A 72,089-nucleotide genomic window follows, 5' to 3' on the forward strand; every position below is an offset into this window, starting at 1 on the left:
TTTACTTCTAGAACCGAAACCTGAGCTGTACCTAGCTCCACTGCTATGTTACACTAAGAACAGGCAGTTTGGGGCCCAAATTGCATGCCCTGGCTGCATGAGACCTAACCGTAGGTGGTAGCTGCCTTGGATTATTGTTTTACACATAAATTCAGCTTTGCATGCAGTCAAAACTTTGATTTGTAGATGAAGATACCCTGGGTTACTATTCACTGGGCTGTCTGGGCAGCTCCTGGCAGCCAAGTGGTGGACCTAGGTGAAAATCCACATGGACCAGTGCAAAGTATGCCCCTGGGGGTCCAAGATGACCTAACATGCAAGGGGAGAGGATCCATGCACTACCCATAGCTCAAAACCTTGGAATCTCAACCTGATTCTGGTTTTGCAATCTCTGGGTGATGCACTGGGCGATGCAGACATCACCCAGACACATCACCCAGTGAATGAAACTTTGCTGGACTGATGAACTGACTTGGGGGACTCTACCCATAGGCCATGAAATAGTGTAGGGAGGTGGAAAATGACTAGAATGCCCTTCCCCACATCTGTCCACATGTGTGAATGCTTTGGGTACCCAAGTGGGCCCCATAGGACTTGGAAACCCTGTCTGTGATGGTCCCGCTGCACTGCCAAGTTGGGAACTGTACTGTGAGACTAACATAACCTAGGGACATGTATCAATATGATAAATGACCATTCTGCCCCTAGGCCACAAACTTTGGATGATGCACCGGGACATAGGCCTAAGGCCCAGTGCAAGGCCTAGAGATTTCCAAGTGATGACCAACTGTACACTGAGTCAACCCAGTGAGCATAGATCAACCCTAAGACATCCAAAACCAGTCTAAAATAATAAATGACATATTTCCGATTTATATCTAGGGTTTGATCCGGCGCTCGAAGCCTACAACCAGACTGCAGCCGAAACTAAAACTACAATTGAATTTCTAGAACCAGACCCAGGTGAGTGAAATGTTATCGTGTATGTACGTGTAACAATATTAATTATGCCGGTAATTAAATTCTTTAATTATAAATGCTGTGTTATTTAATTCAATTCAATTACTCAAAACTATTACACATTGTATGACTGTTGATCAACACTGCTTGAATATATCATGATGAATGTGAATGTTAGACTAGATGCCGTAGTCGGCTTGAAAATGAGGCCGGTGGTAGCCCGCAGTATGGGATACGGTTGACACCGCCCGGCTCATACGATGCCAGAGAGACATGGGGCTAGAGTTTCATCACCCGTTCTACGCACCCTTGCCAACAGGGGTTAAGGTGTTGGATGACTGTGAAGACTACCGTAAAACCTCAGGCTTTTACGCCAGGAAGCCTCAGCATAGCTGGGATGTCCCAGGGCAAATTTGCCAGGAAGCCTCGGGCTACAAGCTTGGGAAGCATCGAAAGGTGAATTATGGCTATATGCCAAACAAAGTTTATACACCGATAAGGTGGAATGATATTGAGTCGGTTACCTCACAAGTTCAATCTAGAGGGCCGGTAGGGCTGACCTGGGTAGGGAGATGCTGGAGCCGGCTGGTTCTCTCCGACAACTCAATGGGTGTATCGCAGGAAAGGGTAACCAAGCCCACACCAGGGATACATGTATTAGAGATTGTAGTATCACTAACCTGACTTAGTTATATTGTTAGGTGGCTAATAAATAATTTGGACTTGCATATCATGTAGGATCATGTGGAATGTGGTTGCATGTGCATGCATGATGATATATTTTGCTCATGAGCTCGGTGGGGCTCACACTCTGTTATATATGTTTTTTTTCTTCTAGATGATTCTGCAGGTGGATGCCGCTATGGCATGGCGGCTCATTACGAGGAGGAGAGCCCTAGTTATTATGATGATATTGGTGTGGACCCCGACGGAGGTCGTACCGATGATGTGAGCGTTCTCAGTGGTTATTGATGAAGACCAGTGAGGGGCGCTTCTGATGCTTTTTGTCTTGGGGACTCCTTTTTGCTTTTAATAGGAGTTTATCTCCATTTCTGTTTCTGGTGTAGCCTTTTCTTTTTCTTTTTGGGGTTAAGTTATCTCGCCCTGTATATATATATATATATGTGCTTTTCTTTTAGCTTATGTATATGTCAGTCTTACTTTTCAGTTGTGGGTTGTACTGGGGAATGTTTCAAAACTTATGTATATATATATATCACCATCATTCCCGTATCGCTACGGTTTCTCTTTTGTTATCATAATTGTAGTTTATCTGTAGTACTCTGATCTTACTTATGGTAATGTGATGAATGTGGGACTGTGAATGTATTAACTACTTCTAGATCCATGGGGTTTGGCAGATTGCCGTTGTGCAATTCGGGTCACCTACCTAATCCTCCCAAGGGGTGGTTTGGGGTGTGACACTGATGGCTTAGTTTAGTGTGTAAAGCCTGGTGTGACCTATTGGTATATTGTGACCATCGTCCCTAAACCCAATGGAGCCTAGGGTTATTATGAACCACACCCCCTGTGGTAATGTGGCCCTATAAGGAAAAGGAATTGTAGAACTTGACCTGTTGTGTCAAATAGGTCCTGCCTTATCTTGACTCGACCTTTGACTTAGTCCAAGTAGTGGGTAATAAGAGATGTTGTTATTCAACAAGCTCGCACCCTTGAGACCAGGTTGCCTCAAATTTCGAGGACAAAATTTTTAATAAGCTTGGGGGGATGTTACACCCGCACCCCAAATATACCCAACTACCTTGGGTCAATTTAGACCCTACCTAAAGGGCAATGCCATGGTGGCACTGGCCAACACCTATAACCTCAGACTTAAAATATTATAATAAGAATCCCCTCGCAGTCTTGGAAGTGTGGGCCAAAGCCCCATAATTTTCCTTGAAGTTTGGGCCCTGACAGCAGCACCGGAGTCACGATCGGATCCACTGCTGGTGAATCCGATCGATAATCCGCCCGTGTTGTCATCTATCTTTTTAGTTTATTTTCCTATAGGACCCACATTCCCGTGTCTTGGACACTATAATTGAACCTTTGGACCATATGGAACCCTGCCCTTACCATTAAATGGTTAGTTGGACCATGAAAATAGGCCTACAAGGCTTAACTTAGGTGAATAATGGGTTTTATACACCCTAGCCTAAACCAAGTAGACCTTAGTGGACAATTAAGTCCTATGGACTTAGGATGCACCCCAAACATGACCTAATGGACCTAATGGCTATAACCAAGGCCAAACAAGTCCTAAGATCTAACTAAAATCCATTTAAGGACCTAAGGACCACTAAGTGATTGGGGGTGCCTAGACCAAACACACCCTAAGGCCCATCTAACCCCTTAAAGGATAAGAAAACCCCTCTCATTCACTTATCTCTCCCCCTCCCCAAATACAAGGAGAAATGAAGGAGAAGATGAAGAGACACAAGTAAAATCTTTCAATGAGAAGGATAGAGGATTGAAAGGAAAATGGAGAAGAGAAATTTTACCTTAATCAAGTGAGAAGTGATCTTTGAGGCTTGAAGTTGCAAGAGAACTCCTTAAGGAAATCTATAGAGCCTTTCTCCCTTCCCCTGCGGTTATGTATTCTTTTGGAGCCAAGTGAGTTTTGAAGCTTACGGTACTATTTTTGTTAAAATTCCTTGAACGGACGAACGGAATCACTTATCGTGACTCCGCTCGTCAATCCGCCCCGCATAAAACTTGAAAATTTATGACTTTATAACAAACCGGATCAACGAACGGATTCACCGTCATGAGTCCGCCCGTAGATCCGATCGATTCATATTCTTTCTATCTTTTGATCTTCTGAGAATGGACGAATGAACAGATTCACGTTCTGCATCCGCCCATTAGTCCGATCTCCCTGTCTTGCAAGGAAGCACAAACGGAACCAGAACATTGATACCACTCGTGAGTCCGCTCGCTGTTCTTTTAGAATTTTGACCCCAGGCTTTTGAGACTTTCGGACCACACCTCTATGTGTTGATTGTGTGCCTATACCCTAAGTTGGACACCTTTGTTGTGTGACCCAATTGTAGGAATCACCTAAGTCTAGTCAATACCTTGAATTAAAGGGGATTAGAACTTGTACCCGGTCGGGCCAACCAATGAGAAATGGCAGGGATTGATGGCTATCGTGACTCCCCTCTTACCTAAAAGGGAGGAGAGTTACTCTTGGGGATGAAGATCCTTAGACCCTGTGATTTGAAGGACCCAAACTTTATCGATGGGAAGCCTAAACCGGTGGGTAGGTATTAGAAGGGAAGATAATGGGATAGCTCGGACTGGTTTATTTGAAAGAACCATAAAGACCATGTATATTTGGAGGTCATCCATGACACCTTAAGTTAGTAACGACTTTATTTGTACTTTACTTGGTTCCTCCAAACCATGTTTAGACTCATAGAGGGAGTCCTACACCATGAGTTGACCTTCCAAAAAGACTTAGCAAACCATACTCAAGGACTCTTGTTCTTGTGATTTGACCTAGATGACAGATATGTCCATAGGGATATGAATGTAATTCTTGAATTTTGCCTATGAATTTGTGTGGTATATGTATATATGTATGTGTATATAGGTATGTCCCTTAGGACCTTAGACTTGTGTGACTAGAGTGATTCTTTGGTGCTACAAGTATAACCTTACCTTGGCCTTACTGTGATCACTTAGTTGAGCCTAGACCCTTAGTCATATGGACCATAGGGTAGTAATTAATAAATTCATCAATGACTGGGTAAATTAATTAGCATGAGTTGATCTAGACCTACCATAGGAGGTTGTTTGGCTCTCGAAAGAGAACCATAAAGGACTTTTCCCTGTGGAGTCACGGTGAGACAAGTATAGAGATTTTGAAGGCTGAAACTGAAGGACATAACAAGACCTTCTCCAATGATAGATATGAATAGAGTAATGGGTCACCAAATGTGTTCCCTCTGTATTGGGAGTGAACAATAGGAGATTCCATCAATATTTTAAGTCATTCTAAAGTTGGGTGAGGTAATGAGATAACTAGAAGTGAGAGCATTCAAAGTGTGAACCCTATAGTGGAGACTGGACAGGTTGAGTCCTGTAACCCAAGTGTGACCAGAATTGTGAAGATCAAGGTGGTATCATGTAGACGTTGCCTACACACGAAACTAAACCACTAAGAACAAAAAGTTCCCTAGGTCTTTAGATCAAGTGATATCCCTTAACCTACTGGTATATTATGACCACCGGATCTAAAAGTTAAAAACGAGCCTGGGTTACTGCGAACCACACCCCTATGGTAATGTGGCCATGAAAGGAAGTAAAGTGTGGAACCTGACCTGTTGTGTCAACTAGACACTACCTTATCTCGACCCGACCTTGACTTAGTTCAAGTAGTGGGTATTTGGAGGTATTAATTATTATTCAACAAGCCTTCGCTATTGAGACCGGGTTGCCTCAAATTTTGAGGATGAAATTTTTAATAAGGTTGGTGGGATGTTACACCCGCACCCCAAATATCCCCTTATACCCCGGGGCAATCCAGACCTTACCCAACGGGTAATGCCTTATGGCCAGGGTCAACACTGAGGACCTTGAACTGAAAATATCATAAAAAGAATCCCCTCAAAATTTTGGAGGTGTGGACCAAAGCCCCGCCACTTTCCTTGAAGTTTGGGCCTTGATAGCAGCACCGGAGTCACGAATGGACTCACTCTTACTGAATTCGCTCGTACTGTTACTTGCCCTCTTGGATTATTTTTTTGTGGGACCCACACCCTCGTGTCCCAGACACCCTAATTTGACCCTTGGACCATATGGACCTTTCCCTCATCATTGGTTGGTTAGGTGAGCCATGAAAGTGGGGCCCACAAGGCCAAACTCAAATAAATAATGAGTTTTATATACCCTAACCCAAACCAAATAGACCCTAGGGACAATTGAGTCCTATGGACTTAGGTTGCACCCCAAACAGACCCTAACTAGCCAAATGGACCTAAGGGCCATGACTTGGACCAAACAAGGCCTAATGCCTAACCCAAAACCCATTTTAAGCCTAAGGACCCAACTACATTCTATGACCCCTAACCAAACACACCCTAAGGACCCTTCTAACCCCTTAAAGATAAGAGAATCCCCTTTATTCTCTTATCTCTCCCCCTCCCAAAAACCATGGACGAGAAGGAGGAGGAAGAAAGGGAAGTAGAAGGAGTGGAAGAGGAATGAGAGGGGAAGGGAAGAAGATGGGAGCTATGCCAAAATGGCTGGCTACCCCACATCTCCCTCTCTTGCTGTCCGAACGAAGGGAGAAGAAGAAGGTGAAGGAGAAGAGATGGAAAGGAAGGGAGGAGGCCAAGGGGGCTCACCTAGCCTTGGGTTCCACTTCTCCATTGGAGGATCTCAACAAGGTAAGACCTAAAACTGATTCTCCTCCATTTTCCCTTTTGTTTTGGTAGATTGCTTGAGCTTGGACTGACCTAGAGTTCCATTTGGGACTCAAGGTGGAGCTCAGTCCCTAGATGGAGCTCTAATGGAGCTGACCTAGGTCTGGTTTGAACTCCCATGAGCTGCTCTTGCTACCATTGCTGTTGAGTCTTGGTTTTGGACTTTGAAACCCAACCCTTGGACCCCAATTGAGACCAAACCTTGTAGGATCTTGGATCCATGAGGTGAGCTTAGGATCTAGTGACCCTAGGAAGGCTTAGACTCCCCCTCCATGACCCTGAGGTGCTAAGGAGCTCCAAGCTTCAAGCTGGAGCTGCAACTCTTTGAAATCTTGAAAGAGACTACTGGCGGACAAACGATTGGATCCATCAATCGTGGTACCTCCCATCAGTCCGCCCAGTGTAAACCTTGTGTGATAGCCTAAGCGGACGAAGGCACAGATTCACTCTGTTTGCCTCCGCTCGGGGCCTATTGCTCCCGGATCTATCTCAGGAAATTGAACGGATGCAGGGGCGGATCCAAGAAGCACATCCATCTGTTGATCCGTTCCCTTTTAGTTGTGCCCCGGTGTCAAACGAATGCACCACCAGATCCAAGTAAGAAGTTCTGCTCGTGGGTCCGCTCGCTCTGATTTTACCTTTTGGCCTGAACAGAGTCAGGGGCGGATTCACCTCTACTGAAACCGCCCATGAGTCCGCTCGGGCTGACTTGGTTGAAACTTGATTTTAACCTTGGGGGCCTAGCATGGGACCCCTCTATGCCTACCTTAATGATTTCTTTTGTACGTCTAGGCTGGTGCACTGGTGAGATTCATGTGAACCACACCGGATGACACCCGATGTTAGGTGAGATTCACGCCAATCACGCCGGGCTACACCCGTGTTAGGTGAGTGGGTTCTGGGTGACTTTGTTGGGATTGATTATTATATTATTGGTAATATTAACCATGTTATTGTATATTTATAAGCATTGTGTGCATTGCATTGATTATCTTAGAGGGTGAACTGTTATGATTGTGATAGTATGCTCACCATTGTATCGGGCTATGGTGCCGGGTGTGCCGGTACCGGAGTCTCAATTTATTTAAATTATGAAAATTTCTATATGTCATCCTGATCTATATGTGCTGTGCCATGTTGGTATCCGAGTACTAGATGGAATGGGACGTTGATGCACCCGGAATACCTCTCGGGACGATAGGACTTGCATATAGTATATCTGCAGCTAGGATGTTTGTTCCCTTATTCTACGATCCTTGCCAACAGGGGTTTATGTGTTGAATAGTCTGAGCACCTGTGGTCTGTGTAGGTGGGAGAGGCCAGGACAGGGGTAGTGATGGCTATCGGGATTTGTCATTGGGTGGTCATGATGGCTTATACCGGCGTAGGTCCCTTGTGATAATTGAGGTTTCACTGGGGTGATAGGATAAGTGACCCCCAGTGTCTCTCGAGTTATCACAGTAGCATACACTTGACCGATAGAATTGTGTGCTAGGTGGAAAATGAATCTAACATTAGCATGCATCATTCTGTTTGATATTGATTATGTGATGTGTTCGCATTCCCCTTTGCTCTCTAACTAGCTAGTGTAGCTAACCCTGTTGTACGACCACTTTTTAGTTTATATGCCGATATCCTCTTGACGAGCACGTTTGGATGCGAATCAAGTGGAGTTGATGACCGTGGCTTGGATGTAGATGTATACCCAAGAATTTATGCCCCTAGGGAAATTATTTATTATTTAATTTCTTGTATTCATTCACAATCATGTATAAACTGTATGTTTACTTATTAGGAGAGATTGAATGGTTACGAACATTGTTATTGTACTATGTGTTATCATTAGAGAACCGATGCTCTATAATTTCACATATTTTAATTAAATTTTGCTTCTGCTAACTCTGCTAACATATGGCAGACTTATTATGAGTATTGTGCTCAGGTGTAGGGGAAGCAAGAGGTGCGGCATAGTGTGTGAGTGTGTGCTCAAGTGTAGGGGCAACAAGGGGGTGGGGCGTGAGTGTGTGCTCAGGTGTAGGAGCAACAAGGGTTGGGGTGAGTGTGTGCTCATGGTAACAGCAAGGGAAAGGGGAGTGTGTAGTGTTGTGTGCGCTCAGGTAGTAGGGGAAGGGGAGTACGATGTGTATGCTCAGAGTGTAAGGGAAGGGGAGTATAGTGTGTGTGAAAAGAGATAGATAAAATGGAGAATAGAGAATTGACTTACAGTGGCCGGAAAGACTTGATGGAGAGAAGCTTCGGTGCAAGTCCCAAAGATTATGTGTTGGTGTTGAAGTCCAACGGTAAGAAATGATTTAGGCTAGGTTTTTTATGTTTTAGTGTAAAGGGTATTTTGGTCAAAGGAATTTTAGAGGTTAACACCGTTCAAAAATGGGTAACGGTTGATATTATGGTACTTAGAGGGTGTGTTTTAAATATATAGGCAAACGTCATGGGGCGGCACTGACAAATTTATTACTTTTCATATGTTCTCTATATTTTATATTGTTTTGGTTTCTTTTCTATGTGATTAGTATATAGTATTGTTGGATTCTAATCAAGTTACAATTGTCAAATTTTCTCGTATGTTTCTTGCTGAGGAGTTTTTTTCTTTTCCTTTTTGCCTGGTTTACCCAGATTTTGAAGCTACAACTAAGAAAATGAGAACTGTGTTGGGGAGATTGAAACGGTGCTTATGTGTGGAATCATAACCAAATGTGGGCTTGGGTGGTGTCGGAAAATGGTGAAAAGTAGAGGTGTCAATTCCAAGCCTGGCCCGACCGAGCCCGCCCGGCTTGGCCCGGCCCAATTACTAAACATGTCGGGCTTAATCCCGACACGTTTAGTAATCGGGCGGTCCCGGTGTGGTGTCCTAACCCGTCGGGCACCCGACCAGACCGACTAATCATTTAATAAAAAATAAAAATTTTGTCATACGGTAGAGCTATATGTGTGCTTGTACTTGCATGTGTTTCACTTTGTAAGGTTTCAAAGGGCCTTAAGGCTTCTACCAAAAAAAAAAAAAAAAAAAAAGGCCTGAAGGCTCTAATTTCTGAGGGTTTCCTTCTCCTGTGATGCTCTCTTTAGAGTACCATTGAAGTGTTTGAGAGTCTTGTCATTGGCCCATTGTTGTCATTACAGCATTTTTAGGAAGATACTTGGGGGTGAGGTGGAGTACAAACTTGTCGTCATCTTTGATTAATTTTTCATTTAAAAAAGTTAGGGACTCTGGAGGTCCAGAGGGCGGGCCGTGGTGCAACGGTAAGGTTGCTCCATTGTGACCAAATGGTCTTGGGTTCGAGTCTAGAAACAAACTCTATGTGAAAGTAGGGGTAAGGCTGTGTACATTAGACCCTCCCTAGACCCCACAGTAGCGTGAGCCTCATGCACTGGATACGCCCTTTTTTTAGGGATTATGGAGGTCCTAATTCTTTGCCTTCATTAATTCTAGTCTGGACTTATATCATTGATTCATGAAAGATTATTCTATGATATAATTGTTGCAAAATAGCATGGATGCTGTAAATCGGTAATGGGCCAGAGGCCCAGCTGGTCCGCCCACATGGGGCAGGCCGGCTGAGCCGAAAACGAGAGAGAGAGAGAGGGACGGTCACTTAAGTGACCGATCCCTCCTTTGATTGGCTTATCCCAGGGTTTAACTTATATATAGATATAAGGCATAAACCCTAGTGGTACATTAATTGATTAGATCTCTCCCTCTTTCAAGTTCTGTGTTTTCCTAGGGTTTCCATCATTGACCAGGGTTTTATGGTGTGGAGTTCTCTATGAAGAAGCCTGTAGAGATCGCAGAGTGCTCGTAACTACAAACTGCATTCAATCGTCCTTTCTACTACGATTCCATTCGATTCAGGTAATCCCTAAACCTCTTTGTTTATATGGAATTGGATGTATGTTCCCTAACAGATGTTGTTAGAGCAAACTCAACTGAATATATACCCAATGCCCTATCTTTCGCTTTTCATGATTAAAGGGAGTAGACCACTATTTGATATTTTGAAAAATTCTCTGCTGCAGCCATTATGCAGTTATGCTTCATGTCTTGAGTACCTTGAAAATCTCAAAGCCAATCTGTTGCTTGATATCCATTTGTATGACCATGTTGAGACTATATAATCAAATCCGTCACAAAGCCCTAATTCAATACACACACCCCTTTGTATCTGTTGATCTTCACATGATGGCTAGTGCCTTCAAAACAAATGTTATTGGGTTGGAGAAGGAACTTGAAGCTTTGATTACTGACAATTAGATTCAGGTATGCTACTGGCTATAATATTCTCCATTTATGTTAATTCAGAGCTGGGTAATGGAAGCAAGTTGTTTGAGGACCAAGTGAAAATGGTTTTTTATTTTTTATTTTTAAGGTAGGCCCCTAAGGAGAGTTGAACTCATGCGTTGGTCCTTGCCAACTGAGCTACCCCTTGGGGTGACAAGTGAAAATGTTAATGTGGCAATGGGGCCTCATGCAATTCTGAGTATCTCAGCTGTTTCCATGTTTATATGACTCAGTATTGAGTGCCATGTATATATTATATTGCATTTCATTGCTTTTGTGGTTTGTTAGCTTTGCACTTAGTAAAGTATGTGAAGGCCTCATTGCCATTAAACACTAGGAAGTCTTTCTTTTCCAGGTATAAAAATTTGACAGGGGTCCTCTTGAATCTCTGGGAAAGACTAAATGGTTAAAAGCTGGGATTACCAAATTTGTTTTAAATTTCAAAAATAAAAGTGTGTTTTTTTTTAAAAATTATTTATCTCATACGCACAGACATGGTCAGAGTAAGAGCGACAATAAAAAAAAAAAAACGGTGAGACGGGATTTGAAGGTTGAAAAATTATCCTCTCCAATTCCTTAAAATAGAAGTCAATGAGCTTGGACTGTTGGATGTCCAAGTTGTCACATGTCGATATCTCCATCCCAAACTGTCATATAACACGTTTTCTTGTACCCACTAATTTATGGGAAAAAGAATTCTATTCGGGAGCGTGTGCTCTACGCCTAGACACAAAGAGGGACAAAATGATCGCTCTGCCCCCATGTGAAAATGCCATCTCTGTTGATGATTCTGTGTGTCTTCCCATCGGCCCCGTGTCAGCGTAGGGGCCATGCTCCCGGATAGAGAACGCTTTCCCTTTTATACATAGAAACAATAGTGTGATTTCTTTAATGGAAACCAAGACTTCTCTCTTATGGTGTAACTACTTAAAGGTATTGGGCTCCTCTCCTTCGAGGGCATCGCCCAATGAGTGAACTCCCACCCTTGCTAAAGTAGAGAAGAGGTAAGGCCTATTGGGATATTCACCTTGTCATTAAAGATATTTATTATTATGTATATCAAAAGTGAAATAACTCTTATTCCTCCTAATATAACAATTAATTACACTTAGATCCCTCACTACACTTAAATAGATGTCTCATAGCAGTTTCTCAACGCATGGAAAAAATTATTGTTGCCACCCTCGACCTTCATAATAACGGGCACAAGAAATCTATACCATTTATTGGACCAATAAAATATTTCAAAAACAATTATTAATACTAATTAATAATTTTAAAACTTTTGTAATTATTTACAAAACTTGTTAATGGATCCAGATTTCATCCAGTCATGTATAAATAAATTATGATGTTCTTCATTACAGGAAGTGGACTCCATGTTGTGTATCTCTTTCGTACACAGATCGACACTATGAATATAACACATTGATATATAGTCTGAGAGACATCAACCGTTGGTACACCAAATCCCATAATGTTTAACTGTTTCAATAAGGACCTCTCAGGTCAGGGGGACCAATTGTAAGCTATGAAACATTACAGTACGAGCTCTGATACCATATTGCAAACCGGAATCTGACTGATCAAACCAAAAGTAGAAGAAGAAAAGTGCAGAAGATGAAGAAGAAGAAGAGAATACAAGAAGAGATGCCGCAAGCAAGGGGAAGAGCAGCCTACAAGAGAATAGAATAGTTCTCTCGCAAACAACCTTCTAATTTTATAATATAGAGTTTGACTCAAATAAAGTAAGTTGGTTAGGAGTTTATGAAATTACTCCTAACCCCTTATTACAGAATTGCATATTAGGATTGAAGAAATAAATAATAACAAAAAAACCCCCCACAAAACCAAAACTGAAGTACTAAAATACCCCTAGTTTCCAACACTATCTATGAGAATATTATTGCTAAACATCTGATGATAAACCACTTAAGATCCTCATGTGTTCCAGTCCAACGTACATACTTATGTACACTCATCCTTGTGTCTTGGAATCATCAATCCACATGACACAAAGTACGATGACCATATGGACTGAATGTTCAATTATGTCCCTAGTTGTAAAAACTTTTAGATAAAAGCCTAACGACATCCATGGCCCGTTAATATCATACCTAATAAAATGAATTAAATAATTCAATTATTGGATTTGGTGGACACACTTCCAATAGAAGTAATATATACCTAGATTCGTGGGTGTTGCCTTTATCGTGGGTGAAAGAAGACTTTCTTCAATAACGATTAGTCTACTTAGTATCATTTCAAGTCTAGATTAATAATGTGATCATGCTTACCCTCCAACATGGCAAACATGAAGAAAGGAAAAACAAAATACAAAAAAAAAGATAATAATATAAGCGTGTTGTGCGCTGCCTTGCGCCCAGACACAAGGGCGGGCGAAATGATCGCCGCACCCGCATGGAAGGCATAATTTCCTGTGGGTGTGGTGGTCATTTCGCCCGCTCCTGTGTCTAGGCACAGGGGCAGCGTACCGCACACGCTCAAGTAATGTTCTCTTGTTGTTCTTTACTTAGTTTATTTTTATTTTTAATATAAGACATTTTTTTATTCAATGAAGGTAAAACTTATCGTTTCACATGCTTATTCAAATAATGTGTAGTTTTTAATAATAATATATTGACAAGTCATTTTTAAATTATTTTAAAAATTCTTTTTTACTCTAATATTAAATAACTCTTAAGAATAAGACAAGGAACAATCACACAAAATTTACAACTTCTTAGCTCAGCATTATTGTCACAACAAGATGACCCTGGCTAATGCTACAGCGGACATCATCAAACAGGGTAATGCTACAGCGGACATCCTGACTACCACTGCAGCTGACACTCAGTCTTCACACATATGGATGTATTATCCCCCCCCCCCCCCCTTGATCTCTATCCCAATGTTTTTAGACTCTTCTTTCAGCGATAATAAATTCTGGTTATCAAAAAAAAATCTTAGCTCAGCATTATTGTCACAACAAGATGACCCTATTAAGAAATTATAAATATGGTCGTTATAAAAATATTACATACATTAAATAATTGAGTACATTTGGCAATTGAATATTCCATTCTTTATAGATTTTTTTTGTTGTTTTATGAGAATTCTTTATAGCCTTTTGTCATGAATAAGTGAACAGGATGGATTGATTGTTACAACTAACAATTCAGCTCGTCTATGGCACAGCTGCCCGTTGTGGCCTGTACGGTGCAGACTGTGCTGTGTGCGCAATGATCACCTTACCCCAACTTAGGCAAGGCATTTGGACAAAGGTAAGGCAGTCTTTGCACACGCAACTCAGTCTGCGCCGCTCTGGCCACTACGAGCAGCGCACCGTAGAGCATCTAGATCCTTGCACTAAACTACTAAATTATTACAAGACCCTCGTGTAGTTGGAGTGTAAGCAACCAAACTCTTCCAAACTCCCACGCATGACTTCTACATGACATGATACTTATGTAAGGAAGGGTACTGCCGTAAATACAACACAAAACATGGGCATATTTTGTGACAAACTTGACCAATCACGACAGTTCTAAACTTGTTTGAGATCGACCAACCCACATGTCCCCTCGCGATCTCATGGAACTCAGATCCTATTAGCCCAACTCTTAAACACCTCGCAGTCCACCATTGCCTCCTTAGGCCGGTTCAGTGGACACGCGTCAGGTTCTCTTGGTTCTAATGGATTAGTTCTGGCACCAAAAAATTTAAAAAAATAAAGTCGAAAGCTGGACATGGGAATATAGGATAATATAAAATAGGAGTAGCAGTACTAGTGCCTTGCCTATGGCCACCTCGAGAACTCCACTATAGGAATCATCCGTCGATCTATGCCTTCAAGGCTATGGCGGAAGAACAATCGCGTGAGGGTTTATACAGAGTTTTGCTTGAAAGGTTTCGGGATTTGAAGGTGAGTCACACCAATCTCAACGACCAGTTTCAAGTGTTATTGCAGGAGACTAGGGAAGAACAGGGGAGAAGGAAGAGAGGGGAAAGGTCTTCATCATCATCTTCATCGGATTCCACCGGATGGAGTCGTTTTTTGCCAAGTTCTTTCTTGTCGAGGACTCCTTACAGGAACGTGTTGGAATCCATGGGACATGCTGTTTATGTCTGCAGGATTGCTACTGGGGAGATCATTTACTGGTGAATATCATATCTCTTCTAATCTATTCTCTTAGCTTTCCCTTTTTCATTTTGTCACAATATAATATTTGCAATTGATACATCACTTTTCGTGCAGCCAATCCCCGAAGGACACCTGGCTTACCTTGCGCCACAAGCAAACCCACTCCAAAACGCGGCCTAAAAGAACCATGCCAGAAGCAGTTATGCCAGCTAGGACGGGCCTATCCCAGCGGTTACGTGACTTCAAACTAAGGATATACCATTAACCTTATCTCATGTGCCACGTATGACAAGATCCCAAGATTCGCGGAAAGGAAAAAGGACCCTCATGGTAGCTCCCTAATCGAACTCGCAAGAGAGGAGTCGTCACCAAAAAGGAAAGGGGTGAACCCCAAGTTTGTATAAATAAGAGCTCTATGCTCTCCTGTAAATTCATTCTCAATTAAGTAATAAAGAGATCAATTTATCTTCGCAAGATCATCTTCATTTTTCCCGATTCTGCTAGGCCAAACCTAGCCTATGAGTTGTACTGGGAGTGGATTCCCTTCCGGGGAAGATTCCTGGTGTAACATTTTGGCGCCGTCTGTGGGAAGTGAGGAAACAAGACCTGCGAAGACCCCATCATGATCAACACCAGAAATCAGTCCAAAACCACTAGAACCACAGCGGCTACAGCCGCGGTTGCCGCCGTTCCTAACATTCCTCCCGCCTCCAATCCTGGCGTCATTCAGGAAGGAAGCCAGGTCCAGCCCAGCGGTTCCCGACAGGTGGTAGACGATTCCATCTGGGAGGGTGACGAGTCACAACAGGAGGAATCTCATCCGAGGTCTCCCAGGGATTCATCGTGCTACGTGACGGTGGAACAGTTTGACGCGCTGCAGACTCACTGGCAAGACAAGATGGAAGAGATGATGGAGATGCAGCATAACCTCTTGTAGGGGATCCAAGTACCCCCACCTCCACCGCGAGAGAGGGAAAGAACACCTTCCCCAGAGCATAGCGAGAACCACAGTAACACAAATAATGACCGGCGAAAGGATAAAAAAGTTTAGGTGAACGCCAAGAATCAAGGCTCCCTAATGACTAAAGTTGAGCAGGTACTGAATGATAAGGTCTTGGAGCTCCAGGATCAGATCCAAGAGGTCATACGAGGAAAGAATCATGCCCCAAGTCTCGACTTCCACTTCACTACAGACTTGGCATTCACGGATGAAATTCGGTTGGAGACCCTGCCAAAGGGATTCAAGATGCCTACCATAGAGCAGTACACGGGCACCATGGATCCCGAGGACCACTTGGAAACCTTCAAATCCCTAATGTTCTTTCAGGCGCCTCGGACGCCATTATGTGCAAGGCCTTCCCCTCCACTCTGAAAGGAGCGGCCAGACAATGGTTCTCACGCCTCCCGCCACGCTCCCTCTCCAGCTTCGTGGCTTTGGGGTGGGCCTTCCTAGCCCACTTTGTAAGTAGCCGGGTCCATAAGAAAACTGCTGTGAATCTCTTGGCCATAAAGCAGCATCCGAACGAGTCCATCTGAAGTTTCCTCACTAGATTCAATAAGGAAGCCTTGGAAGTACGGAACCTGGATCAGACGGTGAAATTTCAGGCGTTGAGCAGTGGCATTCGAGATGTGGAGCTGAAGAAATCTTTAATCATGGATGAGCCAGAAGACATGTATGAGCTTTTCTCACGGTGCGAAAAGTATATCAATCTAGCCAAAGTCTTGGCCGCCGAGCAGGAAAAGGAAGGCAAATCTGAGAAGAAAGTCCCAGAGAAGAAGGATGCACAGGCTGGGGAAACCGGCGCTAAGCGGGTTAGGGATGAGAAAGATGGAAGAAAGAAAAGAGAAGATAAGAAGGCATGGGTACCCAGGAACGAGGAACCTGCTTACACAACTCTTACCCACAACCGAGCATACATCCTGAACGAGATAAAGGACCAGGTGACTCTGCGCTGGCCAGCAAAAATAGTAAAACCTACGCATGAATGCAACAAGAAAAAGTACTGCCGCTTCCACCAGGACCATGGCCATGACACCGAGGACTGCAGATAGCTGAAAGACGAGATCGAAGCACTCATCCAAAGGCGTCGACTAGGCCGATTTGTCAAGAAGGAAGAGGGTGAAAGAAGACAGGACTATCGTACCCGAGAACCTAAGCCGAGACCCCGATCACCTGCTCGGTCGAATAGGGAAAATCCCACGCATGGGAAGCAGCACGCTGAGAATGCCCCTTTGCGAGAAATAGCCACAATCTATGGAGGTCCAGGCCTAGGGGGAGAAACCTCCAATTCTCGAGAGCACCATGCTTGGAGCATCTTCCAGACTGAGATACCCGATAAAAGGAGGAGGACTAACCAAAAAATCACTTTCTCGGATGAAGATCTATCAGACATCCAATCTCCCTATGATGACCCTCTGGTCATCAAGATGGTCATCGCCAACTGCACGGTAGGAAGAATTCTCGTGGACAACGGGAGCTCGGTGGACATCCTGTATTATGACGCATTTGAAAAACTGCTCCTAAAGCCCGAGATGTTGAAAAGGGTAGAGTCCCCCCTGTACAGATTCAATGGGGCCTCGATACAAGTGGAGGGTTCAATTGAGTTGCTGGTGACTGTGGGTACAGAGCCCAAACTCGCTACGGTGAAGATGAATTTCTTGGTAGTAAAAGTAAACTCCACACACAACGGAATACTGGGGCAACCCGGGCTCAATGCTCTACAGGCTGTAGTTTCCACCCCACACCTGATGATGAAGTTTCCAATTGATCAGGGGATAGGGGAGTACCGAGGGAGCCCGATCATCGCCCGAAGATGCTATGAAGGATACTTGAGAACTAAGGGAAAGGAGCCACAGATGCTCATGATCAACCTGGATGATAACCGAGTTACCACCAAGCAAGAACGGACAGAACCCGTGGAGGACCTAGTCCCGGTAGAGATTATCGAAGGAGACGCCAAACGAACCGTGCAGATTGGGGTAGGCTTAAAGGGCAGCCAAAAGCAGGCCCTCATCAACTTCTTGAGGGCCAATGCGGACGTATTTACGTGGTCAACAACCGACATGTTGGGGGTGGATCGAGAGTCAGCCGAGCATAGGCTCAGCGTATATCCAACTGCAAAGCCCGTATTCCAGAAGAAGAGGACTTTCGCACCAGAAAGGCAAGGAAAAGTGGTTGAGCAGGTAACCAAACTATTGGAGGCAGGTTTTATAGATGAGGTTGTTTATCCAGAATGGCTTTCTAATGTTGTAATGGTGCCCAAGCCTTAATAGCAAGTGGCGGATGTGTATTGATTTTACTGATTTGAATAAAGCGTGCCCTAAAGACTACTATCCCTTGCCTCGCATTGATTTGTTAATAGATGCAACTGCTGGACATGAAATGTTGAGTTTCATGGACGGCTACTCAAGATATAATTAGATCAGAATGTATGAACCTGACATCCTGAAAATGTCTTTCATTGCGGGGAGGGATACATAGTGTTATACGCGCATGCCATATAGGTTGAAGAATGCTGGGGCGACGTACCAACGGCTGGTGAACAATATCTTCAAAAATCAAATAGGGCGCAATATGGAGGTGTACGTAGATGACATGCTAGTGAAGAGCTTAAAGGCAGAGCACCACATTGTTGACCTTGATGAAACATTCCAAGTCCTGAGAAAGAGCAAGATGAAATTGAACCCGGCCAGTGCGCTTTCGGTTTCACCTCGGGTAAGTTCCTCGGTTTTATGTGTCCAAAAGGGGAATAGAAGCTAACCCCGCAAAGATTAAGGCCATATTAGAGATGCGTCCGCCAGGCAGAGTTAAGGAGTTACAGGAGCTGACGGGAAGAGTGGCAGCACTAGGAAGGTTCATTTCAACCTCAGGGGACCGCTGCCTACCATTCTTCAAGGCTTTAAAAAATCGAGCACGAGAAAGAGAAACAAAAGGGGCCAAGCTCACCTTTGAGTGGACGGAAGAGTGTCAGATAGCGTTCACAGAATTAAAGAAGTATTTGACCCATCCACCCCTCTTGACCAAACCAAAACTAGGAGACACCTTGCAGCTTTATTTGGCCATCACCGCAGTAGCGGTAAGTGAAGTTTTGGTTCGGGGAGAGGGACAGGCACAGAAACCCATTTATTACGTCAGCAAGGTGCTCCTTGACGCAGAAACAAGGTACAGCAATGCGGAGAAGTATGCATACGCATTGATCACAATAGCTCGGAAGCTAAGGCCTTACTTTCAAGCCTACACTATAGAAGTGATCACAAATTAACCTCTAAAGAAGATACTGGCCAAACACGACCATTCGGGTAGGCTAGTAGCATGGTCAGTGGAGCTGGGAGAATTCGACGTCCAGTACAAGCCCCGCACGACCATCAAGGCCCAAGCCTTAGTAGATTTTGTTACTGAGTGCACCCTACCCGAGGAAGGAATGTGCCCAGATGCTAAAATCGGAGCCAACGGAGACCTGGACCCTGTTCGTGGATGGTTCATCCAGTATAAACGGGTGTGGCGCTGGCCTCATGCTGACAAGTCCATGAGGATTCTTAGTACAGTACGCCCTGAGACTTGAGTTTCAGACTACAAAAAATGGAGCAGAGTATGAAGCACTAATTGTCGGTCTGAAAAGCCTTGCTGTACACAGTGACTCCAAGCTGGTGGTCAATCAAGTCAAGGGGGAGTATGAAGCAAAGGAACCGCGCATGGCACAATACCTCAGCAAAGGGCGTGCTCTGATGGCTAAATTCACCCACTTCCAAATATTGCAGGTGCCCCGGGAACAGAATGCCTCGGCAGATGCCCTTTCCAAACTGGCCACCTCGGATTTCAAAGACCTCGGTAGGACAGTATATGTGGATGTGGTCAGTAGGCCGAGCATAAAAGAAGCCAAGGATATATTACCTATTGACTTGGAGCCTTGCTGGATGGATCCTTTGATACCCTACCTCTAAAGGGGGTCATTACCGGCAGACAAGGAAGAAGCAAGGAAAGTAAGAATGAGAGCCGCGTGGTATACAATGATAGAAGGAATACTCTATAAGAAGGCCTATGCCATGCCATACTTGAAATGCCTTCGGCCATCTGAAGCGGATTATGTCCTCCGGAAGATACATATGGGCATTTGCGGACAGCACTTGGGGGGCATAGCACTCGCCCATAAAGTCATTAGACTAGGATATTTCTGGCCATACCTGCGCAAGGAGGCGATGAGTTTTGTCCACAAATGCTACAAATGCCAGACATTTGCCCCAATCCCGCGACAATCAGCCACAGAGCTAACATCAATTTCAAGCCCCTTACCTTTCGTGCAATGGAGCATGGGCATCTTGGGACCCTTCCCCAAGGCTTCAGGAGGAAGGCAGTTCATAGTTGTGGCCGTGGATTACTTCACCAAGTGGGTGGAAGCAGAAGCCTTGACAGTAATTTTAGCAGCCAAAGTATGGAAGTTCTTTCTCCACTCGGTCATCTACAGATATGGAATTCCAAGAACTCTCATCACTGACAATGGAAAGCAATTTGAGCAAAAGTACAAGGAGTTCAGCTACCAGTATGAGATCCAATTGAGGAAGACCTCGGTGGCTCACCCACAATCGAACGGCCTGGCAGAAGCCATGAACAAGATCCTGTTAGATGGAATCAAAAAGAAATTAGAGATGGCCAAGGGATTATGGGTGGAGGAGCTACCCAGCATTTTATGGGCATACAAAACAACCACGAGGCTGGAAACTGGGGAAACGCCATTCATGTTGGCATATGGAACAGAAGCAGTAATCCCCGTGGAAATAGGGGAGACATCAATAAGGGTACAGTTCTACAATCCTAGGCTTAATGATGAAGAGCTACGAGCAAACTTGGATTTACTGGAGGAAGTCTGAGAAACAGCTCAGGTCCGAAATGCGGCTCACTAGCAATGAGCAGCATGCCATTACAATTTAAAGCTCAAACTCAAAAAGTTTCTCTAAGGGGATTTGGTCCTACGCAAAGTAGAAGCCTCCGATCCGAGATCAATGGGTAAGCTAGTGCCAAACTGGGAAAGACCGTACAGAATCTCCAAATAGGTGATGCCGGGAGCTTACCATTTGGAGACTTTGGAGGGGGCACCCATACCACGATCTTGGAATGCAGAGAATTTACAAAAATTTTATCAGTGAGGTCAGTTTCCATTTTGTTTGAAATTAAAAAATGAGAACTCTCTTCAAGACTCAAGAGGCAAACACAAATAAGAATGTTAGTGCTTATCCAGTTATTCATGGCAGAGATTTGTTCTTACAATAAAATTTTGTTTTGATCATTCAAATAAATTCATATGTTGCATCTATGTTGCTTCTAATTATGTGCCAACAAGTTTCATGGTCATCCAACCATAATGGTGAGTCGCACCATAGGGGTGCTTCCCCAATAAGATTCATGGTCATCCGACCATAATGGTGAGTTGCACCATAGGGGCGCTTCCCCAATAAGATTCATGGTCACCCAACCATAATGGTGAGTTGCACCATAGGGGCACCTCCCCAATAAGATTCATGGTCTTCCGACCATAATGGTGAGTTACATCATAGGGGCGCTTCCCCAATAAGATTCATCGTTACCCAACCATAATGGTGAGTTGCACCATAGGGGCGCTTCCCCAATAAGATTCATGGTCACCCAACCATAATGGTGAGTTGCACCATAGGGGCGCTTCCCCAATAAGATTCATGGTCACCTGACCATAACGGTGAGTTGCACCATAGGGGCGCTTCCCCAATAAGATTCATGGTCATCCAACCATAATGGTGAGTTTCACCATAGGGGTGCTTCCCCAATAAGATTCATGGCCTTCCGACCATAATGGTGAGTTGTACCATAGGGGCACTTCCCCAATAAGATTCATGGTCATCCGACTATAATGGTGAGTTGCACCATAGGGGGGCTTCCCTAATAAGATTCATGGTCATCCGACCATAATGGTGAGTTGCACTATAGGGGCGCTTCCCCAATAAGATTCATGGTCTTTCGACCATAATGGTGAGTTGCACCATAGGAGTGCTTCCCCAATGAGATTAGGGTCATCCGACCATGATGCACCGCACAGTCTATCCCTCACAAAGAACAATAATCCGTGCATGAATAGGGGTCATGCGACCTACCACAGTAGGAGTACGGTATTCTCATAGATATCAAGAGAAACAAAACACAGAATATGAAGCATAGCAGAAAGAATACGGAAAGAAGCCATGTGAAAACAATAGAGTTCTTTATTCTTTATTGACATTTCAAAATGCTAGTACAAGTACATGAGATGAGATTGCTACAGATACACATACAAGGGTATTACAGACATAAGGGTCTAGTCGAGCTCGGTTTGAGATGAATTCCCTCTGCCAAAAGGAGAAAATGAGGCAAACTAGCTGTGAGCCTAAACCACAAGCCCGATGTGCCTTGCCTTGATCCTCCTGAGTAGAGCGCAGAAGAATACATGAACCAAGGGATGAAAGACTTGGAATAGGCGTAGCCATAACAAGAACATCGGATAGCGAATGATCAACCCCGGCATTCATGATACAATACGACCTGGTCCAAAATGACCCCTAGAAGTCAAGAGGGAGCCACTTTGCCAAATGGGAATCACCCTTGAAGGGCATATAAGCTCCTCCAAAGCCCAAAATAGCCCTTGTAGCTGAGTAGCTACGTCCCCAGGAGGCAAGGAGCTTGAAGAGCATGAGCATGTCATCGGGATAGGTCCTCCAGTGCTCTGTGTATATCGAGTCACCACACCTTGAATCCTGAGGAGATTAGGGTCGGTAGGAAATAGCCCCCTCAAGACTCTCAATTTCTCTGCAGTAACGTTCCCACTCTAGGCATCGGGGAGGGCACACTACGCAGAGAGACGGCCTAGAAGCCAGAAAACCCAAAAGACACTGCGTGTCGATTCAGGATTAAAGCTGTGAGGGCCAATGTCGATTGAAGATTGAAGCTGAAAATAATATCTCTAGGAAGATGAACCTCCAAAAACATGCAGCCTTGTATTCATAAAGACAACGGCATCCAAAACGCTAGAGAAGATTGAGAGCTTCAACAGAACCACAGATGGAAGACAAACATGAAGGGTTCATGGCTCCACAGGAAATAAAAGGAACAAGAGGAAGAAGCACTATTTAAAGAACTAGGCAACGGTTCAACCTGGAAGAAGAATACCAAAAGATAACCACCCAAATTAAAGAGAAGTAACTTCCAGGGCCACATAATCAAGCCTTATTGGGCCCGTACCTTCTGAAAAGAGGGAAAGGGTACAACTGCAGAGGCAGCAATTTGGCTTCAACTTAAGTTCCATTAAAGGCGTGATAAACAAGGCACCAGTCAAGGCATGGGTAATAAATGTTTTTCGTGGGAACTCGTAAGAAATCTTCTGAAAAAAGATCTTCGTCATAAAAACCGTGACGTCAGCGGGAAATATCCAACAACCACACAGGTGAGGAAGGTATTTGGCAAAAATAGAAGAGCCAAAGAACACGGAATGCCAGTAAACCACTAAATAAGATTGTGATTTTATACATAAAGGCAGTTACTGCCACCCGAGATACGGTGCAAACGATTACAGGTATTTAAGCTCGGGACGCAAGGGGATAGGGGGCAAAGGTGCTGGAACATTCCGAGGAGGAGGAAAGAATGGTATCGAAAGAGAGGAAGGCTCTAGTACCACCTCCCATACAGGAATTCTGGGATTAAAACCCAACTTAATCCTCTCCCACTTGAAATGGGGGGCAACCTCCCTTATCTTGTCATATAAACGTTGAACCCCCTCTAGGGCTTTATCCTTACTGAAGCGTTGGTAGGCCACTGATTTTACAACATGTTCTATGGTAAGATTGGCAGTAACATATTGTTCAACCCACAGATAATCCACCACATTATCGACAATATCCCGAGCAAACTCCACCCTTGCCCGCAGATCCTCTTCCCAATGCTCCAGAGACTTGTAGTAATCTAACTCGCTCTCCAGACGAGCGTGGCACTTCCTCAGCACGGCATTTGCTTTGGCAAATGCCTCTATCTGAGCCTATAATTCCTTCTCCCACTGCACGGTACCATTTGGCACGTTACCGTGCCTCAAAAAGTTATCCTAAGAAAAAGAGAAAGGTTATGCTCGGGTGGAGGTAAAATTAAAGAAATCAATATGACAGCTCGAAACATAAGGAGAGTATGATCATTCATCATTAAAAGCCCCGACAGGCAGAAGTACAGATCCAAAAAAAAAAAAGAGCAAACAATAAGAGGAGAGGCTAAACTATGGGGGCAGCTTGAATATCTTGAACTTCATGCGCAGCTGCACCCTCGGTGGACAAAACTGGGGGGTTCTCCTCTCCAGATGTGGCACCTTGTGACGCCATGGCTTGCTCTATATTCGGGGTACCCCCCGGCCTGCTCTGGGGCCGAAGCACTAGTTCCAGTTGCGCCAGCCAACGAAGTCAACCCACCAACTTTAGTACTAGCCACAGAAGGAATCATGGAAGCAGGGTGCGGTAGGGGGATGTCCAATTGACCCGCCAAGGACGAGGGGATGTAAGCACCAGACTTCAGCTGGGCAAGCATGGACTCCACCTCGGGTATGCCCCCAAAGTCAAAATCTAGTTGCCTCTCCTGTAACTGACGCCAGATGGAGTACGTTGTCTTCAGATATGCCTTCAGGGCCATTTTCATATGCCTTCTGGTATTAGCCTCTGACTTGACATACTCTTCCACAGCCTGAGCACGCAAGTCCTCAAGTTGGAACTTCAGAGCGACAACCTCATTTTTCAGATCCTCGACCAATTTTTCTTTCTTGGCCAACTTTCCCTTTACCTTCTCATGGGAGGTTGAGACAGATTTAACTTGCTTCTCCGACGTCGCAAGCTTCGCCTCCGCTTCAACACACGGCTCCTCCGCGGCCTTCTTCCCCGCCTTCAAATTCTTCACCTCGGTATCCAGGATATGAATTTGATCCTTGCTATCACGGCATATTTTCTTCAACTCCTGGATCTCCTTCTCCAAGTCCGTGTACATGGAAGCGATTCTCCTCTTGCACTCCACCAGCCTGGAGACAAAACCCAAAGCCTGGAACAGGGCAAAGGTTACCAATTATGGATGGGCAATCAAGCGGTAAGGAAGGAGAGAAATGTCACCTCATAAGCCTGAGCAAGGGTGGACCTCTCCAGCGTGTCATCAGCCATCTCGGAGAGTCAATCCTTGTCGGCTAGAGGAATACAATTCACAACTAAATTCTCGACAGTAGCGACATCGCCGATTACCTTCTAGTCGGTACCGATCAACCACTTAGGGATAAATAGGTCAAGGTTGACCTTTTGTTTCCCCTTACTCCCCGTGGTCACATCCAAGGGCAGGGGATTACTGAGGACTGCAAGGGACCCCTCCTCCTATGCGCACGAACTAGACAAGAGCTTCCCTTTCCCTTATCCGAGGAATACTCCATGATTTTTACGCTCTGAGAAGGCAAGGGGGAGGTTTGGTGAGCCCCCTCTTGGAAGGGTCCTTGTCGTGATCAGTTAAGGCTGCCTTCCTTTTCTTACTCTTCTCGGGAGAGGGAAGGATATTATCCATAGCCACCTGAAGATTCTCGCTCTCCATAAACGCAGTCAGGGAATCCAGAGGAAACTCCATAGTAACCAGAACAAAAAGGCGAAAAGAGTTAGTGTCATTTGAAGAGTTATAAGGAGAGGAAAAAGATGAATCCCCAAGATGCTCACCCCTATCCAATTCGTTCATATCCAGGGCATCGATGGCATCCACTATAACACGCCTCCTGTCAGCCATGATCTTCTCCAGAGTGGATTGATCTTCAGGGTCAAGAGGAGGGATTTTGTTTTGAGCAGTGGTATCAGGGTAACCCCATACAGTGGGAAACCGAGGCCCTTCACATGCAACCCAGAAATACCTCTGCTTCCAACCATGAATGGCTGACGGGAGAGGACCCACAATGGGAACATCGCATTGACGAAGGTAATACCATCCCAGATGGCCGCTATTTTGGTTTAAGATGAAACACCTAATGAATAGGGCAGGGGAGGGGCGCCTTCCCAACCGAAAACATATGATCACAAAGGCTCCCACACATCTCCAATAATTGGGAACTAGTTGACTGGGGGCAACCCGATAGTGCCTGAGGACAAAAGAAATGAAGGTGGGAAGAGGGTAGCGAAGCCCCGCCTTGAAGGCGTCTAGAATGAGGCCCACCTCATTGGATTGTGGTTAGTTCAGCCTCTCCTCGGGGGAAGGGACCCTGAGATCAACAGACTCCGGTATGCCATACACGTTTCGGATCTCCCATAGATTGTATTCTGTGAGGATGGACGGGATCTCATCCACCCCTTTCCCAATGGTGGGATCCTGGTGAGGTTGGCGAACCTGATATCCCCTTCCAACCACTGGCTTTTAGGAACCACGGTCAGAACTACTAGCAGATGCACTAGAAGAACTTCGGGGAATTAGTATTGGGATCCTAGAGGCTACGACGTCCATGGCAGATGATCGAAGCTGGGCCCCCCGGTGCCCTTCTGGGGCCTCTCCATGAAACAACCTCTCTCCCTCATCTAACAGGGATTCTACTTCCTTATTAGATCCTGAGATTGAATCCTTCCTAGACTTCTCCATTCCCCAAAATGAACAGAAAAGCAAAGAGAGTAAAAAGAAAGGAAATAGAGAAACTTACTTGAAGCAAGGAAGATTACAGTCGAAGGAGAAGACATGGAGCAAAATTACTAAAGAAGCTTGGAAGTTACTTTCTAGCAGGGGAACTGGGAAGCGATGAAGAAGGGAAGACCAGGGAAGTTATAACACTTTATACTCATCATAACAATGGAGTAAGATCTCCAGATCTAACCGTCCATCCTACTTGAACGGCCCAGATATCAAAGGGAAGAAGAAGAAAAGGCGCCGAAATAGAAGACAGAGAGAAAGAAAACCACCTTTACAAAGAAGCACCGGGAAAGCAAGGGGGTTTAAATTCGAAACATTATGACATCCCATCAAGTTTCTCTCAAAAGGCGTGAAAATTGGGAGATATTTCGCTCCCATGTGTGAGCGCTGGCGAATGGTGGCGTGGTCATAAAAGACCTACGGAGGGTAACATTGTCCTACAAAAAGCTATGACATTGCAGTACAGAAAGAGTTGATCCATCCATTACTGGTACCGTCCACACATAACCCGAGCAGCATACAAACCAATAAGAGATACCGAGGGCATATACTCCCTCTACCTTACCTCAGGTAAAGGGAGTAGGGGGCAAATGATACATCACTTTTCATGCAGCCAACCCCCGAAGGACACCTGGCCTACCTTGGGCCATAGGTAAACCCACTTCAAAACGCAGCCTAAAAGAACCACGCCAGAAGCAATTATGCCAGCTAGGACGGGCCTATCCCGGCGGTTACGTGACTTCAAACTAAGGATATACCATTAACCTTATCTCATGTGCCATGTATAACAAGATCCCAAGATTCGCAAAAAGGAAAAAGGATCCCCATGGTAGCTCCCAAATTGAACCCGCAAGAGAGGAGTCGTCACCAAAAAGGAAAGGGGTGAACCCCAAGTTTGTATAAATAAGAGCTCTATGCTCTCCTGTAAATTCATTCTCAATTAAGTAATAAAGAGATCGAGTTATCTTCGCAAGATCATCTTCATTTTTCCCAATTCTGCTAGTCCAAACCTAGCCTGTGAGTTGTACTGGGAGTGGATTCCCTTCCAGGGAAGATTCCTGGTGTAACAGCAATCAATCTACTAGAGAATCATATAGCTAAATCATATGCTAATGTGAGATAAGTTGTATCTCTGTAATGTCCGTTGGTTGCCACTAAATTACTAATAGAGTTCTAAACCATTCAATTGCTAAGGCTACACATCTCATATGATAGTATCATTCTCATTAAAGTAAAATTGGGCCTTCCAAGGTGGGTTGGCTTAGTATCTGGATAGCTTGTATTCCATAACTGTATATGCATGTTAACGACAATTGCATCACTGAATCAAGATATAAAAGCTCCATCATTTCATTTTATTCCTCTGTTAAAACAAACACCAAAGAAACACGAACAGAACCCAAAAAGAGAGCAAGATGACACAGAGATTTAATGTGGTTCACGCACCAATACAATGTGCTAAGTCCAGGGACGAAGCTGAATATGTTTCACTATAAAATTGAAGAAAGTTACAATGGAGATCTTTCAAGAACGTCCAAAACGGCGCTGCTTCTCTCTTCTCAAGACCCAAACACGAAAATGCCAAAATTGACTTCAATATAAATACTCATCCATCGGATTGGGTCGAACTGTACCGCGGGCCTAACCCCTCCGCTACCATCACAGATCTCAGAAAAAAATCACATTCAGGTCGACACCAAAATATGTCAGAGTGGTTCAATCTTCGAAACGGGTACATGAATTCGAGACACACATAACAAGCTCCTTTTCCTGTATTATAAATTTCTTAAATTGAAATAGTCACACTTGGGATGCTTGGGAGGTAGAAGAATATGGTGACACTGAATGGTTCAGGCAGCTAATGGAATGGGTATTTCTGTCTAATTTCATAGTTATCATCACTGTGTTCTGTGGAAAATATGTTTGCCAAATAAATGCTGACATCCACTTTGGGTTTCCATTAGTGAAGCTTACCATTTAATGGCTAATTCATAATACTTCTTCGTTTTTATTTGATTTCATATGTTAGCTTAAAACAATGTGCATGAACCTTGCTTACTGATAAATTTGGGATTTCATTGTAACGATTAAGAATGGAAAGGAAGGTTGACACTAGTGATGCATGCATGGAATAGTGGTATGAGACTATGAGAGCTTATAACATCACCTTTTTTTATTTATTAAAATATCTACTTGTAACTGAGCTGAATCTGCCCAATCCATCTTGCCTACTAAAATAATTTTCATGGAGGATAGTGGTAGCTGCTCTATGGTAAGTGGTCCCAGCATTTTTTAACCCGAAAGGCATCACTCTGTAACAAAAGGTGCCCCATGGAGTAATAAAGAGGTCTTGTGCTTATCTTCTGGGGCCAGTTTTATCTGGTTATATCCAGAAAATCCATCCATGAATGACAACAAGGCATGCCTGGCTGTGTTACCCATTAATACGTCAATATGAGGTAGAGGGAAATCATCTTTCAGGCTTGCTTTATTTAACTCCCTAATCCACACATACACTGACCCGTCCGTCCTTCTTTGGCACTGCCACTATATTTGCCAGCCATTCAGGGTAATTTGATACCTCCAAGAACCCTGCTTCTAATTGTTTGACAATTTCTTCTTTTACTTTAAGGGTCCATTCTGGTCTCATACGCCGTAATTTTTGTTTGACTGGTTTAATGCTTGGGTAGAGGGATGTGATGTTGTACAATGTCAGTATCAATACCGAGCATGTCATCATAAGTCTAGGAAAATATCTCATTAAATTCCCTCAGGAGTTCAACCATTTGAGTTTCTTCCTCTTTAGTGAGGGTAACTCCAATCTTGATCTCCCGAGGTTCTTGTTATGACCCTAAATTGATCAGCCTAAAATCCTCACGGATGGGTTGGGCTGTCTTTTCTTTTAAGCCTTTCATTGATTGGAGGAAATTGGGTAAAGGATCTTCACCACATTCATCATCAGAAGACGAAGGAAAGGAAGGGGAAGAGACAATATACTTAGAATCACTCATTTTATTGATATCAGAAGAAACATTTTGAGATACATCAGCAGAAATTAGATTTTGATCCCCTAAGGACGTATAGGAATTGGATCCAGACATGGTTATTTCTTTAAAGACAATTTTAGACTAGGAAATACAAATTCGTCGAGTCTCGACTAATTCGGCGTTCCCCGACAGTAGGATCAATCAGAAGGTATGGAGTGGATGCACTGTCATCATTAGCTCCCTCGATCACCATAACGTTTGTCATGAAAAGATCACCAAGGTCGAGATATTCATCTGTTGTCTCTTCTTTCTGTCCGAGTTTCCTCACTATTGGTCCTTCTAGTTCTGTTAAGTCGACATCACAGTCAAAAAAAATCTTGAAGCCTGGTAGTCTTTTGCCTGTCATTCTGTCGACCCATGGCTCTGAGAACCCACAAAAGGGAAAGTCCTGCCCTTCCTTGATAAAATATCCTTTCAATGTTTTAAGTAAGGTGCCATTGTATTGACTTCCATGCTGGGTCGCTCGCTAAATCTCTGACTCTTTGGCTCAACAAACCAAACTTGCTTTTCCTTATCAGTTTGACTTTTTGGTTGATATCCCAATCCGAATCATTGACTATTGTTGACCAGCTTTGGGAAAGTCAGATCGCCTTATTGCCACTTTCCTAGACCCATTCCTGGAAAATATCCCATTTGCCAAAGCATGTTGCTCACTGATGGATTGGTTATGTTGAAATCAGCCAATATGTATCTTTCTTTATGTGAGCTGGGTCCGATCACTGCATTTATATCAATCAACTCGAATCCACTCAGATGGACATCTGGAATCGTGTTCCTGTTGCTACTCACTCCTTCTTCAATAGAGGCTAAAGTGTACATGATTTTAGGATCGACGAATATTGTCACAACTGTCCCTTTGAACAAGGACTTTACTTTCTGATGTAAGGACGAAGCAATTGCCCTTGCTTTGTGTAGCCAAGGACAACCTAGAATCATGTTGAAAGAAGCTGGGACGACAATGATCTAAAAATCTATTTCAAAGTTTGCCAGTCCAACTGTTATTATTGTTGTGAAAATTCCCAGGACATTTCTCCTTATGTTGTCATAAGCTCGGACTCCTTGATTTGAAGGTTTCAACATATTTTCTTCGAACCCCATATGTTTAAAGGCCCTCAGAGGAAAGACATTCAACGCAGAACCATTATCGATCAGGACCTGGGGTATACGGCATCCATGACAATCAATGGTGATGTGTAATGATCTGGCATGCTCTGATTCTTCGAGAGGTAAATCGACGTCTGCAAATGTCAACGAATTGACGACATGATTTCCCCCACTACTTCAACCAGGTGAACCGGATCAGTCTGAATCGGAACTTGTATACTGGCTAATGCTTTCAAAATTGTTTCTTGATGAGGAGGTGATGCCATTAAAAGATCCCAAATGGATATATTTGCTTATGTTTTTTGTAACTGTCTCAATACAAGGTTCTCAAGTCCTGGACGATGACTGCCTTGTGCTTGTTGTTCAGTGCTACTTGCCATGAGTGTTGCTGGTTTGAAAGGTCTTCCACTTCGAGTTTCAGCCACTGTTCTGTTGGGTATGTAGATCTCCACCTCATTGTCTTCTTCATTCTATATTGCTTTAATCTCTTTCTTTGGAATGCAGACCTCAAAGTTCATGGTTTGTTCTTTCTCAACCGGTTTCCTCTCGCTTGGGTATGTGAACAACAAAATCATATAATTCGGCTATTTCATCCACCTCATCTATCAATTCTCCTCCAAAGGTGCCAATCATCCCTATCTGATTCCTCTCTTGGTGTTCCTCAACTTCAATAAGCAGACGAATTCTCTCACTTTTGATAGAAACATTGTAAGGGTTTTCCCATAAAATCCTCGAGATTTGCTCTCTGCAGACTCCATTGGCTTCACAAAGATAGTTCATCAAATAATTCCATTTGTCCTTTTCAATTCTTATGTTGATCGGATTGGCCCGATCGTATAACGTACTGAAGTGGTTGTAGGATTAAGCGCTTGCCAATCCCCTAAAAGATGTCTTGTGAGAGAAGGTGCAACTTTAATTCCTTATTGCACACCAGCCAGCGCGCATCGCTCCCTCGCCCGAGTCGGGATCTGGGTAGGGCATTTTGGGTCACTCCCAACAATCCCCCCTCCCAAATGTACGCCCAATAACAGAGCACCCATGGCACTAATGCATGTCCAATAACAGAGTACCCATGGCACCGAGGAGACTCGAACTCGCGACCACCTGCTCTGATACAAATTGTAGGATTAAGCGCTTGCCAATCCCCCAAAAGACGCCTTGTGAGGGAAGGTGCAACTTTAATTTCTTATTGCACACCAGTCAGCGCGCATCGCTCCCTCGCCCGAGCCGGGATCTGGGTAGGGCGTTTTGGATCACTCCCAACAGTGGTAAGTACATCGAGGAGATATATACAATCAAGTTATCATTGACATTTTTGTTGATCCCAAGCTCTGTCTATTGTCACCAGATATTGTTGTATTACTAACAATGCACCATTCTCAATATTACAAAGGGAGAAGAGCCATATATATAGGCATTACAAACCAACTATGGTTACAGATGTAAACCATGGTAAAGGTAAACGACAAACAAGTAAAGTAAACAAACCCTAGTTACTTTATGAAAAGTAAACAAACTGTAGTTACAACCACAAACTCTAGTTACTTTATGAGCCAACTGCAGTAACTTGCTGACTTTCAATCTGTCTCGGGCCCACTGTCACTTGAGTAAGGAATAAACATATCAAGAGCATGATCGACTTCAAATTCCACGTGTTCACGCATTAGGCAGTGGATGACAGGGTGTTGAAGTTGATTGTTGACTGCCCATGCAGTATTGGTGGTCTGGAGAAGATAGGCAGGTAGAGAATCCGGATCGACATTATTGTGGGCGCACATGGTTTTCATAAAAGTAAACCACTTCTCCTTAGTGGTTTCTGAGTCATCACGGTGGATGAAGAGATCCTCTTGGCTGGTATTATGGAGAAAGAAGATGGGATCATAGGCCACAAGATGATGTTCGAGGACAGGTGGAGTGACAAGATCATGATGGATAAAGTCAAGTGGATGGTGGAAGACATATGTGACGAAGGGATGATCGTCATCAGGAAGATTTCCAAGCATGTCAATCCATTGAGCAACCGGGGCAAAGAGTCAGAGAAAACAGGCCAGGCATTGGGGACGTTGGAGGCGGAAGTAATAAGTTCCGGTAGGATTACTATAGACACGGGAAACAGAGTGGAGGTAATGGATAAGGGTGTGACGATTGAAGTTAAGAGCAATCCAATGGACAGCAAGAAGGTGCCAAAAAAACACAACACAGTCTTTATCAAATAAAGCTGGGTTTATGGTAAAAGACCATTGGTCTCGGCTTTGAAAGTGAAGGAGGAATTTAACTGCTTTTGATTCTGGGAGTGCAAAATCTGGACCTAGTTGGTCATGGTATAGACATGCTATCAATTCTATTACTATGACGCTGAAGGCTATAACGTATTTCCCACATAAGTAGATTAGAAGGCACAGGGCTTCGTCAGATAAATTATAGAGGTTTTTCATTTCGAAAACCTTAAGGAATGGACAATCCCAATGGATCGGTAGTCCTTTGAGGTCAAAATCTCTCTGATTGACTACAGTAATTTTGTTAAAAGCCTTCAAGCATCTTCACTTCTTCCTTGCAAGGTTTGGTGTACAATGTTTTCCTGAATGGGTAGAGGTAAACTACTGAATTGTACTTTCAAATCTTCTTATTCCCTTTCAGCTTCGAAGGTCACTGTATCTTCCTGAAGTGATAAAGTCTGTATCAAAGAGGTGGGATCGAATCCAACAAAGTCCTCTTGCATCGATAAGATCTTGAATAGCATTCTGTAGACTATGACAGTTATCAGTTGCATGACCCTTCTGATTATGATATAAGCAATATAATTTTGGGTCAAACCAGATTGGCAGTGTTTCTGGAAGAGGCCTTGGTTCTTGCTAAGCGAGCAATCCCGCTTTCAATAATTGCTTAAAGACGGCAATCATAGGCATTCCCAAATCAGTGAACTGTCTTTGAGGATATTGATTTCTAGGAGCGGATTCAAATCTCTACACATATGGAGCGCTCGAGGTAGATGCAATAGACATTGCCGGGGAAGTATCTTTGATAAAACTAGCTCCATAGTTCTTTTGTTGAAGTGGCCTTTTGCTACTACTGGCTTCAGATGAGAATCGACTCCCTCCTTTAGGTAATTCTTCCCTAAAGATAGCATCTTCCACTTGTTAGGCTGTTGCAATAAGAAAGTCGAAGGTCTACCTTGCCCAAATAGAATCTCCTTATAAGGATTTTTGAGTCCTCTCATGACCATGCCGACTTGTTCTCTCTGGCTTGGCTGATCCCACATTTGCCCTACCTTCTCCCAGAATCTTCTCAAATATAAAGTGAAGCACTCATCGAGTAATTGTTTTATTGTCTCCAATTGTCTTCGGATCATCTCAATTTCAGTATTGTAGGAGTATTGTTGTAGGAAAGCCTTCATGATATCAGTCCAAGAACGGGTCAGAATTGGGTTAAGAGACATCAGCCAACGGTGTGCAGCTCTTGTCAAAGTGAATTGGAACGCTTGTCCAAGCATTTCATCAGTGAACTTCTTGGTCTTAAGTTGCCCTATAAAAAACCGAAGATGCTTTTTTGGATCACCGGTATCGTCAAATTTCTCCAGTTTCCATTTAAAATTTTCAGGGAGGCTAGCATTTGGAAAGAAACTAAGCCCTTCTATATCCAGTATTTGGTCCTCAACCCCTCTGATATTCCTAAAAAGATGTTCTAAATGACCCACTTGATCTTTCAACTCTGAGTCTTCAACATTTCCTGCCATCCTTACTACCAAGGTCTTATCAATGACTATATCGTCTTCATCGAAAATAGTTGGAATTACAACCCTTGGGATTGGAGGCACATTTCTTTATCGTTGTGCAGCCTTTGGGTGATTTAGTGATTTACCCATATATGTGTTTGGGCCAAAATGGTAAGGGTGGTGAGCATTTCTTTGATCTTAGAAACTCGATCCTCTAGGAGTGGTGACGGTGGCAGAGGCACAAAATTATAAATCATTTCTGTTGCAAGCTTTGAGGACTGGAGCAATGCTTATGATCCTCCTCAGGGGACAAACTAAATCGGATCTCAACACCTAATGGGATGACATAAAATGAAGGGATAAGGACATTTGGAAGGACAAGAAATTCAATACACAGAGTCTTAAGGTAGGTTCTTGTGACTTAGACAATTACTTTAGATAAAGATAAATACTTTACATGACCTGATAAATGGTGAGCACAAAAACCTAAGCGATAAAACCCTTATGTGACACAAACTAAAGACACACCAAGAAAAATTAGCTCAACTAGGAATAACTCCAACTTTATCATGATTTGGAGTATGATAAAAGTTGAAAAGATTCCTAATTGATAACTTCAAATAGGGTGGTCTAAATTAGAAGATCTTTACAATTGGTATTATGCGAACCTAGTGCTTCAGAGACTTATATAATGGAGACGACCAGGGTCTACCCCTAGCATCAAAATACAAACATGCGATCCTCTTTTGGTCGAAGATATGTATACCACTTTTGATTGACTACGTAGGCATTGCCCCATCATAGCCATCTCATGATGGTTATGTCGGCATCACCGTACCTCGTCAACCATATGGTAGAAAACATATTGACCAACAGGAAATACAATATTCGCACTCCTATGAAAGGAATGGAACCTTGAAGTTCCATTAGTACCTGAAGAACCATGATAGGGTAATATTAGTTGTTTGTAAGAGTTCCAATTTGAACCTCAAACAATTGTTACAATTAGCTGTGTCGTTCCTAGGTTTCCAAACTCATGATGTATGCTCGAAGTATGCAAGGCTAAAAATGGGTCCCCTTGACAAGGATTACTGGTGTACCCGTCACAGTTGTGTCAGTGAGTACTATGGTATTTTCTCTTTATATATCACTTTAAGGAACAACTTGATCAAATCAATTGAAATGTCTACCATAATGTCTCTAGAGACACACCTAAATGTATGGCCCAAAGATCATTAGGTAGCTCTTCAACCAATTGGATAAGTTGAAAACTAAAGTAGGTACGGTGTCAAGGTTTGTGATGCCACTAGGGGCGGCCCAAATCTACATAAGGGACCCTAACAGTGACACTATGGGGGTATACATGCAGTGTACGTGTGTGAAATAAGTGTATGCCATATGAAAGATAAATTAACATAGTAAAGTCATAATAGAGAATTGTTTTGCAACATAAAAGGGTCTAATCGGGAATCTGACAATCCTCAGTGAAGTCGCCACTGTAGAGACAATGCATTGTCCCTCAAGTCCTTGGATGGATGGACTGGGACTGTACTACATGATCATACACAGTATAGAAGGGGTTTCCTATGAGATGGGCCACTTTGGTGCCACAGGAAGGCCCATCAAGCCAAATGTAAAGAAGTCGCCACATAAGTTAGAGGGCCTAGGGCCCAAAGAATGTCTCTCTTCTTTTAAAAGAGAGAAAACTATTGACTTTAGAATGGATAAAGCACTTAGTCATTCCTAGAACTCTGGGTGGGTGTCAAATAACAAGTTGGGAAGGTATTAGGCACCCAACCTGCCCGACTAAAAGGCCGGTCTCCCTGTTGTTGCTAGCCCTAAAACAATTCTCTAAAATGCGCTAAATATATTCTATGGTATGTGTTGTCCTAGGCCAAATTGTTATGTTCTTCTATCTTATCATTTGAAGGTAATAAAATAATGATAATGGCAAATCATAAGCAAGGTTATATAAAAAACGACTAAAGAGATGATACATCAGAAATGCAACTTATAATTATAAAAGACATGAATTATAAAATAAAAGCTATTATGGCATGGGATAGTTGATTTAATTAAAGGTCCATTTAACCACCTCTGAATGGCTAATCGAAAGGCATTAGGTGCTCGAGATTATACACTCACTTCCCAATATGATCCTATATACTAGACCATCGCTCATTATCGCTCATGGCCTTAATTTGGAAGGCTATAACTCCCCACACTGGTGCTTTGACTTATTAAGATTGAATAGGTCGAATGAACCTAAAAAGGAGACTCAAAGTGAAAACAGAATACAAAGAAATTAAAAAAAGAGAAACCCAACTTGTATTGATAAATTGGGAATGACGGCCCTAGGGGAGTCCTAATATTGGACTTGTTAAACCTGCCCCAGACTGATTGGAACTTTGCTTGAAGGATATGAGCCTGAGACCAACCACCCAAGCACACTGTGGTGTGTCACCCCTATGGTTGAATTCAGTGGAGAACCTCCAAGGATGTCATCCATCATATGTCACGCCCCCATCCCGATGAAGATATTTTACATTAAATAGGTGGTGACTGGGACAACACGTGTCATCCCAATACTTACCAAGATCACAGATACAGTGTCCCGAGTCACAGTCCACCCTGTCATCAATCATGATAACAGCAAGGAACGTACCCAAATGGAATAAATCGTTCCAATTACAGAGTTAGCGGAAGTAAAATTCAATTAAAGCATGTGAAATTATAAGGCATCGGTTCTCTACTGATAATACATAGTACAATTTCCATAAATGTAACCATTCATTCTCTCCTGATAATTAAACATAAAATTTATACATGATTGTGGATGAATACAAAAATTAAATAATAAATTACGCCACTAGGGCACCATTCCTGGGTGTACATCTACATCCAAGTCATAGCCACCGACTCCACTTGATTCGCATCAAACGGTGCTCGTCAAGAGGTTACCTGCATATCAACTAAAAAGGGTTTGCGCAATGGGGTTAGCTACACTAGTTAGTGAGGGAACAAAGGGAAATGCACATACATACACAAACAATTTCAAGCAGAATGATGTATGCTAATGTTAGATTCATTTTCCACCTAACACAAATTCTATGAGTCAAGTGTATGCTACTGTGATAACTCGGGAGACACTGAAGGTCACTTAACTTATTGCCCCAGTGAAACCTCAATTATCACACGGGAGTCTACGCTGGTAGAAACCATCCGGTCACCCAGTGGCAGACCCCGATAGCCATCACTACCCCTGACCTGGCCTCTCCCACCTCCACAGGCAACAGGTGCTCAGACTATCCAACACATAAACCCCTGTTGGCAAGGGTCGTAGCATAAGGGAGCAAGCATCTTAGCCACAGATAAACTTCATGCAAGTCCTATCGTCCCGAGAGGTATTCTGGGTGCATCAACGGTCCATTCCATCTAGTACCCGGGTACTAGCATGGCACGGCACATACAGATCAAGATGGCATATAACAGTTTTCATAATTAAATAAATTGGGGTTCCGATACCGGCACACCCGGCACTGTCTCCCGATACAATGGTGAGAATAATATCACATTCATAATAGTTCACATTTGAGATAAATAATGCAATGCGCACAATGCTTATATTTATATAATAGCATGATTGTGGTTACTTAATATGTATATTCAAGCCCAACAAAGTCACCCAAAACCCAGCATCCGCTCTATCCCTGAGACATGCCTAAGAGGGAACTAACCCACGGGCGGAGGCAATAAAGCAAGTCTGCTCCTTCCTCCGTTCAGGTCAAATCATTGGGATTACACTGGGCGGACTAACAAACGGTACCACGATTGGTAGGTCTGATCGTGCGTCCGTCGGAAATCTTTTCTGAGATTTCAAAGGGCTTCTCCTCCAGCTTGAAGCTTGGAGTACACCCAGCACCCAGGGTTATGGAGAGGGTGCCTTAGGTCTCCCTAGGGTCACTAGAGCCTAGACTTACCCCATGGATCCAAGATCACACAAGGGTTTGGTCTCAAAGATAAGGTTTCATGTCTTAGAACCAAAGGTTCAGCTACAATGACTGCAATGCAGCACATATAGGTCTTCAACAAGGTTTGGTCTTTGCCATTTGAGCTCCATTAAGGACCGAGCTCCACCTTGAGTCCCAAATGGAACCCTAGGTTAACTCAAGCTCAAGGAATCTATCAAAAACAAAATGGAAAGAGAAGTGCCAAGGGTTTAGGTCATACCTTGGTGAGAGGAGCTCCAATTCCAGCCCTAGCCAGCCTTGAAGATCCACCGCCTTTTCCTTCATCCCTTCCTTTCCATCTCTTCTTCTTCTTCTCTTCTTCCATCCTTGTTTAGACAGCAAGAGGAGGACATGTGGGGCAGCAAGCCATCTTAGCATGGCTTCCACCTTCTTCCCTTCCCCTCTCATTCCTCTCTTACTTCCACTTCTTCTTCTTCCTTCCTCCTTCTCCACCTTTCCTTGTCTCTTCTCCTCCACGATTTGCTTGGGAGGGGGAGAGATAAGGGAATAAGAGTTTAGGTTTGTCTTTTAAGGGTCAAAAGGGCCTTAGGTCTTGTTTGTTTAGGTACCCCCAAACACTAGTTAGTCCCTTAGGTCTAAATGGGTTTTAGTTTGGGCCTTAGGTCATGTTTGGTCCATGTCATAAACCATTAAGTCCATTTAATTAATTAGGTCATGTTTGGGTTCACTCTAAGTCCCAAAACCTATTTGTCTACTAAGGCTCATTTGGTTTAAGTTAGGGTATAAAACCCATTATTTATTTTTAAGTTAAGTCTTGTGAGCCCACTTTCATGGCCCAAATAATAAATTAATGGTAAGGGTGGGGGTCCATAGGGTCTAAGGGTCTAATTCAGGTGTCCGAGACACGGGGATGTGGGTCCCACAGAAAAATAAATCAAAAAGGCAAGTAACAGTATGGGCGGATCCTCGAGCGGAATCAGTTCAAGTGAGTCCATTCGTGACTCCGTTGCTGCTGTCAGGACCCAAGCTTCGAGAAAAGTTGCGGGGCTTTGACCCATACTCTCAAGACTTTAAGGGGGTACTTATAATAAAATATTAGGTTCAATGTCATAAATGTTGACCATAGCCACCATGGCACTACCCTTTGGTAAAGTCTAATTTGCCCCAGGGTATCCGGGTATATTTCGAGTGCAGGTGTAACATCATACCTGTGAGGAGATGGGCTGCAGACCCATGCAGCTGCTCAGCCCACAGCCTGATGTACAGCTCCAATTCCAGGTAATCTCTCTCTTTAACAAGTACATGGGGGCCATGCCCATTTAGATGTTCATTTTTGCCTTGGAAATGGTATTGGTGAGGTGCCCAAGTGGAAGCCTCAACCCTTGTGCACAGCCACAACAAATACAGCAGCAATCCAATCTCTGGGCGATGCATTAGGCGAGTGACCCAAACGCCCAGTGAAACGTCCGGAGTGACTGAAACTAATATTCTAGATTCCAAACTAATGGGAACAATGCATATTTCTTGTGAACGCCCCCTAGAAGTAGATGAGAATTTTAGAAACCATTACCCATCTCTAGAACCAAGTGGGTCCCACCTATACAGCTGAAATGGGTCCGATGCAGTTAAAAATGCATTTTTAAAGAGGGGGCAGCATGACCAAATAGGCCTTAAGGCCATGAGGACTATAAATAGGAGGGCCCAGCCTCTTATTTCCTCCCTACTGTTCCTACAGTAAAGAGAATGAAAGAAAGAGAGGGAGAAGGAAGAAGAAGAGAAGGAAAGAGAAGAAAGATGAAGGAGTAGAGGTTTGGATTTGGGTGAGGATTGAGCATCTCCATCACTTGAAGGTAATGAGACTTAGCTCATAACACTACTGTCCACATTATGCTACACTTGATTCATCTGTCTATAAGTTGAATGTAATGCTAAGAAAAACATCTAGGTGCCTAGGGGAGCTTTGGCTCATGCATGCATGTACATTGCATGCATGAACTAACCATTAAAATGAGATTTGAAAGCTATTACTATGTAGGAAATAGAAGTCAGTCTTAGAAATGAGCTAAACCACAAAGTTACACTTAGATCATGCAGTGTAGGCTTAGATCTTTGCATGCATGTGACTTTCTTCATGTTTTAGCTTAAGACCAAGCCTGTTTTAGATGAACACAAGTGATCATTGCTTTGCATGCTGTAAATTTCGAATTCAAAGCCTGAGCATAGCCATGGCTAGTCATTCTCTGTGATATCAGAACCCAAACCAACTCCCAAATGGATAACCAAACCTTGGATCCCTTAAACCCAGTCCATCTAGCTCCATTTTAGAGTCATAATCCCCCTGAGGACATCCATGATCGAAATCTTGGCCAAATCCTAGTTTTGGAGCCAAAACTCGTGTTTAATAGACACTGGGCGATTGACCCAAACGCCCAGTCAAATGTGCAGTGGTGTTGTTTGGGCTTAGATCTGTTTCCAGCCTTTTGGACCTTCACCAACAAGTCTAGAGCAGTCTGGAGAAAATGAAAATGACCTGGAAACCTTACCCCATTGATCCTTGCTGTCATCCACACCTTGGATGCTCAAGTGGATCCCACAGAGCCAAGAACCCACACACAGACTAGCCCAACATAGGCTGGGAACCTTGGTACTATTTTATGGGATTGATAGGGCCATGTATAGGCAAACCTTGCTGTAAGAATACACAAAAGATGAACTCAGCATCTCTGGATGATGCACTGGGAATTTGACCCGAAAGCCCAGTGCAAGACCCAGAGAGTTATAAATAATACTTATGTGTTCAAAGCTGAAACCAACTAAACCAACTCTAGGACATTAATATACTTTTGAACTTTGATTGACATACTTTAATGATCCGGTTAACTTAGGCTTTGACCCCAAGCTGGAGGCGCAATGTCAGATACCGACAGGGACTAAGCTGACTGCAGAGCAAGCGAGACTAATACAAGGTGAGTGACATTACACCATACGTATAAATGTAACATGACTAATGAGTCATGACAATTACAACAACATTATTTACTGTGTTCAATTATTTTAATTGTCTTATGTTTTATCTACATGCTAAATTCTTGTCTGATGAATATTGAGAATAGATAATGATGCATGTATGTGGAACTGCTAAATTAGATGCCTTAACCGGCTTGAAAATGAGGCTTGTGGTAGCCCGTAGAATGGGATGCAGTTGACACCACCCGACTCATACGATGCCATTTAGAATGCGTTGGACTAGAATATCATCACTAGTGCTACAAACCCTTGCCAACAGGAGTCACGGTGTTGGATACCTGTGGGAGAACCTATATGAAAGAGAAAAAGGAATAGAATTGTGTTACATCGAAAAGGTGACTTTGTGACTGAATGTCAGAGAAAGAAAATGTTATACCGGAATGGTGATGGGTGATTTCACAGACTAATCTCAGAGGTCTAGTAGGGCTGACCTTGGTGATTAATGCGAAAACTGACTGGTCCTCTTCGACATCTTAATGGATGTATCGCGAGAAAGGCTTAGAAGTCTGCATCCGAGATACATGTATTGAGAATTGTAGTAACACTTTTACCCGCCTTAGTTGTGATGTTAGATGGCTAATTAATAAAATAGACTACATTGCATGTAGGATTCATTTGGTTGTACTTGCATGTGCATGCATGGTTATATTTCATTTATTGGCTCGATGGAACTCACACTCTTGTATATGTCTTTTTGTTAAATGATATTGCAGGTAGATGTTACGATAGCGGGGAGGCTCATCTTGAGCAGGAGGGTCATGCTTGTTATGACTGTGTGGGTTTGGACCCAATCGAAGGTCATTCCTCTGGTGCGGGTATTTTCAGTGATTGTTGATGATGACCCGTAACGGACAGGTAGCTGACTTTTCTTCTAACCTTGGGATTCTTTTGTTGTAGATAGAAATCTACTAACCAATCCCTTTCTGTATAGCTTCATTTGGGGCCCAAGTTGTCTTGCCCCTTTTGTTATTTTGTAAAGCTTTGGTTGGAAGAGTGAAAAGAAACAAGAACAAAAACATTATTGTAAATATTTATTTTGATGGTTAATGTAAATATTAGCTTCCGCACCACTCTGTATTTCTGCCTAGTCATTGTTATGAGTGTGTGCGTTTGTAAATGGTATTAACAACTTCTGGATCCTTGAGATTTGACGGATTGCTACCGTGCAATTTGGATCACCTACCTAATCCTCCCAGGGGATGATTTGGGATGTGACAGGACTATACAATATAGGATGATTCGTATACAAAAAACAACTCAACTCTTGTTATAATGCAACTTAATACACAAACCGATTCCAAATGAAATGACATGCTTAAAAGAGAATGATTTTAGGGAAGACACCCGATTAGGTTCAAACTTGAACCCAATTGATTGGTTGGCTTATTCATAAGCCTAAAAAGTTGAATGAGGACTCGAATGATTCGTTGGTGACGGTCTTGATCGAAACCCACATGCATGACTTATGGATCTGATGTCCCATGGTCTTATGAGCTTGACTTGGATCGATTAAAAAGAAGATTTCTTTGGGCCGGTTGATGTATGCCAAATGACTTGGGTCAAAGACCATAATGGATCTAAACCACTTGTCGATGGCAATAAGAAGACCATTTTTTGAAGTCAAAGAAAAAAAATGATTTAGAAAACCATAATAAAAGAAAAGACAAGAAAAATCAAAACAAAGTTTTTATTTTGAAATGGGCCGGACTAGGACTAGGCTACAAGACTTGGTCTTAGGAGGATAATCCCTAGATGAACCTTACAAGGGGCCCTGACTAGGCCTCAACTAAGCAAGAAAAAAAATCGATCTAGGGGGTTGGTTCCCTTTATGGAGCATGACAGAATCTGATGGGCCTGACTAAGCCACAAACAAATAAATGCAAGTCTGACTTAAGGATTGGACCTTAAGCTGTTATAGCAGAATTTCAAATGGGCCTGGCCAAGGTTAAGGGATTTGACACTTTGTAATGAGGTTTGACCCAAAACATATTATTGTATTGGACCCAATTAATAACATGGGCCTGAAATGGATTGAATGGTTTTGACAACCAACGATCGGTCTGATTGGGCCTCAAACTGGGCTAAGCCTGATTGAAGAGGTTAATCTCTCAAGTGATCAATAGCAAGTCTGAATGGGCCTGATTGGGTTTTGATTCACTACATATAAATTCGATTTGGGGACTGGACCATGATGGTTATAGCGAACCTTACTGGGTCCAAGCATTTTTCTTAAGCATGTGGACCCCAAATGGATCGTAACAATATTCTAATGGGCCTAACCAATTCACCATTGGCCCAAGTAACATAGATCCCAGATTCTAGAATCAGATGTGCCTTATGGGCTTGGAAAATACAGATAAAAAAATAAGGACCATTTATAAGGATCAATCCCATTCAACTCAACATGTAAATCAATGAGAACATGATAAATTCAGAAATCAAAGAACATAGATCACATTCCAAATCTCGAATTTGATAACAACAGAGCATGCATCACTTTCATCAAAACAAAAAAAAAAACAGAGCATGCATCACAAATCATAACTATGGTCAGAGAATAAGGATCATATTCCAACAGGAATTTTAAATTTGGACTCAAGATTGGACGATTGAAGTGGGGACATGGGTCATGGAGGCACCCAAAACATTGAGAAGAAGAAACCAAATCTGAATGGAATCCATAATGGTACATATAGGTGAGTGATTTATATTGGAACATTAAACCTGAATTCAATCAAGATTACATGATTGGTGTAAGAACAGAGGTCATAGAGGCACTCAAAGGGCTGAAATACGGTCAAAAAACAATATCAAGGTGACACATACAGATGAATGATCTACATTTTAATTGAAAGATAAGGGGGTTTATCAATCATAAAGACATAAACCTATCTTGTTTAGAGAGTGGATTCTATTCTACCACAAGTAAAATTTGTCAGATTTACGGAGATAAATTCTTTATGAAACAGAGCATATTATATCCAATTGGATTTTACAGAAATAAATTCTGTAACATGAGACAAACAACATGCAAAGGTCCAAACAGATTATAACTCATGAAACAGAGGCATACAAGATCCATCCGATTTAAAGAAAAAAAAAAACAAATTTTATTCTATGGAATAGCATATAAAATCTATTGGATTTAAAGGAAAATGGATTTTGTTCCATGAAATATATAGCATACGGGATCTATTGGACTTTGAGAGAACAGGTTTCTTAAAAATGAAGATCCATGCTTCATCATTCACAGAATCAAGATCATGTCCATTACTCAAGAAGAAGAAAAAAAAAGAAAAGACAATGGGGTTTGTCCTCATACAATCTTACAAGAAGGATTGGAGAAAAATGGGAGGGGATCGGTCACATTCATCATCCATAAAGATGCAAGAACAAAGGATTAAGGATGAACATTCACATAGATTACGAGAAATAAACATCAATTATACATTTCTTTTTAGATCTAAAGAATTAGTCAAGAACACTACCAAGATATGCAATCCCAAGTCTAAAGCTAATCAAGAAATCGATCAAGACATTGGTCAAAGAAGACATGCATTCAAAGATTTAAAGCGCTAAACACAGAAGCTGGTCAAGACATATGCTTCAAATCTCTTAGATTCGGCAAAACTTCACAACTGCGTTTCTTGACTTTACTAGTAGATTGGAACGATGGAAGATGATGATCTCTGTCCGATCAGTCGATTGAATATCAGAGACGAAGGATAAAATCTCTGGAAACGCCAAAGATCCACTGTGATCTCTATCTTTTTTCTGATTCTTCAAACCCCTAATCTCAAGAACTCCAACTGAACCTCTCTCTTCTTTTCCGGATACCCTAATCGACCCTTTAATAAAAACAAGAAAATTAAACAATAAAAACAAATTTGTAAAATACCTAAAATACCCAAAATACCTATCCCTTTTTTCCCTTTCATCTCTTCATCTTTTCTCTCTCACTTTCCCTTTCACGATCGAGACTCTACAACCTAACTGGAGCTCAGCCAGTGGCGTCCCCCCCCCCCCCCTCTCTTTCATCTTCTCTGTTCACCCTTCAAGGACATTCCCATATCCCTAAACCCTACTTGGAGGTTTGGAGTTCGATCTCTGTAACGATAAAATTGGTGGAGGTTTGGACATCGCCAGCTCTGCTACTCGCCGGAGATGAAGAATAGGGACATTCCCATATCTCAACACAGATGCACCCGACTGTAAGTGTTCGATCGATGTTCCTTCCTTCCCTATTGGCTTTGCCATTCTCGTAGTTTATCATTCACTTGTTATGAACAGAGACTTGGGAAATCTGATCTTTGTCTGGTAAACTTGTCCCTGAGATGGGGAGACTTGGGAAATCTGATCTTTCTCATTAGTAAGATATCTTTCAATGTGTTTGATCTTCGTACCGAGGAAATGAAGAGGAATTCTAGTAGCTTTGATTGCAGATGACCCCCTACCTTTTCCTTTTGTGACTTGTTCTTTCCTCATTTTTTCTCCTTTACACACAATTGTTATTTGCCGGATAGGAAAATTTCTCCCTGTATACATATATACATATCTGATGACTCTGTATTAGTTACAATAGTTGTATATTGGATGTTGCATTTTTCCTGAACATGAATTTATTCACCAAAATGTTAGTGCATAAGTGCACCCCCCCCTCCCCTCTTTATTAATTATTTTCAATTTTTCAAATTTTCAATATACACCTCATTTTCAGGTTGAACAGAGGCCTTTCGATCCACATGGCTTTGTAAATCTTATTGTCACAATGCTGTGACGTGCCTCATATCCTATGATGCTTGCATCTCCTTCCCCCCATTAGGTCTTTGTTGTACATGACCAACAACCTCAGATTCCTGTAAGCATCTGCCACTTCCTTTGTAACACTTTCCAATGGCTTTTCCCCTCACCCCATTAGGACCATCATCCTCTGGTTCTCCAACTTCTTGTTGCACACTCCATCGCTTCCTACCGGCCGATGTCAACAATACCATTGCCACCAGAGCCATTGTAAGTCATAGTCTCACTACCTTCCATCAACTCCTAGGTTTAGTTATCCGAAAAAATGGAATCCAATATGAATTCCTCCATTGCCACCCAGACTTCCCATTCCTTACCCCCTTTATCATTGATAAGCATTTTAGCTTTGAAAAGAAATATGTCTACCTATTTTGGCATCTTCTATCAGTCTTTAGGATCACCATTGGATTTCATATTGGTGATACTTACAACTACCTTGGCCGCCTCACCGAAGGCCTTATCCAACCAAACCAGCAACATTTTGGCACTTTTCTCTCTTACTTTAGATCTCCGACATATTGGCTAACATTCCTTACTCCCCACTTCGACTCTCATCCAGATTCGTTCATTAATCTTGTGTTCTATAGGCCCCCTTCTCTCATTCTCCACCCTAACTTTTACCGCACTGTCCAGTATACCCCCTCCTTTGAAGTATTATCTGTTTTAGAACATCACCTGATCAAAGATCGAAATGACCATTCCGAAGAATGGATGAACCAGATGCTCCACATGTGCCAGCTAAATAATATTAGCCCAGCTACAGTCCCTGCATGCTTACTCTATTCCACCCTTGATGCATGGGATCTACAAAACACTCTTCAAAATCCACGGCTGGACCATATCATCAAAGAAACTATTATGGTGGCTTCCTCTTATCACAGTTCGAACATCTTGGAGGAAGCTGGAGCAGTTCGTCTGACGAGGATGACTGGTGATTACTATGGGTCCCACAAAGATGGAGGTATTACTTATGTTTACAACATTTTCTTTCCAAGTTTAATTACTATCTCATAAGTCATTTTTTTGTTAATTGTAGATGAAGAAAATCAATGATCTTAACAAGTGAAGTAGCATGGGTGGAGAGCATGACAAGGGGGTTAGGATTTTTTTGCAATGTGGACCAACAGATCGCAATGTACCAAGCTTAGCAGTTGAAGGAGCAGAGAAGAAGAAGAAGCAGAGAAGGAGAGAAGGAGATGCACAATTTGAAAACTAGAGTGAAAAATGTCGTTGCAATGATGTTGTATTCTTTATGGGGATGATGACTTACAAAATGATAGTATAGGGTACAAGTTGGTTGTAATGGTTTTGTAATGTATTGAGAGAACAATGTAGTTGCAATGAATTAGCCTTGCTTTTATTATCTTGCAATTCTTAATCGCAGTGTTAATTTTTCAAACGGACAACATTTCCCCTAAAATAGGACAATTATACACCTGTAGATAATTATACCATTTAATTATCACATAAAAATAACATCAACCTAACAAACATTCAGTTCAAACGTGAATCTAACACCTGAAATAAAACATCAGACCAATTGCAACCACTTCAAACATATTATTTCATCTGGATCATACAACTGTCTTATGCCATACAAAACCACTGTTTTAAAATTACAAACCCATGATTTCATCATCCTAAATAACAGAACTATGTCAATCCTATCCTACATAGAAACTTATGTCCTCAGCAACTGTAAACCAGCACCAACTCCCATCCCCTCAACATAAAGCAAACCAGCAATCCAACAAGCCATCATGTCCATCTTTTGCTCCTTCAAGCTCCATTTAACTCAAGTCCAACACCTGATACATATAAAGCAGATATGTCAGTCCTATCCTAGGGCAAAGAATTGAATGTAAATTTATAAAATCACTTATGTTGGCCTGCAACTCACCAGATATTAGTTCACTTGGGTAGTTGTGCTTGTGCTTGTGCTTTGAGTTTCTTGGTAGCTCTCCTTTCTCTCTCTTTGGCAGCCTTTTTTGCTATTTTTTCCATCACATGATCTTGGTCTTCTAAATCAATTTCAATTGTACATGAATTCTGTGAGGATCTAGTTACCCTCTGGGAGGAGGTGATATCATCATCTGTGTCATTCCTTCTCTTTCGTTACAAATGTATGAAGAAAACATCAAATATGGAAAAAAGTTGTATATATATAAACATATTTGGAAGCAAATTAAATCACACTATCTTACCTTCATACCAACCCTATGTGAAGATGATTTGTCCTTAACTGGACCACCTTTGCAAGTCCTGATGTTATGGCCAACCCCTTTACATCTAGGACAAATATTTGATTTGGATCTTCGGTACTGTTTGGCTGGCTCATCAGGTTCCCTCCTCCTATCTTTTTTCGATCTCCCAGATTTCCTCCTCAATTTAGGTGGCAGCAGTGGAGTACTCTCCAAACTATTGATATCAGGACATGGTTGAATCATCTTCTCATTAGCCATGATATATGTGGATAAATAGAAGTACGGGTCATAGTAGTCCTCCAATTCTCCCCTAATCTCACGTATACATGCTCCTACATGTCTACAAGGCAACCCAGAAGCTTCCCATATACCACCATCACAGGTACGATCTGTAAGATTCACTACATGTCTCATACCACTACCATCCAGTACTTCAAATTTATTTCCACCTGAATATGTCACTCTACAAAATCTGACATTTTCTTATAATGCATCCAACTTCTTCTTACCTCTAGGAATGAGTCTACTTCCTTGTCCTTGCTCTTTGCATGCATTCACATATCTTAACTGTAATCTTTTCATCAGCTTATGTCTGATTTGGTCCCTTAAGGTCATAATAGGGTTGGCTCGCAGTGGTCCAATCCACTGATTGAATGACTTTGATATGTTGTTAGTTATTTGGTCACACTTAGCCCTATGATCAAATGCATGCCTCGCCCAACTTGATGGTGGATTCTTCATCAGCCACTCATGTGCTTCTTTATGTACAGTTTTTAACCCATTCATTGCCATGTCAAACTGTAACTTCTTGTAACTTTTGCTGGTAGCCCAAAAGTAAGACCTCAGTCCAATTCCACCACCCCATTTTGATTTAAAATTATTGTATAAATGACGAGCACAATGCCTATGGTTGGCCTCTGGAAAAATTATACCCATTGCTTCGATAAGTCCCTATATAAGAGTATACAAACATACAGTTCGAATCAGCTATAATACCTATTTAGATTATACAACATATAAATAATAAAAAAAACTCCAAGTAAACAACTATAATACCTTCTGTTTGTCTTTCATAAAAGTGAATGGGTATCCTCCAGTTGTAGCAGTGGCTAAGTTTGTCTGAATACATTGTCGCAATTCATACAAGAAGAATAGCCAACTATCTTTTCCTTCAGATTCAACAACACCATAGGCAAGGGGAAATATGCCATTGTTTCCATCAATTGAAATGACAGATAATAAGACTCCACCATATGGACCTTTGAGATGGTAACCATCCAGGCCTATGAATGGCCTGCATCCCTTTAAAAACCCATCCTTACATGCATCAAAACATGCAAACACTCTCTTGAATTGTGGCTGCACTATCACATCTCCATAAGCATCCATACGTCCATAGATATTCCCATTCTCAAATTGAATCCCAAATGAAGTCCCAGGATTACTTTCTACCACCATATCCCTATATTTACATAACTTCTGATAAGAGTTGCAATGGGTTCCTTCATTTTCTTCCCTAGCAAGCGATCTTGCCCTGTAAAGCTGTTTTGGGTAGGCATGCACTCCATACTGCTCATCAAGCATCTGAAACATAGACTCATTACTCAAACCTGGATTTGCTTTAAGTTTAGGTCCAAGTTTATTGGCTATCCAAACAGAATTTATGCTCTTCTTACTTGGACCACCCTTGCAAATGTGGTCTGGACCAAGAGACTTGATCACAACTGTGATCCCATCTGAAATTACTGAAGCATGGATCCTCCATGGACACCCCCTTTGTTCATATATCCCTGTCAACCTTCTCCTCTCATTTTTTAGTTTCAAAGTATAAAACCCCTCTTGGATTTCATAATCCCTTAACACTTCCCTCAAATAGTTGACTGATCTAAATGATTGACCAACACATAAATTAATCTTTTGGTCAACAGCCCCTTCAACAGGATCTCCCTCTACATCTGATCTACATTCTGATTCTTCATCTTCTGTATTAATTTTTCTGACCTCCTCATCTTCCACTGTATTTTCTTCATCTTCACTCCCTTCCATACTGCTTGAACTCTCACTGAGTTCATCTGATTCTTTAGCCACAAAATCACTATCAGATGACTCACTATCTGAATTTTCTTCATTGATTGGATCAGCATGATGCGCATGTGTTGGAGTTGGAGTTGGAGTTGGAATTGGAGTTGTAATTGTATCCTCTATGTGTGTATTACTTTGAGTAGAAGAACTAACAAAACCAAACTCTCCACTGCCCACTACTCTACTAGAAGTGCCCACATCACCATATGACTTACCAATGGCATTCATCATTGCCTTAGTCTTATTGTAGAATGTTACTCCAACAGGAGTTCCTGTACTCTGTTTAAGAACAACACTTTGATCATAACTACTGCTCACAGTAGTAAGACTCCTCACATTAGGCTGACTCCTCAAAGTAGCCTAACTCCTCAAAGTAGGGTGATTTGTAAGAGTATGAGGACTCCTCAAAGTAGGCTGCCTTCTCACATTATGAGGACTTCTTACATTAGGATGCCTCACAGTACTAGTAGGACTCATCTCAGTAGTAGTAGGTTTCACATTTTGGCTGCTTTGGCTGTCACTTCCCATCCCTGTACTGCCATTTAAGGCTGCCAATATTGGTATACTACCACCACTCCTTTGGAACTCTACAATTTGATGTTCCATGGGATCCATAAAGGGCTCTGATGCACTTGGTCTTGTAACAGCAGTATCACCACCCAACACTCTCAGTGAATGGCCATTGATGGTAACATTGTCAGTGGGTTCACTTACATCCAGGTTATATATAACCAAGTGTATGCAATCCGAATCCTTAAAAATGGTAAATAATCTCAGTACATCAGCATCAGTCATCACTTCCTCATCTATAATACTATCAGGTGTATTATATTTGAGATTGAATCTCACAGTCCTTCCTTTAGGTATAAATGTCAGCACTGTATTATAGATGTCACTTATCATGTCCAAATACCCAAACCTTTCCACATCTATGATTTTAGAATGGAGATTATTTGCATAGTGATACCATATTGTGCATACTTCCATTCTGTAGAAAACAGCACAACAAAAGGAGCAATATAATCACAACAGTACATGTCTCATCAGTTTCAAAGTACAAATAATAGAAGATTAGTAAGGTTTGCATGTGAGATTCAATAGATAACAGACTTGTACACGGGAGATTCTTTCCATCAAACCTGTCTCATAGGGGGCAGGGGTGTTTTTGGTCATTTCGGATGGACATTTATGCCCATCCAACTGGCCTCCATGCAAGCCATTTTCAATAGTGAGTGAAGCTTCTTATATTTCTGAGTCCATATCATGGTGTATCTGTGGAATGGGTGATCTTAAAACTTGCCAAATTATGTTGGGAAATTGCGCCAGGGCTTTGAGTACTGCCTTGTTTCTTTTGCAATGTAGGCATCAAATAATCTCATGGTTATTATCCCTTCTGATGGCAGTGGACTGTGCAATAAGGATTTTGTTTATTAGGGCAAGCCCATCTGTTAGGTTACCCAATTAATCGATTACAGCCAAGAAATCATACCGATTCACTAATGTATGAGTGCATATGTTTCTATGTTGACTTTGTTTCCTTTTGAGTTTATTGGCCATTCTCCCTCTTCCTTGTTAGTAATGCCAATTTCTTCACAATTTTATTCCTTTCATGCTATTAACTAGGACTTTGCTGTAACATGTGCTCTACTTATTGCATGCAATTTTTGATCAAACTTGTTTATTTCAATTCACTTTAGTGCTAAAACCACCAAAAGAAAAGAAAAAAACTATTAAGAATACATGGCACTTGCTCGCAGAGACATGAAATATTCCTGCCCTGTTCTTTTGAATTTTTCCTCTCTTCTCTTTCCTATTCTTCTGTTCCTTCACTTGTCAAACCTTAAAAAACTTTTACAGACCAAGTAATAGGCAATGAGCTTTCCATTTTATTTCAAAACAACCAGAAGCACAAAAAGATTTTCATTTTATTTTGATTAAATAATTATATTTCACTCCCCCATTTCCCTCATTTGCCCGTGGAGGATAACTAAAATTATTGTCACCAAGAAAGCAATCAGAAGTACAAAGGAGGGGCATCAAGACCTTTTTTCTTCTTCTTTTTTTGGGGGGGTGGGGGGAGAGGGGGCTTTTCTTTCCAAGTATCATGAGATTCCCAATTCTTTTTTCCTAGAGACAATAATACACATGACTCATGATATATAAAACCTATACATAAATAAATAATGCTAATCCTGGACAAATAGGAACTTTATGACTAAATCACCTTGCTGGTAAAGAAATTCCCTGCTGTTCTAGCTATTTGCGGAGTTGAAGCAACCAATTTTCAGATGGCGGACTTTGAGGTGCTAGATTGGAACTCCTGAAAAGTACATGAACATTAGTCAACAATGCAGGTCCAGAAGCAAGCTTGGATGTGCACTGAGCATAGATTCAGGATAGTGCCCAAAGTAAAAGAACAAAACAAATGACATGCCTAAACTCATCATTAATCACATTTGTTTGTGTCCATTATCCACTTAGAAGTGTTGGGAATTAATACAACTTACAAATTACTCAAGCCTACTCAAGGAATCAATTTACTTTGGTTTTCATTTTTTGTTTCATTAGCAACAATAATATTTTCATTACTATGAAAAAACAGAGCATATAAGCAATACATGTCTTGCAAGAAGTACAGAAGGGTCTATAAAACAGCAAAAATTAAAAGGAACTTTTTAGCATTTGGTGCTTACATATAAAATATTGATTTAGAATCTTTTATCCATATTGGTCTGGATTGGATGGTTTTTCCTATAATTTTTTTTTACATTTTTACCCTTAGCCCGTACCAGTATCGACATCTGCATCTGTCGATACCATATCGATTCTTAGAACCATGGATGGATGATGGATCCTTGAGAAATGAGTACGAGAAAAGAAAGAAACCTTCTTACTCTCGAAACTCCTATTAGATAAAAGGAAAGACACTTTGACGGGAATCTTCCTCTTTAGAAATTCTTAACACGAGTTTCCATCGTTCCAATAATTAAAACTTTGAAGTCTTGCTTGGATAGCCTTGTGTCCAATAAACCATAGTCTTGATCTCCATGGAAATTATCATTACTACAATTACTAGAGAGCTTCTTGGACTACTCTATAGCTGGTTGTACGTGCCATGAGAAAAATGAAGAACAAATTTTTCTTGCTAGACATTTTGGTTGGTTCCTCATTCTACTCTCAAAATCAAAGCAAGGAAAGATTATAAATACTTTACATTGGTTCTCATCCCTAAAACATCCTTCAATCGAATCCCTCCCTGCTTACTACACATAAATAAGTTCTTTTTGGAGCTCTTGAGCCTTAACCTCTACCTTCTTACGCTATTCAGTCTCATATTTTCCTTTTCCCTGAATCAATTCCTTATGGAGAGAAAACCATCACCCTTTCTTCAGATACAACCTCCCACCTTTGGAGACGTAGTTACTGTTCTCAACATTGATGGAGGAGGAATAAGAGGGATCATTCCAACAATCAATTGTTCTAGTTACCAAAGCTAATTTTATTACTTTCAATGTAAAGTTGTAATGGGCCCAAGAGCCTATAAGACGAAAGAGAGATACAGAGAGTGTAAAGTGCAAGATGCTTACTTGCGCTTGGGTACACTCCGGCGAGTAGCAGTGCCGCCGAACTCAAGGTTGCTCCACCAATTTGACAGATCGAAGAAGACAAAGGGGGGGCACCACTGAACTGCGGTAGGGTTCAGGGATATGGGATGTCCCTGTTCTTCGTCTCCATCGAGTAGCAGCACCGTGGAACTCGAAACCCCTAAGGAAGGAACATCGATCGAACACTTACAGTCGGGTGCATCTATTTTGAGATATGGGAATGTCCCTGTTCTTCGTCTCCGACGAGTAGCAGTGCCGGCGATGTCCAAACCTCCACCAATTTTATCGTTACAGAGATCGAACTCCAAACCTCCAAGTAGGGTTTAGGGATATGGGAATGTCCTTGAAGGGTGAATAGAGAAGATGAAAGAGGGGGGGGGACGCCACTGGCTGAGCTCCAGTTAGGTTATAGAGTCTCGATCGTGAAAGGGAAAGTGAGAGAGAAAAGATGAAAAGATGAAAGGGAAAAAAGGGATAGGTATTTTGGGTATTTTAGGTATTTTACAAATTTGTTTTTATTGTTTAATTTTCTTGTTTTTATTAAAGGGTATAATTGTCCTTTCACTGTCGTCCAGTTAGTAGTTTTCGTTTGAATTTAACGGAATGGACCAAAATGGCCTTATGTTGTGAATTAGGGATGTATACTGGAATTTTGAGGGGTCCAGGTGGAATTGTCAAACAATTAGGGGTGCATATGTCCTTTTTGGTCCACTTAGGAGGTATGCGTATTTACCCCTTTTTTTTGTGTTTTGACCGAATTGTCCTCAAGTTAAATAAATTCTTTTATTTTATTCTCTTATCTTTTTTTGTGTTTGGTCTAGATTACCCTTAGGGTAAATCTTTTCCTCTACTTCTCTCCTTTCTATTAAAAGGACAGAAATGCCCTCCTTTCCTAAAAAAAGGGGGTCCCAATTGGATTATGGGATCAAAGGCTGGTTTAGGGTTTACTTATTGGTTTTGGACTTAAACTGGTTTGGTCTTGGACTTAATTGCTTTTTATTTTCTGTAGGTCAATGGGTATTTTGATCTAGAATTAGTTCGGGGATACCTGATTAGGTTAGAAATGACTAGGATGCCCTTGGTTATTCTATGGTTTTTTTTTGGGAAAATCCTAAGGACAAAATTGGTGTGTCTACAATGGGTTGGTTCATCGTCAGAGGAGACGAGAGATGTTGGGTAGGTGATTTTGGGTTAGGGAAGATGGGGAAGATGGATAGTGAACAATTACGTTTTAACCCTTTATTAAAAAATTAAGTTAAAATTCTTGGGTTTCTTGGATTTTCCAGCAATGAATGTGATTTTACTCAACTATCCTTTCAAAATTATTTCCAACTACGTCTAACAGACCCTTGTTACGTTAATAATTGCCCTTTTGGTAGTTAACAAGTGGGGCCCATCGATGACTAGGATTCAAAATTATTAAATCTTAAATATATATACTTAACGTGCAAATGGGGTCTTAAACGTGTAATCTCTCACTAATTAAGTCAAGTTCAAACCACTAGACTACATTACTAATTATGCATTAGTTTCCAAATCAAATTATCTATATTGTTTTTAAACAAAACCCTAATTCACACTTATGCAAAGAATAAATCCAATTAAGAGTGTTACACCAGGGTACATTACTTACCATGCATGCATGTGTACACCTCCAGTTAGTCCAAGCTCCTACATATCAACTTGCCTATTCCTATATTACCCCTAGTCCAAAATCAAGGTATTACAATTTCTCCACCCCTTAGCAAAATTTCGTCCTCGAAATTTAAAATTACCTGGATCACTAAGTAAATGCCGGATATTACATGGAGTATTTGGGTGGGTCCATAGTGATTCTAAATAGGTTTTCTGAATCCCTAGATTGCCATCAATTTGGTATTAGAGCCGAAATTCCTTCATATCTTAATTATGGTGGCCAATAGTGAGATTCTCCAACAACTTATTTCTTATAGAGATGAAAGTAGGGTTGATATTGCCAACTTCAAAGATCGTGTGGATACCCTCAGCATAACTATCAGTTCCATCAAGATTATGATGGCATCCATGTAAGCTTCCATTGATTGATTGGTGGCTTCTGATGAAGGAAAGTGTCTCATGCATTCTATGGATTCCTCTAACTCCATCCCATAGGGCCTGTTGTGGAAAATTCCTCATACATAAATTCCAATCATCTATCATAATGATATATATGTTTTGATGATAACAAATAAATCGAATTGAACTAACTCTTGTCTAAAGATGTATAGATAAGAGCATGGCACCAAGTGAGGGGGAGCACTCAATTCAAGAGATTGATGCTCAAAGTAAATCGAACTTGTCCAATCTTTCAAGACATCAAAGAATCATGAAGAATGGAGAATAAGTTTTGAAGACAAAAATCAAGACAAAGTTAGAGGAACTCACTTTGAAGACACTCATGTAAAGAACTGAGTGAAGACTTAGAATTGTACTAAGTTGTAAAATCATTTGTTAAAGTCACAATTGATGTAATGCACATACGCATTTATACGTTCATGTAGAATGATCTTAGAAGGTTAAATGAACCCCTAAACATGTGACCATCTAAGTTTGGAACCCCCCCCCCCCCAAAAAAACAAACTCCTAAAGGAACTGGCCTATTTCAGTAAAAATTGCCTAATCTGGTATACCGAATCAGTTGCAATCTCAAGAAATTGCTTACAGTAGGCCTCTGGAGTACGTTGGATGATGATCGAGCATACCGGATCACCTTTAGCCTATGTATTACCCTAAAACGGTATACTGGATGGCTATCCAGCATACCGGATCAGTAAATGACTGTTATAATTTTGACTGTTACTTCTCATTCTTATATAAAAATTTGGTAATCTAGTATATCGGATTGAAATCCGGCATACCGGATTATGTCTGGCTTTGGAATCCGATCTTAATTTAGATTCCTAATTAAATTAAGCCATCTAGCCTATAAATACCCACTTGTTTAAGGCTCTAAACACCACTGCTAATCATTGTTGGGTAACCTAGAGGGGGGTGAATAGGTTACCACTAGTGGATTTTGCCTCTTTTTCGATTGGTTGCACACTTATATTAAATACTAAAAGCAGAAGTAAATGAGGCACAAGATTTATAGTGGTTCGGCTAACTTAGCCTACATCCACTCCTCTCAACCTTGAGAGAATTCCACTAGTATTTCCCTTTCAATACAATAGGTGGGAAATGACACCTTTACAACTCTTTTTAACAGGATAAGAGGATCCTTACAATCTTAGTTTCAGGACAAGAGTATCCTTTCAATCTCTTAAGGATGAGAGGGTCCTTGTACTAATCTAAGTACAGATCTAGATTAATACAACAATGCTTTATCAAATCAAAAGCATAAACAAGTAAATACAATAGAAGTTTGGTATAAATACCTATCAAAGAGTAGTGACACTTTTACCCTTTGAGTGATGGTGCTCAATGATATGAATGAGAGTGATGCACCTTGAGTCTCCTAGATGACTCTCCTTGATGGCATGAGTTGGAGAGAGTGGAGAGTTAAGAGCTTGGTAATATCTCTTTGAAGAGCTTGAATTGAATAATTTAGCTCAATGACAAATTCTCACTTTTGTACCTTCTCAAATGTACAATGCACTTTTTCTATCAAAAGATGTGTTTTGTTCCTTGTTTGGATGTGTTTTATAAAGCCAAAAGTTGGAGTTTGTTTGTTCTCCAACGGATATAAAGCTGTCATATTTTTAGCCGGTCGACCTATAAAAGTTGTCGGTCGACCATCAAAAATCTAGCCGTTGAAAACTAGCCGTTGAGCCCAAGTTTGGGGCTGTAGGTCGATTGTCGGTCGACCTATGGATCGACCTACAGGTGTCGGTGGCGACGATAGATCTGTCGGTTGCAACCGACGAGGCTCTGGAAAGCAGGCTGTATTTTTATATTCGTAGGTCGACCAGTGAGCGAGGTCGGCCACGGACATTTATCCTATTTTTGATTGTCTGTCAAGGGGATTTTTGGTCCGCTTGCTTGGGGACTTCATAGGTTTTTGTCTAACACTTTAATGGCCATGTTTCTTGAGTCTAGGGCATGGGAATGAGTTCCTCCTAGGGTCTCTTACATGTGAATGCAATGTGTGTGTAATGTGATATGCACATGTAAAATGTGTTCTAATGCACTTGAATCTTCTTGGAGAGTCTTTGTCTTGGCTTCCTTTAGAAGATGTTCCTCAATCTTCAAATTTCTTCTTTTCCTTAACTCTTACTTGTGAGCTCCGTTGATCAAGTCTTTCCTGGATGCTTGATGCTCCCAACGCCCGACTATGAAGTTTGCTTAAAGATTGGAATATTAGTATTAATCTTAATGTTTGTTATCATCAAAATTAGTTTATGGAGGAATGTGTTTTCCAACAATCTCCCCCTTTTTGATGATGACAAACATGTGATTCAAAATATGCAATTTAAGATAAATATATGCATTATTCATGTGGGCATGTAACTCAAGATGAATTTGTATAATTCAAGGTATGCATTATCACATAATATGAATATTTGAATTTGCATTATCACATAATATGAATATTTGAATCATAATAACTTCTCCCCTTTTGTCAACACAAAAGGAGGTGTAGAGCATGAACAAGCACAAACAATCTTAGGGTGGCTCCCCTAAGCGATCTTTGTAACCATGAGCAAACAAAAATAATCTTAGGGTGGCTCCCCTAAGAAAATGACTTCTGCATGGTTAGAAGAACAGAGAGCAAATAATATGAAGCCCAATAAAGTGTTAATTTTAAAAGCATCACATACTTCAAAATAGAAGTTCCATGGTTTAAAAGTATGCCATAAAAGTACAGATCAAAAGTTCTAATATAAAGTCGGTGATGTCAACTATCTCTCTTGGGGAGGAGGAGGAAAGAAATGCGATTGAGACGCTGTAAGATCACTTGGTTCTCTCTGTTGGATGCGAAGAATCTCGCTTGATCTTTGTGAGAGAGGTGAAGTGATCATCAAAGCCCTTGGCGGGTGTCAAGTTGTTGGCGAAAACTTGAAAATTCTTCTCTGGTGACATAGTCCCCGAGGGTTCACCAACATAGTCTTCATCTTCACGGTCGTCCTCTTCTTGTGACTACGCTTCGTCACCTGTGACATCTTTGGGTAGCTCGCTTCCTTCGGGCTTGGTGTGAGGGAGGAGCCGCAACAAATCCCAGCTTCATCTTCTTGATGGTGGATGAGTCGATGTCAATCATCTTTGGGTCAATGAATTCCCCGGAGAGATCCACGTCATGGAACTTAAGGATGGCGAGTTATGAGTACGCCATATGGAAGGCTTCCCCTATAATGAGGTAGTCGCACAGTATTCCATGGTCTTCATAATCACATATGGAAGATTGATAGGAGTGGCGTGACAAGACACCAAGTAATGTAGGCTTGAAAGGATTGACTTGGTCTCTATGGCCTCCTTTGGGCAAGATGTTGTAGTGACTATGAAGCTGATCATCCTGGTAGTTCATGAAGTTTTATAGCTTTAACAGTTGGTTCAAACCCAACATAGTCTTTCATGATGGCACCATAAACTTCATCAACATTCATAAAGGTTTTGGCATCCCCTTTGGGAGGAAGATAGCTCATATCTCCTACGAGTGGGAATTCCCATGATCTCTCCTAGATCTTCATAAGTGAACATGATGGGAACACCCTTTACTAGGGATGTGATGGCAAGCCTATCATCCACTATTTGGGTTCTCGATTACGTAAAAGTGTACGCAAGGTCGGGATAGCAGGGATCAACATAAACTAAGGTATTTTCCCAACCCAAATATTTGAAATATTCTTCAATGTCATATTCAAGAAATTGAGAAACTCTTCTTGTTCTTTCCTTGTCAACCTTTCTCTTCTCAAATCTTCCCCGAGAGAATGGAAGCTTCTTCGAGATGAAGAGAGACTTGTCATATGCTTGGAGCTCTCTCCAACTTTGGCTTTCTTCTTTGGTTGCTTGCCCTTGCTTTGTTTTGGAGCCATTTGAAACCTAGGGCTTTAGAGAATAGAGAGAAATAGAGATTTTGGGTTGGAAGTGGGTAGATTGTGTAGGAAGAGTGATTTGGGGCTTGGATTTGGTGAAATCTCAAGGGTTTTTGCGGGGTTTTGCCTTGGAGTTCGAGAGAAAAGGGTTTTGGAGAGGAGAGGTCTCGAACATAAGAGGAGAGAAATGAAAAAATCCTCTCGGTTCATGTTTAAAAATGAAAATTTTCCGTGTCGGTCGACCTACACGAGTCGTCGGTCGACCGACAGGTCAAAACAGGGATTAATGGGATTTTAGCCCGGAATTCTCTAACAACCTGATTTTTGGGCTTTTTGAGGATTTCACTTTACTCAAAAGGGTTGCAAATCCCGAGTTCTCTCCTCAAATAGCAGAATCTCTCTTCACTTAATGGCTTGGTGAGTATGTCGCAAGTTGTTTTTCGAGTTTCAATGTATTTTAGAACAATTTCCCCTTTTTGACTGTGTCTCTAAGAAAGTGATGCCTAATATCAATATGTTTGGCTCTTGAATGGAGAATGGGATTTTGCTTAGATTGATTGCACTTGTATTGTCGCAATTAATTGGAGATGAACTAAAATGTATCCCATAGTCCATGAGAGTTTGCCTCATCCAAAGGACTTGGGCACAACACTGCCGCCGCAATGTACTCGGCTTGTGTAGTGGAAAGAGCAACGAGTTTTGTTTCTTGCTAAACCATGAAACTAAGCAAGATCCTAAGAAGTGACATGTGCCACTTGTACTCTTGCGATCAAGATGGCACCCTGCAAAGTCGGCATCCGAAAAGCTTATTAAATCAAAATTTTGGTTCATTGGGTACCATAATCCTACATTTGTAGTACCTTTAAGATATTTAAAGATCCTTTTAACGGCACTAAAGTGGGATTGCATTGGGTTGGCTTGGAATCTAGCACAAGCACACACGCTAAACATGATGTACGGCCTACTAGCGGTGAGATATAGAAGGCTGCCAATCATGCCTCTATAGCGTGTAGGGTCTATGGGAGTACCTTCCTCATCTTTAGATAGCTTTAGAGAGGTGCTCATGGGGGTGCTAGATGACTTTTAACTATCAAAATCAAATTTCTTGAGAAGTTCTTTAGTGTATTTAGTTTGACATATAAAGATTCTATTTTTGGTTTGCTTAATTTGAAGTCCTAAGAAAAATTAAGTTCACCCATCAAACTCATTTCAAATTCATCACTCATGCATTTGCTAAATTCAACACAAAGATTTTCATTGGTGGATCCAAATATAATATCATCAACATATATTTGCACGATAATAGAGTCTTTTCCTTTATGTTTCACAAACAAGGTTGTATCAACCTTACCCATTTGAAATCCACTTTGGATTAGGAATTCACTCAATCTCTCATACCAAGCTCTAGGAGCTTGTTTGAGTCCATAGAGAGCTTTGTTAAGTTTGAAGACATGATCCGGATATTGTGTATCCTCAAATCCGGGAGGTTGTGCAACATATACTTCCTCCATGATAAAGCCATTTAAAAAAGCACTTTTGACATCCATTTGACATAGCTTAAAATTTTTTATGACATGCAAAAGCAAGTAGCATTCTAATAGATTCCAGTCTTGCTACCGGTGCATAAGTTTCATCAAAATCTATCCCTTCTTGTTGATTATATCCTTTGGCAACTAATCTAGCCTTGTTTCTAATGATTGATCCATCTTCATCAAGTTTGTTTCTAAATACCCATTTGGCTCCTATAATAGAATGATTCTTGGGTTTTGGGACAAGCTCCCAAACATTGTTTCTTTCAAATTGATGGAGCTCTTCTTGCATAGCTACTATCCAATCACTATCTTCCAATGCTTCTTTTATATTTTTAGGTTCAATTTTGGATATGAAAGCAACATTGTTGCAAATGTCTTGAGTTTTAGATCTAGTTTGGATTCCTTTGTTTAAGTCTCCAATGACATGATCCAAGGGATGGTCTTTCCAAGGTCTAACCTCTTTGGGTAGATCCTTTGGTTGGTTTTCGGGTTCTCTTAGAGAGAGATTTTCTATGTTCTCCTAATCTCAACAAGTGTATCATCATCATCAACCAATGGCTTGTTTCTATCTTTAGGAAGAGATTCATCAAATTTTATATTCATTGATTCTTCAATAATCAAGCTTTTCTTATTGAAGACTCTATAGGCTCGACTATTTGAAGAGTATCCAAGGAAAATGCCATCATCGGCTTTAGCATCAAATTTTCCTAAGTTATCCTTAGTATTCAATATATAGCATATACACCCAAACACTTTAAAGTAATCAACTTTAGGTAGTTTATTATGATAGAGTTCATAGGGTGTTTTGAGTAATATAGGTCTAATTAATACACGATTTAACACATAGCAAGCCGTATTGACCGCTTGGCCCAAAAATATTTTGGAAGAGAGTATTCATTTATCATTGTTCTAGCGGTCTCTTAGAGTGATCTATTCTTTCTTTCAACCACCCCATTGGATTGAGGTGTTCTAGGAGCGGAGAAGTTGTGGGTTATGCCTTGTTTCTGCAATAACTCCCAAATTGATTGAGATTGTCAAATTCTCCTCCATGATCACTTCTAATGGTTGTTATGAGATATCCCTTTTGATTTTGTATTCTCTTACATAGAGATGCAAATTCATCAAAGGCTTCATCTTTATGTTTTAAAAATAGAGTCCATGTGAAGCGAGAGAAATCATCAACTATTACAAAGGTGTATCTTGAACCGCCTAGGCTAGGTGTAGTAATAGGTCCAAACAAGTCCAAGTGTAGTAGTTCTAAGGGTCTAGTGGTAGACACTTCATTTTTTGATTTATGAGATACCTTGGTTTGTTTTCCTCTTTGACAAGCATCACATACATGGTCTTTTCCAAATTTGAGTTTGGGTAAGTTTCTAACTAAATTCTTAGATGCAATGGTCTTAATCACTTTTACATTAACATGTCCTAGTTTCCTATGCCATAGGTAGGGATCAACATCATTTGTCACAAGACATGTGTTACTAGAATTTGCTTCATCCAATAAGCAGATATAGATATTATTTTTCCTAATTCCCTTCAAGATAGTCATATCATTTGAATTTTTACTAAGCAATGAGAGGTTTTGAAAATGACACTATATCCTATATTACACAGTTGACTCACACTAAGCAAATTATACTTTAAATTGTCAACTAGGCATACATTGGATATGATTGTACCTCCAATGGTGATTTCACCGATGCCAATGATTTTTCCTTTGCTATTGTCCCCAAATGTCACCATTCCTCCATTGTACTTGTTTAGCTTGGTGAATAGATTGGGGTTGGCCGTCATATGCTTGGAGCATCCACTATCAATATACCATTCAATTGCTTCTTGCTCTTCAAGCATACCTACAAAAGCAATCAATTATATGTTGGTCCCCATAATCTCATGGGTCCATTGAGGTTAGGATCGATCATACCCTTAGGTATCCAAGCTCTTCTAGAATTTTGACTTTGTATTGTAGGTGTAGGTTTTCGATGTCCATATGATCTTTGGGTTCTTCTTGGCCCTTGAAATTCTGGTGTCTATATGGAATATAGTAATTTTGTGATGTGTAAGACTTATTGTTGATGTAGGCCCTTTGGTGATCATAGGGCCTAGTGTATGTGTTTGGTCTATAGTGATTTTGAGGTCTTTGGGGTGCATATGGCATATATGAAGCATTTTGCCTATATGGTTGAAATGGCTTAGGCTTGGGATATTGTCTTTGTGGCCGTTGGGGCACAAATTCTCTTTGAGGTTTGTTGGTCCTCTTTTTGAGAAGTATAGTAGAATGCATGATGCTTCCTTTTTGTATCCGATTCTTTATATATCACCTTACCATCAATATAAGCACCGATGCAAGTTTCATGTCCGGGTAAATGACATTTTCACATACAATGGGATGTGAGGTTTGGCTTTGGTTTGATTTTCTCCATCTTGGAGTTCTCATCTTTCCCTTTCCTTTGGCTTGATGTGGTCTTTTACCATCATAGCCTAGACCTTCTTTATTATGAGGTCCCTTTTGTGGATTTCCTAATAATGTATCTAAGGTCTTTTGGCCCTTAGTAAAGGTGTGCAATGTGGAAGTTAGATTCTTATTTTCTTCTTCTAGGTTGTGTGCATGTGAAGTCAACTCATCAATTTTGTGTAGAAGATTGGCTACTTCTTTTTCTAAGGCCTTTTTTAGAAGCTTCCTCTTGGAGACTTACATTATAAAGTTCTTCAAAGGCCTCTTGAAGTTCTTCATATTCTAAATCATCATTGCAAATTGACGAGCTATGATAGGGAGAGTTTACCTCGTCATCATCATTGTTGTGAGCCATTAGTGCCAAGTTGACGGTCTCTTCATCGGATTCATTATTTCTTTCTTCACTATCACTTGAATCCCATGATATCTCGGCGGTGCAAGCCTTTTTCTTTCTGCTTTCCTTTCTTTTTAGCTTGGGGCACTCGGTTTTGAAGTGTCCGGGCTTTCTACATTCATAACACACAATGTCCTTGTTAGTATTGAAGGGTTTTTCCTTTGTGTATGTTTTACCTTTGTTTTCTTTTTATGGTTGTCCTTTGTAGAATCTTCCTCCTCTCTTTCTTAGGAATTTTTGGAACTTCCTTGTGATTAGAGAGATTTCTTTCTCTATATCCTCTTCATCGCTTTCTTCTTCTTCGGATTCGTAAGAGGTCTTGAGTGCGATGGACTTTCTCCTTGGTTCTTTTACTTCTATGACTTTATCATCTTCAAGGAGTTCAACTTCGTGGGTTTGTAGAGTACCCATCAATTATCCATGTGTAGAACCTCTAGATCTTTTGCTTGTTTGATGGCGGTCACCATTGGTCTCCACTTGGAGGGTAGTGATCTCAAGATCTTCCTTACATTCTCCGCTTTGGTGTATTCCTTTCCTAAGCTTTTCAACTTGTTAACAATGTTAGTAAACCTAGTAAACATGTTAGAAATACTTTCATCATCAAGCATTTTAAACAATTCATATTCATGAACAAGTTTGTCAATCTTGAGTTGTTTAACTTGTGATGTTCCTTCATAGGTAACCACAAGAGTATCAAACATCTCCTTAGCTATGTTACATATACTAGTTCTATTGAATTCTTTTTCACTAAGAGCACATTGTAGGAATGCAATAGCTTTGTAGTTTTGTTGTATGTGTGTTTTATTCGATGGTGTCCATTCGGATTTCTCCTTAGGTACAATTCTTCCTCCAACTTCTTTTGTGATTTGGAAGGGACCTTCCTTAATCACAGTCCATACATCAATATCATGAGCACACACATAATTTTTGAACCTACACTTCCGAGTAGGCAAATCCTTCACCATCAAAGTATGGTGGCCTAGAAGTGTTGAGCCCCTCAATTTGGTGTGTAGATGATGATGATGCCATGGATCATTTTTAGCACAATATAAAGACAATATGGTCTTAGTTTTGAGCTCCGCTCGATACCAATTGTTGGGTAACCTAGAGGGGGTGAATAGGTTACCACTAGTGGATTTTGCCTCTTTTTCGATTGGTTGCACACTTATATTAAATACTAAAAGCAAAGTAAATGAGGCACAAGATTTATAGTGGTTCGGCTAACTTAGCCTACATCCACTCCTCTCAACCTTGAGAGAATTCCACTAGTATTTCCCTTTCAATACAATAGGTGGGAAATGACACCTTTACAACTCTTTTTAACAGGATAAGAGGATCCTTACAATCTTAGTTTCGGGACAAGAGTATCCTTTCAATCTCTTAAGGATGAGAGGGTCCTTGTACTAATCTAAGTACGATCTAGATTAATACAACAATGCTTTATCAAATCAAAAGCATAAACAAGTAAATACAATAGAAGTTTGGTATAAATACCTATCAAAGAGTAGTGACACTTTTACCCTTTGAGTGATGGTGCTCAATGATATGAATGAGAGTGATGCACCTTGAGTCTCTAGATGACTCTCCTTGATGGCATGAGTTGGAGAGAGTGGAGAGTTAAGAGCTTGGTAATATCTCTTTGAAGAGCTTGAATTGAATAATTTAGCTCAATGACAAATTCTCACTTTTGTACCTTCTCAAATGTACAATGCACTTTTCTATCAAAAGATGTGTTTTGTTCCTTGTTTGGATGTGTTTTATAAAGCCAAAAGTTGGAGTTTGTTTGTTCTCCAACGGATATAAAGCTGTCATATTTTTAGATCGTCGGTCGACCTATAAAAGTTGTCGATCGACCATCAAAAATCTAGCCGTTGAAAACTAGCCGTTGAGCCCAAGTTTGGGGCTGTAGGTCGATTGTCGGTCGACCTATGGATCGACCTACGGTGTCGGTCGGCCGATAGATCTGTCGGTTGCAACCGAGCAGAGCTCTGAAACAGCTGTATTTTTATATTCGTAGGTCGACCGACAGAGTGTAGAGGTCGACCGACGACATTTATCCTATTTTTGATTGTCTGTCAAGGGGATTTTTGGTCCAGCTTGCTTGGGGACTTCATAGGTTTTTGTCTAACACTTTAATGGCCATGTTTCTTGAGTCTAGGGCATGGGAATGAGTTCCTCCTAGGGTCTCTTACATGTGAATGCAATGTGTGTGTAATGTGATATGCATATGTAATGAAATGTGTTCTAATGCACTTGAATCTTCTTGGAGAGTCTTTGTCTTGGCTTCCTTTAGAAGATGTTCCTCAATCTTCAAATTTCTTCTTTTCCTTAACTCTTGTTGTGAGCTCCGTTGATCAAGTCTTTTCTGGATGCTTGATGCTCCCAACGTCGACTATGAAGTTTGCTTAAAGATTGGAATATTAGTATTAATCTTAATGTTTGTTATCATCAAAATTAGTTTATGGAGGAATGTGTTTTCCAACAATCATAATTAAGAGTCTCCAATACAAGTTACTTTCAAGTGAGAATTCAAGCATCCATTCAAGGCATAGTCTCTCACAAGCTTCCTTCATTCACTTTGTATTAAGCTTCAAAGATTGAAAGGTAGCAAAACATTACTAAGGTTTAAGGTAACTCTAATCCTTTAGTATCATTTCTACTTTATATAAATAGGCTGAGTTCTCTTGCTCAGAATTAAGAGTAGGTTGAGTCCTCTTGCTCATTGAATAAAGATTAGTTGTTGATTGAGTTCTCTTGCTCATTAATCAAGATTTGTACGAGTCCTCTTGCTCATACTCAAGATTCATTTTTAGTGAAATTCTCTCTAAGGTGAGAGGAGTGGACGTAGGCAAGTATTGGCCGAACCACTATAAATCTTGAGTGTTATCTTTGTTATTTATTTATATTTCATTGATAACTTGTTTATTTTTCGCAATAATTTTTTTATTCTCTACCTTCACCTATTCACCCCCCTCTAGGTGAATTCACATTTGGTATCAGAGTGGGAGCTCAAGACCGTGATTGTTTTTCAATCTATTTAAGAGTTAAAGACCATGAGATCCTCTGTCAATCGTAAGATTGAAGGATACAACATTACCCGAGCACCCTTCTTTGAAGGTAAAGGATTTTCCTATTGGAAGAATCGCTTCAAGAACTTCATTTGTACCAATAACATTGATGCATGGGAAGTCATTGAGAATGGACCAAATACTATAGACAAACCCAAAAAAAAGTGGACTTAAGCTGATAAGATTCAACTCAATTTTGTAGCTATAAGTTACATTCAGTGTGCTCTAGGAGAAAATGAGTACAATAGAACTTGTATGTGTGACTCCACTAAGAAAATGTTTGATAAGCTCGTTGTTACCTATGAAGGTACTTCAAAGGTCAAGCAATCTAAGATTGATATGCTTGTAAATGAATATGAGCTATTTAAAATAAAAAATGATGAGGATATATGTGCTATGTCTACCCATTTTACTAACATTGTAAACAAGCTGAAAGGTTTAGAGAAGATTTACTCCAATGGTGAAAATGTTCGAAAGATATTGAGATCTCTCTCAAAGGAATGAAGACCCAAGACTACAAAAATCAAAGAATCCAAGGACATCGACAAGCTGAGTCTAGATGAATTGTTGGGATCACTCCAAACCTATGAAATGAAACTCAAACTGGACACCAAGGAAGTTGAACCAAAAGAACCGAAGAAGAAGGTTATAGCGTTCAAATCATATGAAATCAGTGATGATGAAGAAAAACTATCCAATGACGAGATCGAATATCTCTCAAAGAAGTTCTCAAAATTCCTGAAGAACAAAGGCAAAACCTCATTCAACAAGAGGAGACTCTCAAGAGACCTAAAAGGTAAGAATGTTTTTAAAGAGAATAATGACTCTTCTTCAAAAGACATTGTTTGCTATGAGTGTAGGAAACCAGGACATTATAGGGGAGATTGTCTAAAAATAAAGAAATACAAGAAGGCCTACAAAGCTTAACATTTCTTTGATTCAAGTGATGAAGAAGATGATGATGAAGCATCTCAAGAAGAAGAATAACAAACTAATTTGACGCTCATGGCTACTAAAGATGAAGAAACCCAAAATGAGGTAACCCCCACTTCTCCATCTCATAAAGATAAGGACTTTCTAAAATTAGAAGAAGCTTTTGACGACCTTTATCTAAGTAGCATGGAATTAGCTACTACTAAAAAGAATCTCTTAAAAAAGATAAACACCCTTAAAGACCAAAACACGACTCTAACTTCTCAAGTTAATAACTTGGAAGAAGAAAAAAAGAAGTTGTGTAAAGCTTTAGAATCTTTCACCAATGGTAAAAAGACTCTTGACATTTTACTTGGACTTTCATTTAAAGCACCTTTCAACAAGGAAGGGCTAGGCTATGATGTGAACATGAGTTCAAAACAAACCCAAAAGCCAAGTTCAAGTAAGATAACAAGCAAGGGAGCTAAGAAAAATAAACATTGTAACTACTGCAGAAAGAAGGGACATTCTCTTGAGGAATGCTATTCCAAGAAGAAAAGTTCTCAAGTTAAGAACCCCAATCCCAAAGGAAAGACTCAAAGTCCAAATACCTCTCAAATTATTATATGCAATAATTGCAACAAAAAGGGACATTCAATTTGGGATCATCATGATACTCGATGGAGAAATCAGTACATGGGATCAAAGAATACGAATCAAGTGTATTACAAACCTAGAAGACCTTATTATGGTCAATATCGGAGAAACCCTCCTAAAATGCAAAGACCATATAAGGTATCCCAAAACCAAAGACCTTGGAACCCCCAATCATACCCAAATTGGTATGGTAACTAAATGATTTGGAAACCAAGAGAAAGGTATGATACTAACATTGACGAACCCAACACACAATGAGGACCAAAATTTTATTAAGTTTTTTTCTTCTCTATCCCCTCTTTTTGATAATGCCAAAGGGGGAGAGAAATGGAGAGAAAAAGTTGTTATGTAGTTTCTCTCTTTGAACTTATTATCTAATTAATGTTATATATTTCTTGAATATTGCATTATTTTCAGTTTATATTTGTCATCATCAAAAAGGGGGAGATTGTTAAGGAAAAGTCCTCATACATAAATTCCAATCATCTATCATACTGATATATATATGTTTTGATAATAACAAATAAACCAAATTGAACTAACTCTTATCTAAAGATGCATAGATAAGAGCATAACACCAAGTGAGGGGGAGCACTCAGTTCAAGAGATTGATGCTCAAAGTAAATTGAACTTGTCCAGTCTTTCAAGACATCAAAGAATCATGAAGAATGGAGAACAAGTTTTGAAGACAAAGATCAAGACAAGTTAGAGGAACTCACTTTGAAGACACTCATGTAAAGAATTGCAGTTCAAAGACTTGAAGAAGAGTGAAGACTTAGAATTGTACTAAGTTGTAAAATCATTTGTTAAAGTCACAATTGATGTAATGCACACACACATGCATACATTCATATAGAATGACCTTAGGAGGTTAAATGAACCCCTAAACATGTGACCATCTAAGTTTGGAACCCCCCCCAAAACAAACTCCTAAAGGAACTGACCTATTTCAACAGAAATTGCCTAATCCGGCATACCGGATTCCCAAACGGCATACCGAATCAGTTGCAATCTCAAAAAATTGCTTACAGTAGGCATCCAGAGTACGCTGGATGATGATCCAGCATACCGGATCACCTTTAGCCTATGTATTACCCTGAAACGGTATACCGGATGGCTATCCAGCATACCGGATCAGTAAATGACTGTTATAATTTTGACCATTACTTCTTATTCTTATATGGAAATTTGGTAATCTAGTATACCGGATTATGTCTGGCTTTGGAATCCGATCTTAATTTAGATTCCTAATTAAATTAAGCCATCTAGCCTATAAATACCCATTTGTTTAAGGCTCTAAATACCACTGTTAATCATAATTAAGAGTCTCCAATACAAGTTACTTTCAAGTGAGAATTCAAGCATCCATTCAAGACATAGTCTCTCACAAGCTTCCTTCATTCACTTTACATTAAGCTTCAAAGATTGAAAGGTAGCAAAACATTACTAAGGTTGAGGTAACTCTAATCCTTTAGTATCATTTTTACTTTATATAAGTAGGTTGAGTTCTCTTGCTCGGAATTAAGAGTAGGTTGAGTTCTCTTGCTCATTGAATCAAGATTAGTTGTTGATTGAGTTCTCTTGCTCAATAATTAAGATTTTTATGAGTCCTCTTGCTCATACTCAAGATTCGTTTTTAGTGAAATTCTCTCTAAGGTGAGAGGAGTGGACGTAGGCAAGTATTGGCCGAACCACTATAAATCTTATGTGTTATCTTTGTTATTTGTTTATATTTCATTGATAACTTGTTTATTTTTCGCAATAATTTTTTTATTCCCTACCTTCACCTATTCACCCCCTCTCTAGGTGAATTCACAAGGCCCGTCTCAAGTTGCACCATTGCCACCACCACCACATCATAGACCGCCACAACCACCACCATATGGTGTTGGTCGATACGATAATCCTCTTTATGGAGCTGAAAGAGGAGAGAAGCTGTTTGTCTTCGATTTTATGGGGATAACAACTCAGATTAGTACCTTGACTAGGTTCACAGGTTGGGGATATTTTTTAGATGGTACAGGTTGGTTGAGGCAAAAAAGATTCTATTTACAAAAGCTGATTTGAAGGGTACAACTCATTTTTGGTGGATCAATCACCAGCAACTGAATCTGACTTAAGGTATTGGGTTAATCATTACTTGAGTTGAAATGAGTGAAGCCATGAACCAAAGTTTCCTACCTTCCAACTACAAGCAGCACATGCTCCTCAAGTAATAGAGACCACAACATTGTTATGTTCTTTGTCTACTTTTGGCTACACACATGGTTTCTAACAAGGATGATTGGTGTCAAAATAGTATTTTCCAGACCAAATGAGATGCAACAATAGTCTATGCACCGTGGTAATTGATAACAGTAGTTGTACCAATGTTGTTTTTGAAGACGCTGTTTGTGAGCTCTAAAGATACCTTAACCCCTACAAATATGCATGGGTGAACCATATTAATCTCAAGATTAAAGATGTTTGCGACATCGTGCAATGTGATGTCCTACCCTTAAAGGTATGTCACCTCCTTTTGGGGGACAGTGGTTATTTGATAAGAAGGTACAACATTGTGGTTTTTCGAACACTTATTCCTTCGAACATGATGAACTCGAGATGAAGTTCCTATCAACAATCAACCTTCAATAGACAATGAGATCCTTTCTCCTTCAGTATGCTAACTCAGATGATCTCCTCGGTCCTTGTTCAAATCGACGGAGTTGAGTTCTTTTCAGTGGAGGAGAATTGATGCAGTAAGTTGGACCAGCACGGTTGGGTTTGGAAACCCAAATCTAGATGGAATCGGCCTAGCTTGGGTTTTTGGTTTAATAAGGGCTTAAAGGAGAACTAAGGATGTGGTCTAGTAGCCATTTCCCTAATGTTGATATTTCTCTTATGACCGAGCCTAAGATGATATTCATGAGACTATTGACAAGGTTGAGATGAATGATATTCACTTTAATCATGAAGTAGAAGCGAGGATTCATTATATGAAGGCTTTGGATAATCATGAGAAATTATGGGCTGAAAAATCCTGCATTAGAGGGTTAACCTA

At 41.1% G+C, this 72,089-nt stretch overlaps 1 long non-coding RNA gene across 1 annotated transcript; it reads left to right on the forward strand.

The window, feature by feature from the left end:
* Nucleotides 1-14,557: 14,557 nt before the first annotated feature.
* LOC122659905 lies at nt 14,558-40,092 on the forward strand. The gene is made up of 3 exons (XR_006332576.1): nt 14,558-14,812; nt 25,978-25,988; nt 40,081-40,092. It is a non-coding gene; the product is annotated as an uncharacterized LOC122659905 (long non-coding RNA).
* Nucleotides 40,093-72,089: the final 31,997 nt, after the last annotated feature.

The sequence above is a fragment of the Telopea speciosissima genome, chromosome 4, assembly GCF_018873765.1.
Source record: "Telopea speciosissima isolate NSW1024214 ecotype Mountain lineage chromosome 4, Tspe_v1, whole genome shotgun sequence".
Taxonomy (NCBI): Eukaryota; Viridiplantae; Streptophyta; class Magnoliopsida; order Proteales; family Proteaceae; genus Telopea; species Telopea speciosissima.